The following is a 72,089-nucleotide window of genomic DNA, read 5'->3' on the forward strand; positions in this document are numbered from 1 at the left end:
TCACTGATGCCAGAATTTTCTCCAAGAGTATGATTTCATTTTTATTAGAACTTTTGAACTCTTCAAATGCAGCCTTTTTATATCAAAGTTTTGAGCTCTTTTAAATGCTGCTTTTTGACAAAGAATGCTGAATCATTTACCTAAATGAGTACGTGCTAAGGACCTAGAATCTCAGAAGGTTAGAGATGGAAGTGCAGGTCGCCCCCAGAGAGAAGTGGTTGGAAAAGGTCAGTCATATTTGTTAAGGTGTCTTTGAAAGACCAGGTTTAGATAGGCATAGAATAGTGCGAGTGTGAACATTTATTAGGGTAGAAGGGAATAGGTTTTTGAGCCTGGGGACACTAAAGACATTTGACTATTTTATAATTATTCCCAAAGATGACATCATTAAAAATTGTCCTTTGTGTATTGTAATTTTCTTGACCCTTAGGGTTGGTGGAGTTAAAGAACAACTATCCTGAAATAAGCATCATTTCATTCTAAATTAGGCAAATAAATGCCAACTATTTATATTACTGTGTCTAGATGTGTAATTTGAGGTGTTTGGAGATTTATAGGGCATCACGGAGGAACAATTGAAATAATTAATTGTCTGGGAAATTGATTTTTGCATATAGGGTAAAGCACTGAGATCTTTGGGTTCGTGTAAAATCGGACCACTGATTACCGTAAGTATTTGAAATTATATTGCACAAAGTTAAAGTGGTGGGTTGTACCTCTTCCGCATAACACCCTACTTAAAGTATGAAATTTGCTTTTGAGATTTTTCTAGAGCCACCATTGAGGCTTTGTTTTCTTTCTTCAGTAAGAATTTGTGATAGAAACAGAGCTTACAATGAGGTGGCAGGGGTTGAAATTAGACAATACAAAGAAGTACAGTTCATGTTTTTTTTTAATTACAAATTTTTTTAAACATCTTTATTGGAGTATAATTGCTTTACAATGGTGTGTTAGTTTCTGCTGTATAACAAAGTGAATCAGCTATACATATATATATATCCCCATATCCACTCCCTCTTGTGTCTCCCTCCCACCCTCCCTATCCCACCCCTCTAGGTGGTCACAAAGCACGGAGCTGATCTCCCTGTGCTATGAGGCTGCTTCCCACTAGCATTTCATATTTTTTAATGTGAAAATTCATTTGTACCTATGAACATTTAATAACATGACTGGAGGGAAATGAAAAGATTTGCAGACATCATAGTTAAATTCCCTTTTCATGTGCATTGTCCTGATTTTCTATTGAATTTATTAGAGTGAATCTACTCCTTTCCATAATTATTTGATGATTTTAGCCACAATTACAACCAACTAAGCACAATTTCTCCTCCTTTACTATCAGGCATGACATTTACTTGCAGAAAGACTTTTACTTAATTTCACTGCAACTTTTTCCCCTAACTCTATTGAGGTAAGATTGACAAATAAAAATTACATATATTTAACGTGTATAATGTGATAATATTATATACATGTACATGGTGAAATGATTACCACAATGTAACTAATTAACATTTCTATCCTCTCATTTATTTACCATTTGTGTGTATGTAGTGAGAAAACTTGATATGTGCTCTCTTAGCAACAAGATATGGTTCCTATTCTGAAAGAATTACTGTTGCAACTGTGTTGAGAATAGATTCTAAAAGGGTAGGAGAAGCAAGCAGTTCAGTTGGGGGCTACTGTGAAACTCAGGTGAGAAATAATAGTGATTGTAACCCAGGTACTTGCAGTGTAGATCATGACAAGTGACTGGATTCTGGGTATATTTTGAAGGTAGTGGTATTATGAGTTACTGATGATCTCATATATGGCATGTGACAAACAGAGGAGTAAAGGATGATTGGAATAATGTTTATCCTCTGTTTATTATTAAAAAATAGATTTTATATGAAAGCATCAAAGATAATGCCTGGAAACAGTGGGCAAGCCAATGTTTGTTTTTAAAGGCCTATTCTTCTGGAAGAGCAGAAGTAATTTGATGTTAAACTGTTTCTGAAAATGTTTTGTTTTATATTGTAGACAAGTCAGAGGGTTAAGCCACAAATGAATATTTTTCCATATGCAACTGTTTGATTTTATTTACACAGCAAAGACAATTTTTCAGGGAAAATCCTGTTGATTCGTAAAATGTCACATTAACAATTTAGTGGATACTTAATACTTTGCAGATATGCAACCTAATCTCACATGATACTTGCAACCCCATTAGGCAATAGTATTGCTACCGTACTAGTTGAGAAAATCATCATTAGAGAAATTAAATAATTTGCCTTGAGCTACATTGTTTTTAATTACAGAATCTGGGATTTGAACCTATTTTATCTGATTCCAGCATCCATATTATGTAACTGCCAAACCAATTTACTATGCTACCTATTACACACATTTAATCTGAGTGTATTAAAAACTTAAAAACAAAGAAATTTAGAGTTGATTTGTTACATTCAGGGGTAAATCATAAGTTACCTTGCATCTGCTAATAGTGTGCTCAAAACTGAGGTATACTGATCACCAGGGAATCAGGGAGAGTCTGTTCTATGGTCAGGTGGTGAAAATGATTATCATTTTGATCATGTCCATGATCATTTAAATGCTAAGGAAAAATAGAAATATAATGTTTATGCTAATGAATAGAATAATATTCTTCCATATGGTTTGCTGATTTTAATTCTGGGTCCTCAAATACATTCTGTCTTTGCTCACTCTGTAGTGTTGGTGTCAGTCCTGTCTGCTATGAAGGCTTAAGTTTACCTTTTAAACCTCTGCTTTAGGCTCAGAAACCTTTACACAATTGTCATGCATAACGGGCAGGCAGGATAAAACTCCCAGCTCAAACTTTCCTAGAAGTAGACTATTAATGAAGTTTGTGGGTGCAGAAGAAGTTTTTGACAGAGAGGAGAAGCTCCCTGGGAAATCTTCTGACACCCCAAACACATCTCCAGTAACTTTCAGGGTATTGGGTAAGTCACTTGATAGCACACTGGTATGTTTACAGGTGGGTCAGATAATATCAAACTGGTAATTTTCTTTTTGAGATGAAGACATTTATTAATCGTCCTTGAAAACAAAATGCAGAATTTCCAAGGATATGCTTTGAAAAGACGTCAGACTCTATTGCATCTCTTTTGTGTTATTAAATGACTCTATATTCTTATCTAAGCCTCTTATTTTAGACAAAATATTGATAATTATTTTTGGTGTGTGTGTAGAATTGTATTTCCTTGTCTGGGTTGGAAAGTGAAGAAGTTCAGCATGAAAACCACACATATTTCCAAGCAGGATGGGCTATTGGGTGGTATTCTGCTGAAAACACTCTGATGTTTTCTGGTTGTAAGTCAAAGTACAAAAGTCCTTATCAATGTACAGGGCCTGCATACCTCTTTGGCGGGTCATCTTCTACTTCTCTTTCCCTTGTTCACCCACTCTAGCCACACTAGTGTTCTGACTTTTTCTCTGAGCTTGGCAGGTTCTGTCCTACTTCACAGCTTTTGCAATTTCAGCCACTCCTCAGGGAGTATTCTTCTCCTGGAGCTTTGTATGCCTTACTCCTTCCCACCATTCAGCTCTCTGACCAACCTCACCTGCTCAAAGAAGACTTCTTTGACCCCCTAAATTATGTATCTTCTCTCCCTCTGTCATTCTGCCAGCTTAACTTACTTTGTGTTTTTTCTTTATAAGTTTCTTTAATATCTATATTTTACTGCATATTACTTGTTAACTGCCTGAGTGCACCTCTAAAATATATGTGCACGAGGAGAGGAACTTGGTCTTATTGTCATAGATGTTTATCCCCAGCACCTCTATTATATGCATGACTTGTAATAGATAATCAAAAATATTCATTGAATAAAAGGAATGAAGTGAAGGTAATTTCTTGGTCAATGGATAAAAATAATTGAGATTTACTGCATTTTGCATTCTGAATGACCCACATGGCTTTAATATTTTTTAAAAATATACATCATATATAAGAAAGAGAATCTGAAGAGGTATCCAATTAAAGCCTCCTCTCTGATTCATTGAGAAGAGTCAGAAAATGTGCTCCTACACTCAAGTATATTATTAGCAGTTGCTTAATTTTTGTGTCAAATTATTTAGAAATCCCTCAAAACTCTCTCACAGCACCATGTTTTATTTTTCTAGCACTTGTTTTACCCTAATTTCCTCAAATGAAATAAATTTTCATTTATTTATTTTCTGCCTAGCTTAACTGTAATGTAATTTCAATGAGAGTAGGTCTCTTGCTATTTTTATTTTTGTTCACACCTATGTTCCTAGTGCCTAGAACAATTCCTGGCACAAAGGAGATTAAAAAGCTATTCTTTGAATGAATGTCTTTGGAGCAGAGTTCAGGGAATAGCAAGGTAAGTTCTTTTACTTTACCTATGTTACTTAGTCTATGATTTGCTGTTCTTGGGTCTTTCACAGAAAGAATTGGCTATGTTTAGATGAGTGGTAAAGGGTGTAATAACATATGTGATACTAGTAAAAACAGAGACATAAAAGTTAGGAAAAGCAAGCAAAAAAAATGGCCTTTACTATCTCAGGAAATGAAATAAAATACAACAATAAATTATATGCCTGCAAAAGAGATTTAATAGGAAAAATAAAAAAATTCAAATTCCAAAGGTATTACTGTTGCTATACATTTTCTTTAGTGTACATGATATAATCCACAGATGCCATCATAGTAGAACCAAACACTTGAGTAACAGAACATGGAATAAAATTTTGATTCATTTGAAGACGTATACCTCTGATGTTTCAGAGGTTCATATCGGAAGATATAAAATTTGAATCTAGTCACTCAAAATTTAAACCAAAAGTTGTATTAATTCCATTTGACTGTTCTCCAAGTTCTCTTTCTGCCCCCCAAACACACATACCAATGCTACTATATCACAGTTAGACATAGTGTTATGGTTCCTGAGAGAGTAAAGTCTCCATTCTCTCCTTTATGTGAAGGTAGGATGGAGCCACATGTCTAATTCTGACAAATGGACAGTGAGAAGTATCATGTGTGCCATTATCTGGTTATGGCAGTTAACCACAAGAAGTTTCATGTGTCCCCTTACTCTCTCTTATCCTGATGCTGGGACTTTGGATGCCTTGAGGTCCAGAGGTAGCACATGAAAGTCATATATCACACCTGTATCAGAATGTTAATGCCATGTAAGAAATAGTCTTCTATTACATAAGACACTAATATTTGGGGGACTATTCGTTACCACAGCATGCTGAGCCTATTACAAGTAATACCGTGACTCTTGATTAATATCTAAATAATTGTACATTCAATACACACACACACAAGCACACACAAACACATACAATTATTAAAATATAACAAGAAGATTAATAATCATGGTATCTCTTTTTTTTTAAAACAGCTTTATTAGAGTAAAATTGCTTTACAATGGTGTGTTAGTTTCTGCTTTATAACAAAGTGAATCAGCAATATGTATACATATATCCCCAAATCTCCTCCCTCTTGTGTCTCCCTCCCACCATCCCTATCCCACCCCTCTAGGTGGTCACAAAGCACCGAGCTGATCTCCCTGTGCTATGCGGCTGCTTCCCACTAGCTATCTATTTTACATTTGGTAGTGTATATATGTCCATGCCACTCTCTCACTTCGGCCTAGCTTACACTTCCCCCTCCCCGTGTCCTCAAGTCCATTCTCTATGCCTGTATCTTTATTCCTGTCCTGCCCATGGGTTCTTCAGAACCATATATATATATATATATATATATATATATATATATATATATATATATTTTTTTTTTTTTTTAGATTCCATATATATGTGTTAGCATGCGGTATTTGTTTTTCTCTTTCTGACTTACTTCACTCTGGATGACAGACTCTAGGCACATACACCTCACTACAAATAACTCAATTTCATTTCTTTTTATGGCTGAGTAATATTCCATTGTATATATGTGCCACATCTTGTTTATCCATTCATCTGTCCGTGGACACTTAGGTTGCTTCCATGTCTTGGCTATTGTAAATAGTACTGCAATGAATATTTTGGTTCATGTTTATTTTTGAATTATGGTTTTCTCAGGGTATATGCCCAGTAGTGGGATTGCTGGATCATATGGTAGTTCTATTTTTAGTTTTTTAAGGAACTTCCATAGTGTTCTCCATAGTGGCTATATCAATTTACATTCTCACCAACAGTGCAAGAGGGTTCCCTTTCCTCCACACCCTCTCCAGCATTTGTGGTTTGTAGATTTTCTGATGATGCGCATTCTAACTGGTGTGAGGTGATACCTCACTGTAGTTTTGGTTTGCATTTCTCTAATAATTAGTGATGTTGAGCAGATTTTCATGTGCTTCTTGGCCACCTGTATGTCCTCTTTGGAGAAATGTCTATTTAGGACTTCTGCCCATTTCTGGATTCTTTTTTTTTTTTTTTTTTGGTGTTGAGCTGCATGAGCTGCTTGTAAATTTTGGAGATTTGTCGGTTGCTTCATTTGCAAATACTTTCTCCCGTTCTGAGGGTTGTCTTTTAGTCTTGTTTCTGCTTTCCTCTCGTGTGCAAAAGGTTTTAAGTTTCATTAGGTCCCATTTGTTTATTTTTGTTTTTATTTCCATTTCTCTAGGAGGTGGATCAAAAAGGATCTTGCTGTGATTTATGTCATAAAGTGTTCTGTCTATTTTTTCCTCTAATGGTTTTATGGTGTCTGGCCTTACATTTAGGTCTTCAATCCATTTTGAGTTTATTTTTGTGTATGGTGTTAGAGAGTGTTCCAATTTCATTCTTTTATGTGTAGCTGTCGAGTTTTCCCAGCACCACTTATTGAAGAGGTTATCTTTTCTCCATTGTATATTCTTGTCTCCTTTATCCAAAATAAGGTGACCATATGTGTGTGGGTTTATCTCTGAGCTTTCTATGCTGTTCCATCGATCTCTATTTCTATTTTTGTGCCAGTACCATACTGTCTTGATTACAGTAGCTTTGTATTATAGTCTGAAGTCAGGGAGGCTGATTCCTCCAGCTCTGTTTTCTTTCTCAGGATTGCTTCTGCTATTCGGGGTCTTTTGTGTTTCCATACAAATTGTGAAATTTTTTGTTCCAGTTCTGTGAAAAATGTCATTGGGAGTTTGATAGGGATTCCATTGAATCTGTAGATTGCTTTAAGTAGTATAGTCACATTCACAATGTTGATTCTTCCAATCCAAGAACATGGTGTATCTCTCCATCTGTTTGTATCATCTTTAATTTCTTTCATCAGTGTGTTATAGTTTTCTGCATACAGGTTTTTTATCTCCATAGGTAGGTTTATTCCTAGGTATCTTATTCTTTATTATTGCAGTGGTAAATGGGAGTGTTTCCCTAATTCCTCTTTCATATTTTACATCATTAGTGTATAAGGATACAAGAAATTTCTGTGCATTAATTTTGTATCCTACTACTATACCAAATTCATTGATTAGCTCTAGTAGTTTTCTGGTAGCATCTTTACGATTCTCTATGTGTAGTATCATGTCATCCACAAACAGTGACCGATTTACTTCTTTTCTGGTTTGGATTCCTTTTCTTCTCTGACTGCTGTGGCTAAAACTTCCAAAACTATGTTGAATAATAGTGGTGTGAGTGGACAAACTTGTCTTATTCCTGATCTTAGAGGAAATGGTTTCAGTTTTTCACCATTGAGAAGAGTTTGAGAAGGATAAGTGTTAGCTCTTCTCTAAATGTTTGATAGAATTCACCTATTTGTTTGTTGGAAGATTTTAAATCACAGTTTCAAGTTCAGTGCTTGTGGTTGGTCTGTTTATATTTTCTATTTCTTTCCGGTTCAGTCTCAGAAGATGTGTTTTTCTAAGAATTTGTCCATTTCTTCCAGGTTGTCCATTTTATTGGCATACAGTTGCTTGTAGTAATTTCTCATGATCCTTTGTATTTCTGCAGTGTCATTTGGTACTTTTCCTTTTTCATTTCTAATTCTGCTGATTTTAATCTTCTCCCCTTTTTTCTTGATGAGTCTGGCTAATGGTTTATCAGTTGAGTTTATCTTCTCAAAGAACCAGCTTTTGGTTTTATTGATCTTTGCTATCATTTCATTCATTTATTTTTCATTTATTTCTGATCTGATTTTTATGACTTCTTTCCTTCTGCTAACTCTTGGTATTTTTGTTCTTCTTTCTCTACTTGCTTTAGGTGTAAGGTTAGGTTGTTTATTTGAGATGTTTCTTGTTTCTTGAGGTAGGATTGTGTTGCTATAAACGACCCTCTTAGAACTGCTTTTCCTGCATCCCATAGGTTTTGGGTCGTTGTGTTTTCATTGTCATTTGTTTCTAGGTGTTTTTTGATTTCATCTTTGATTTCTTCAGTGATCTCTTGGTTATTAAGTAGTGTGTTGTTTAGCTTCCATGTGTTTGTATTTCTTACTAATTTTTTCCTGTAATTGGTATCTAGTCTCATAGCATTGTGTTCGGAAAGGATACTTGATATAATTTCAATTTTCTTAAATTTACCAAGGCTTGATTTGTGACCCAAGATATGATCTATCCTGGAGAATGTTCCACGAGCACTTTACAAGAATGTGTATTCTGTTGTTTATGGATGGAATGTTCTATAAATATCAATTAAGTCCATCTTGTTTAATGTATCATTAAAGCTTGTGTTTCCTTATTTATTTTCATTTGGGATGATCTGTGCATTGGTGAAAGTGTGGTGTTAAAGTCCCCTACTATGATTGTGTTACTGTTGATTTCCCCTTTTATGGCTGTTAGTATTTGCCTTATGTATTGAGGTGCTGCTATGTTGGGTGCATGAATATTTACAATTGTTATATCTTCTTCTTGGATTGATCCCTTGATCATTATGTAGTGTCCTTCTTTGTCTCTTGTAATAGTATTTGTTTTCAAGTGTATTTTTTCTGATAAGAGAATTGCTACTCCAGCTTTCTTTTGATTTTCATTTGCATGGAATATCTTTTTCCATCCCCTCACTTTCAGTCTGTATGTGTCCCTAGGTCTGAAGTGGGTCTCTTGTAGACAGCATATATACGGGTCTTGTTTTTGTATCCATTCAACCAGTCTATGTCTTTTGGTTGGAGCATTTAATCCATTTACATTTAAGGTAATTATCGATATATATGTTCCTATTACCATTTTCTTAATTGTTTTGGGGCTATTATTGTAGGTCTTTTCCTTCTCTTGTGTTTCCTGCCTAGAGAAGTTCCTTTAGCATTTGTTGTAAAGCTGGTTTTGTGGTGCTGAATTCTCTTAGCTTTTGCTTGCATGTAAAGCTTTTAATCTCTCTGTCAAATCTGAATGAGATCCTTGCTGGGTAGAGTAATCTTGGTTGTAGGTTTTTCTCCTTCATCACTTTAAATATGTCCTGACACTCCCTTCTGGCTTGCAGAGTTTCTGCTGAAAAATCAGCTGTTAACCTTATGGGGATTCCCTTATGTGTTACTTGTTGTTTTTTCCTTGCTGCTTTTAATATTTGTTCTTTGTATTTAAATTTTGATAGTTTGATTAATATATGTCTTGGTGTGTTTCTCCTTGAATCTATCCTGTATGGGACTCTCTCTGCTTCTTGGACTTGATTAACTATTTCCTTTCCCATATTAGGGAAGTTTTCAGCTATAATCTCTTCAAATATTTTCTCAGTCCCTTTCTTTTTCTCTTCTTCTTCTGGGACTCCTATAATTCGAATGTTGGTGCATTGACTGTCATCCCAGAGGTCTCTGAGACTGTCCTCAAATTCTTCTCATTCTTTTTTCTTTATTCTGCTCTGCAGTAGTTATTTCCACTATTTTATCTTCCAGGTCACTTATCCGTTCTTCTGCCTCAGTTATTCTGCTATTGATCCCTTCTAGATAATTTTTAATTTAATTTATTGTTTTGTTCATCACTGTTTGTTTGCTCTTTAGTTCTTCTAGGTTCCTATTAAACTTTTCATGTATTTTCTCCATTCTATTTCCAAGATTTTGGATCATCTTTACTCTCATTATTCTGAAATCTCTTTCAGGTAGACTGCCTATTTCCTTTTTATTTTTTATGTCTGGTGGGTTTTTGCCTTGCTCCTTCATCTGCTGTGTGTTTCTGTTTCTCATTTTGCTTCACTTACTGTATTTGTGGTCTCCTTTTCGCAGGCTGCAGGTTCGTAGTTTCTGTTGTTTTTGGTGTCTGTCGCCAGTGGCTAAGGTTGGTTCAATGGGTTGTGTAGGCTTCCTGGTGGAGGGGACTAATGTCTGTGTTCTGGTGGATGAGGCTGGATCTTGTTTTTCTGTTGGGCAAGTCCACATCTGGTGGTATGTTTTGGGGTGTCTGTGGCCTTATTATGATTTTAGGCAGCCTCTGTGCTAATGGATGGTAGTTGTTTTGCATAGGGTATCCAGTATTGTAGCTTGCTGGTCGTTGAATGGAGCAGGGTCTTGGCACTGAGATGGAGATCTCTGGGAGATTTTCGCCATTTGATATTACATGGAGCTGGGAGGTCTCTTGTGGACCAGTTTCCTGAACTTGGCTCTCCCACCTCAGTGGCACAGCCCTGATGCCTGGCTGGAGCACCAAGAGCCTGTCCTCCACACAGCTCAGAATAAAAGGGAGAAAAAGAAAGAAAGATAGAAAGAAAGAAAGAAAGAAAGAAAGAAGATAAAATAAAGTAAAACAAAATAAAATAAAGTTTTAAAATAAAAAATAATTATTAAGAAAACAATTTTTTAAAGTAATTAAAAAACAAACAAACAAACAAAAATGGACAGACAGAACCCTAGGACAAATGGTAAAAGCAAAGCTATACAGAGAAAATCACACACAGAAGCATATACATACACACTCACAAAAAGAGAAAAAGTGAAAAAAATATATATATATCGTCATTCCCAAAGTCCACCTCCTCAATTTGGGATGATTCGTTGTCTATTCAGGTATTCCACAGATGCAGGGTACATCAAGTTGATTGTGGAGATTTAATCTGTGGCTCCTGAGGCCGCTGGGCAAGATTTCCCTTTCTCTTCTTTGTTTGCACAGCTCCTGGGGTTCAGCTTTGGATTTGGACCCGCCTCTGCATGTAGGTCACCTGAGGGCGTCTGTTCTTCGCTCAGACAGGACGGGGTTAAAGGAGCAGCTGTTTCGGGGGCTCTGGCTCACTCTGGCCTGGGGGAGGGAGCGGTAAGGATGCAGGGTGAGCCTGCGGCAGCAGAGGCTGGCGTGACGTTGCACCAGCCTGAGGCGCACCATGTATTGTCCCGGGGAAGTTGTCCCTGGATCTCGGGACCCTGGCAGTGACGGGCTGCACAGGCTCCCGGGAGGGGAGGTGTGTACAGTGACCTAATGCTCGCACACAGGCTTCTTGGTGACTGTGGCAGCAGCTTTAGCATCTCATGCCTGTCTCTGGGGTCTGCGCTGATAGCCGCAGCTCGCACCCTTCTCTGGAGCTCCTTTAAGCAGCGCTCTTAATCCCCTCTCCTCATGCACCAGGAAACAACGAGGCAAGAAAAAGTCTCTTGCCTCTTCGGCAGCTCCACACTTTTTCCCAGACTCCCTCCCGGCTAACCGTAGCACACTAGCCCCTTTCAGGCTGTGTTCACGCAGCCAGCCCCAGTCCTCTCCCTGGGATCTGACCTCTGAAGCCTGAGCCTCAGCTCCCAGCCCCCACCTGTCCCGGCGGGTGAGCAGACAAACCTCTCGGGCTGGTGAGTGCTGGTCGGCACCGATCCTCTGTGCGGCAATCTCTCCGCTTTGCCCTCCGCACCCTTGTTGCTGTGCTCTCCTCCGTGGCTCCGAAGCTTTCTCCCTCCGCCACCCGCAGTCTCCGCCCGTGAAGGGGCTTCCTAGTGTGTGGAAACCTTTCCTCCTTCATGGCTCCCTCCCACTGGTGCAGGTCCTGTCCCTATTCTTTTGTCTCTGTTTTTTCTTTTGCCCTACCCAGGTACGTGGGGAGTTTCTTGCCTTTTGGGAGGTCTGAGGTCTTCTGCCAGCATTCAGTAGGTGTTCTGTAGGAGTTGTTCCACGTGTAGGTGTTTTTGTGGAGAGGAAGGTGATCTCCGTATCTAACTCTTCCGCCATCTTGAAGCTCTTCTGTGTTGTATTTTTTAGATGGGGTTTGTTCAAAAGAAAGGCGCATATTGCCATCACATGTTTAAATCTCTGACAATTATTATGTAGATATTTAGGAAGTAATCTTTTAAAATTGTGAATTGGAAAAATAATACACTGTAAACTTCATTTCTATATGAATTCAGTCCAATGAAAAAATATCACAAACCAACAAATATGGTCAGACTGATTTTTTAAAATTTTATTTTTTTATTGAAGTATATTTTTAATATAACAGAATGGTAGTCTTTGGAAAGGAAAATAAATTTTTCTAGCTTTCACTGATTTCTCCACCAGTTATTCCTGAAAAGGGAAAAAAAAACATATTAGTTTTGTGTAAAACGTACCAAATGACTTGTATTATAGAGAATTGCTTTTGCTGCTTTATGATTTTAATGTTAAGGGACTATATTGAATGGTCATGTACAAATTCATGCTACAATTCAACGGCACATTTAAGAGAATCAAGCTTGTTTTCCTCTATCTTCTTGTAGATATTATGCATTCTTGTAACAATTTAAAAGTGCAATGTTAATTCAATGCTATGATTTATTTGCACATATGTATATATTATACAGAACTTTTTTGTGCATGAGTGTTGGGTTCAGATCAACAGTCTCCTAATACTGAATGACTTGAAGTAGAATTCCTTCTCTGCCTTAAGAGACGTTTCCCAGAAAAGTAGTACTCTTTCCTTTATCTGTTGTGAATTAAGTAATTAATATAATAAGAAATGAAATGCAAATACTTATTGAAAATTGTTAAATTTACATAATATCTTGAACTAATTCCCTAATTAATATCCTTTTATCTTATATAAGAGTAAAACAAATAAAAAACCCAAAGAATATAGCAGTAGACAGGGTTTAACTCAACATTTAAGCCTTTTAATTTCCTTGGCAAAGCTGCTGTTAAGAGGCATCATCAACAATACAAAAGGCTATCAAGTTTGGTCTTCAATTCTACTTTAAGTACTGATGTCACCTCCGTAGAAATTCTGATTTGGCTGACAGTCAAATAAAGCCTTGCCATTTTCCTGTCCAGTGAATGTTTATAACAGTAAAATTGGAACAGCTTTACAAAGGGATAAAGGAATAAGAGCTTGGAATGAGTGTAACCAATGAGCTAGTTGACCAGTGCCTTTCTTCCCAGGACAGTGTGTAATGACAAGTGGGAGGCAAGGCTGGTGCAGGGGAGGAGGTGGGGACAGGAGATTTGAGATCTAAATTGTCTCTTCGTTTATTTGTTTTCTAAAGCAGTGGTTCTCAGTGTGGGGTAAGAATGGCAGTTGAATAAATAACATAAAAAATGATCTGTGAGAACTTTAACAATGGTTTCTTTCACCCATAACTCAACCCCCTTCCCCCATGGAAGTTTCTTCCCTATATTGACCTCTATTATTTTAGGATATTCAAGTCATAATCCATATGGATCAATGTCAGGAAGAACTGTCCAAAAGTTGCCTGAGTTTCTTACACAGGGTATGTGTTCCTAATTTCAGAGATCTTAGGCACAGACTGGCAGTACCTCTCCATACCCCACTTTCTGAATTTCATATAGTAAAAATATATTCAAAAGTGGGTTCAGAAGATGACATCTATATAATTCATGATTTTAAAGTCTCATGATCATGTATGACTTACAGAAACAAATGCATGGCACTCTCTTCTCTTGAAAATTTCATTTCTTTACCTAAAAAACAAAACAAAACAAACAACAAAATGATAAAATGTACTTCATTTCCTAGTATTAGACCTATCTTTTCTGGGTAATCTTTATTCCTTAAGAAGTTGTGCCCTGGTGATTTCTTCATAACTCATATTTAGAATACTCTAAGCCATCAGACTTAGCTTTTGGAAACAAAGAACTGGTCAAATTACCCAATGAAGGTCCTTTATAAAGTCCTTTGGCTACAGGAAACAGTCTAAGGTATTTAGCAGTGTTTTCAAGGCCCTTTTTTATCAATTTCTTTTTATCCATACTTTCTTAAATTTCTCTCTACCTTCGTGTGAGTCATGAACTACAAGTATGTATATACTGGTAGAAGGAGAGTGCTTTGTGTCAAAGAAACCTACTGAAGAAACATGTTAATGTGTGGAGTATTGGAGAATAATGATGGCTCTTCAGACTTCTCTGGAGCAGTTCCAAGCAACCATTTAACTTGATTCTGATCCTTATCAGAACAAGGGAACAAGAAGAAAAGTTGGTACCCCCTTCTAGGAAACAACTACTAGGAGTATTCAATTAGTAACAATATACTTTAGAAATTATTCACTGTTGGGTTTAAGCTCTCATTTGTTTTCAGCCTGTGCCCAGGGTTCAGAGTATCTTTGAAGTACTTTAGAATCCCACTTTCCCTTTTATAAAATAGGCACATTTACTAAAACTTGGGGACAAAGTGTTTCTAAATATTTTTCAAAAAATCATTGTTTTAAAAAAGTTCAGAGAACTATTCTTTAGGTCAATATGAGTAAGATAAACTGCCTGAAACAAATTTTTAAAATAACAAAAATATGAGAAGCAACAGTTTCTCAAGATCTAAACATCAAGTTATGAAGAACACCAATCCCTAAGAGACAGGAAGCAAAGGAGATGAACCCTATGATTGTCCTATCTTACTGCCTGGATTGTTTCCAGGACTTAGTGAAGGGAGATGGACGTGGGTGCCCATGAAGTCCAAGATAGCTGAAATTCACAGGGCAGAGAATCTGAAGGAAAACGGGGGACAAAGACATAGATACAAAGATCTAAAAATGTTAGCCTATGTTCATAGCAGCATTATTTACAATAGCCAAGATATGAAAACAATGCATGTGTCCATCAATAGATGAATGGATAAAGATGTGATATATATACATATACACACACACAATTGAATATTACTCAGCCATAATCAAGAATGAAATTCTCCCATCTGCAACAACGTGAATGGATGTAGGAGTATTATGCTTAGTGAAATAAGTCAGACAGAGAAAGACAAATACTCTATGTTATCACTTATATATGGGATCTAAAAATTAAAACGAATGTATATAACAAAACAGAAAAAGACTTACAATTATAGAGAAGAAACTAGTGGTTATCAATGGGGAGAAGGAAGCTAGGAGGGGCAAGATAGGGGTATAGGATTAGGAGATATAAGCTCCTATGTATAAAATAGATAAGCAACAAAAATATATTGTACAGCACAGGGAAATATAGCCACTGTTTTGTAATAACCCTTTTTTTTCTTTCAACTTTTTTTCTTATTAGTTATCTATTTTATACATATTAGTGTATATGGAGTATAATCTATAAAAATATCAAATCACTATGATGTATACCTAAAACTAATATATCATAAATCAACTATACTTTAATATAAATAAATAAAATAATAAATAAATAAATATGTTATCCTAAGGTTTTCAACCAAGTATATATTATTCATATGAAGATACTACCTCAGGTCAGGTAAAGAACCACCTGAAAGGACAAAATGGAACAATATCTAGCACTCGCACAGAGCAGGAAAAAGTTTTTGATCACACAAGCCAGAGTAAAAAAAGCTCAGATTTCACAGGGCACTCAGAATAGTTTGATCTCTGCAATGGGAAAAATTAGCTTTAGATCAAAATGTTTCTCTGTTCCTGTTTACTAAATGTGAAAATCACAGTAACCTAATGGTATCCTAAAATAAAACTTTCCCCTAATGTCAGAAACAAGGCAGGGCTGTCCATCTAATCCCTTTTATTGAATATTGCAATTTAAGCCAGTACAGTATTCAATATATAATTGGATATAAATAAATAGCATCAAGTTTGGAAATTAAAATGTTCATCAGCAAATAAATGGGTAAAAATTTATGATACATCCATATAATCTAATACTACTTTCCAAAAAAATAAAAAGACTGAACTATTGATATGCATAACTACATGGATAAATCTCAAAATAATTGTGCTGAGTGAAAGAAACCACACACAAAAAAGTATATACAGTATGATTCTACCTATATAAAATTCTGGAAAATGCAAACCAATCTGTACTGACAGAAAATAGATCAAGGACAGGAAAAAAGGGGAGGGTGGGAATATTAAAAAAAAAACAGGAGGAACCTTCTGGCTGTGGTGGATATATTCATTATCCTGGTGATTTTTTTCATGGGTGTGTATAAATATGTCAAAACTTACCAAAGTATACACTTTCAGTATTGGTATGTCATTGTGTCTCAGTAAAGCTGTACAAAATATTTCAGCTGATACAGTATATATTTGCTTGTGGAGAGACTGTTTCTTTCCTGCTCCTACACCTCTCATGCATCACAGGAGTAAGACTGAGGCAACCCACCTGGTCAAGAGAAATAGAGGACTGAGGTCCTGGGGCAGCTGCTGCAATTTCTGCTTCATCAGGCTCTGTCACAGCAGGTGGCTCAGTCTCTGGGATAGAAGGTGGGTTTGTAGTAGGTGGGGCAAGAGACTTAGGTACATATGGATCGGCTGCAGTAGGTGCAGCTGTATCAGGTGGGAAATAAGGTCCCATAGGTCTTTTTGAGGGAGGAAGAAGGCGGAAAGCCCAAGGAGGGGGAGGATGATGGGACAACCAAGAAGGTATGGGAAAACTAGGAATGTGGTAGAGGGGGGCTCCAGGAGCAGTGAGAACCCAGGGATATGAGGGCACCCCGGCATCACGGTCAGGATTCCCAGGGTAATTGGGGAACTTATTCCTTGTAGGATAGACAGGAGGAGTGAAATCACTGTCTGGTATGGGATAAGGAATATTCAGAGTTGGGTTAACTGGGTAAGGACTGTCAGGATTGCCGCTGTAATCCTAAACAAGAGCAAAGAAGTCAGTTAAAGTTATTACCTCTATCTTATCGCTACATTACTTATGTTATGACTGTGATGATGTACAATGAGTAAAGGTTATTTTTTAAAGAATTCCAATTTAGTCTCATTCTCAAGGCTAATGTGCTTGCATCACTTACAAAATAAGAACTAATCATTTCTGAAGAAGATGGAATAAACTTCAATGTAAAAGGAAATATTTTGTGTGTCAGTGACTTGGAGTGTTATAAACTGCACAATATGCCAGCTAGGCCAGGACAACAATAGAAGAAAAGAAGATGCACAGTGTAGGATCAGTCCTTCCAAGCCTCTTTATCTGCACAGCATGCCTAGCTGGATGCCCTCAGGACCCACTGAGTCTCTAAAGTGCCCCCAAGGGTGCATTCACTTAGTTATACCTTTTTTAGCTGTCCTTCTGAATTCCTCCCACCCTTCCTCAAAGCTTCTACTCCTTCAAGGCTAGGCATCTTAAATTGTTATTAAGAAGGAAAGCAGACTGGATGTGGATGACTGCTGGCTTTTTTTTTTTTTTTCCAATTGAGATATAATTGGCTATGGTTAACAATACCATATTGTGTGTTTAACAGTTGCTAAGAGTGCAGATCTTAAAAGTTTTCATCACGAGAAAAAAGTGTAACTATATGTGGTGATGGATGTTAACTAATTGTGATGATCATTTCACAATATATACTATGGGCTTTTCATATTTAATTTCCCCGATAGTGTTTGAAATGAGAAAATTCTAAATATTACTAATGCATTTACTATTACATTTCACATGATTATTTTTTGGTAGAAGGACCTCCTCATTTTCCTTTAATTTCTCTAGCTTTGTCTATTACATGTATGTAAAACTGTCAGGGAGCTCAAAGGTCACAACCTTATGTAAGAATTTATAGAAAATTAAGACATTTCTTAGTCTCACACACATGAAGTTTTATTTCCTATTATAACTTTGTCAGTTTTCTGAGCAAATTTGGTATGTATTTGTTTATATATTAAGACTCTAGATTCTTTGATTCATTGCATAGCCCAATTATAATCCAAGAAAGTAAAAATTTATATAACATAAATATCATTTAAAATATAATAAGCCATATTTAATATTTCTTATCATATGTTTATTTTAATGGTAACTGGTTGATGGAGCTATTTTCTTTTCATGTATTCCAAGTTAACCTGTCAGTAACATGCACTATTGATAAACATAGACCCAATTTTCATATTTGTTGGAAAATGCTGCCTTTTTTTAATCAGCAATACATTTCTATGATATAAAACTTTATTTATATAATTTTCATTTAAAAGTATTTACCTAATGAAGTGGCAGTGAAATTGGGCAGGATATCAATATGAATAAAAAATTACAATATGTGTAAATATAAATATGCTCATCCTTATAGATGCATTTTTAAATGCAACCATCACAGCAAGAAAAGATAACATGTTATGAAATTATTTAGCTTTTCAGGGAAAAATTTAATAATACTGAATTATTTAATGTTATTAGACAGAAAATGCTATTTTAAAATGAAAATTAATAATATAAAATATATTTCTTAAAATATATTTATATTTCTTAAAGTATAAACAAATATAGATATATTTTACCTCTCCACTGGATGAGACAAAATTCTAAAACAACAAAGAAAACAAAGTTGGTTTTAAGTTTCAGGTCCCTGAAAAAAATCTTTCTTTAGATCTCTACTGGCATTCCGAGTGACTATAACTGCCAAAACTCTGTGAGTAACGTAGAATTTTCTTTCTTAAGCAATATAGTTGTTTGCCTTGCTTTCCTATGACTGTGTAGACCCAGTCCTGTTATTCTAAATACCTTATTACAAAGTAGATCAGCAATGACTGATTTTAATGTCCTACTGGTTCCAGTGTTTCTACACTCTCTTTAAATTTTCTTGTTCATAACTATTTACAAATACTTAGGTACAGGGAACCAAGTGTTTTGATTAATTCTTTGGCTAGTGACTTATTTACACCAGATATTTACATTAGATCATCATTTAGGTTTATCACAAAATCCCTAGGGACTAAACAAGGCTTTGCAATATAACTTCTCAATGAATGTAGATTTTTCCTCAGTAGCTTTGGGATATTTTGTTTTTCTTGATAGATTTTCAAGAATTAAAAAAAAAAATAGAGTGCCTCCTCTGTGCTGTCCACATGCTACATCTTAGGTATTGGAAAGAACAGAGAAGGTTTCTTTGCTTGTGTCTGGGTTACTGTTTCCCAGCTATCAAGCTTCTTCATTAAAATTTAATATTGTGTATCATATTCTCTCCAATTTTAGGTTGGTTTCCTGAATTACTGAGATAAAATATTTGCTCCTGGATCATGTTGTCACCTGAAGGTATGATGCATAATACACAAGTAATAGATGTTCCAGAGTGTTCACAGAGACAAATGTCAATGATTCATAATGTGACCAGAGAGCCCTAGATTCTTATGATTAAAATCTTAACTCTTATAAGAAATTCAAAGTATTATCTCATTGTTTTCATTTAAAAAATTATTTTCAAAACCTTTCTGCTACTTCTCCATATATCTAATGGTATTTGGTTCAAACTGCACACATCCAGATCATATCTCTTGGCCTTTCCTTGCTAGATTGTCATGTTTATCTACTGCATGCTTGTGGATAGATACCAGTATCATTTTCTTAGCATGCTCCTGTCATCAGAATTGAGGCAAAAATGACAAAGAACTAAAAAAATTCTAATATATGTCAAGTGATGAATGTTTTAGTGTCCTGCGTCGTGATAATTTATGAGTATTTGCTGCACAGAAGTCATTTAACATTTTGGGACATACTCCTCCTGCTGGTAATTCCTAGGTCATGCTTTCTTCTGCTCTAATCTTTCATACAGGCAAAGCCTTCCCAGATTAATCTCTTAGTTTGCTGAAGTAAACTTAGTACAGTATTGTCATAAAATTTCATAGAGGCATGAGGAGGAAACCTGGGTATAGCAAAAATTTTATCACACTCTAAAGGGAGTACACTTACTTAATGCTTCTGCTCATTTAAAAGAAATAAAGACCTTACAGTAAATATGTTTAACACAAATATATTTATACTCCACAAATATTTTTCTATCAAATAAGAAGAGATTAATAGCATTAATATTTTAACAGCAATAGTTGTCACAAAATTGCCTTGTAAAAAATCAGAGAGTTTTAAAATGTAAAATATACTTTAAGGTAAAAACAAATACATTTATACACAGATGAAAAAAAAGTTTTACCTCATCAATGAAGTAGAAACCCTTATAAAAGAAAAGGAAAAATATTAATTGACTATGGTTATTCATTTGAAAACATCTGTACCCAGATTTTATTACTGAAGAATTTGTACAACTGTATTATTAATATAGTTAATTTCTTCTTGAAATATAAATCGCTAGTATAAATTAGTTATTTATTATTGTTATCATCATTATATTTTTTAACATAGACCATTGTCTCAGGAAATTTTAAATTGGCTGATAGATTTCGGTTTGTAATTTTCTACATGTACATAAATCTTACCATCTGAAAAATCATTCAGTCTTTTTCATATATCTTGTTTTGCTGTTCTCTTTCACCTTTCAGGTTTTGTTTGCATTTGTGTGTGTGTTTGTCTGTATGTATGTGGTTTGTAGCCACCTCTTAACAGTTGCAGAAGGAACATATGTCCAGTTGTTTTCCAGTTAAGCTTCAATATCTTTTATGAATTTCTCACAGATTATACAACAGAGTATGAGATAAGAATGACAAGATAGTGTAGGAAACTCATCATTTACTATTTTAACAATTAGAGTTTAATTCAGGTGATTTTAGGAGATTGGAAAATATCTTGAAATTTTCACAGGGTGATAATTAGTAGTATCAGTCAATAATCTGATAATAATAGTTAATATCAAGTAGCATTTGAGCTCCTACTATATCATAGGTGCTCTGTTAAGTACTTTACATAATTATCATATTTAATCTTCAAAGCCATCCTATGGAGTAGATGTCATAATTTTCTCTTTTTCCAAAAGAGGATATTTAGCTCACTTGTTGGCTAGGATTAAGAATTTTCCATCAGCTATTTCTTACATTAGAGGCTCATCTATTTATAATACACTGGTAGTCATTAAGTCCATTTATTTTAACTCCATCAAGTATTCCTTGTGACTCTACATAAATACTTCCAGCAGTGGGACTTCACTGCCAGAGGAAGCCTAATCCAGTTTTCTATAATTTGAAGACATAACCAGTGAAGATCATCTTCATGGAATTCTGGTTCCCTTTAATTTTATCTTTCTCCAGCCCACTGCATCTCTGAATTCACTTCTTCTCCTTGCTGTTTATTCATTTTCAGGTTACACAACTTTTTAAATTCAGATTTTTAAAAATTTCTTTTGAAAAGTTTGGCACAGCAAACCACATGTCCATTAACATATCTCTCTGCTGCATCATTATCAACACTATAATAATTTATACCATTAACACGAATCCCTGTCTATAATTACTTGATGGGTATATTATTGCTGTAATTTAAAAAGTCCATTTGCTTACCATTGCAGAAGCGACACACACAATGCAGGCCCAAAATAAAAGCTTCATTTTGATTGACCCTATGAACATTAATATTATAAATTGGTTGTTTCAGAAAATATAAAATGTATTTTGTACTTCTCTTCTAGAGAGTGACAAAAGAATGTATGGCTTTATTAGTCTGACTAGGAAGACCCTTCACATAAAATCTGGTTCCGCTATTTAACTACTGTCAGCATTACCTAACATAAATGACATCAAAGCCCAAACTATGTTTTTTGGCAGATGTCTTTCAACAACTAATTGGCTTCTGGCTAAACTTCCTTAAGTGGAAGTCACCTCATTTACTTACCTAGGGATACACTTTGCAATTAATTTTTCTTGGAGGGCTTACCAGGAAATAAAATTGCTTAAAAGTAGCCATTCTATGGGTGCTTTATTGAGATTTTCTTTTTATAGATTCACTGGGAGATTGGTATCACCTACTGGGAAACATTTCAGGTCCTAAAGGTGTTTTCACCATGTGCTATGGCATAAAAATTTAGGAGCTATGATAAATGCTATGCTCCAGTTTAGTCTACTGTAATAAAATATTAGGTCTGAAATATATGGAATTCATCTAAATACCAGATAATGTTTTAACACTGGGGACTCAAGTGAAGCTCTGCTTACACGTTACCTCTAATATTACTTACATTTTAATTTGGGAAGCTAACCATATAGAGAGAGTTTCAGAAGTCAATTGAGTATGTCTGTCTAATATTGGGGGACAGAAATTTAGAGCTGAAGTTATCTAGATAATTAGGAGTTGATTTTATCAGCTGATTGTTATGTGGCAATTAAAATGTTTAAAGTGGATAACACATTTTGGAAAAAATATATTGAATTTGAAAAGAAGTGGCTGAGGTCAGAGCCCTAGAGAACATCAATGTTTGTGCAGGAGAAAGAAAAGATGTCCTGCAAAATACCTATAAAAAGTAGCTAGATAAAGACTGTTATAAGAATTACCAGGGGGCTTCCCTAGTGGCGCAGTGGTTGAGAGTCTGCCTGCCGATGCAGAGAACGCGGGTTCGTGCCCCGGTCTGGGAAGATCCCACATGCCGCAGAGTGGCTGGGCCCGTGAGCCATGACCACTGAGCCTGCACGTCCAGAGCCTGTGCTCCACAATGGAAAAATTACCAGGAAGTAAATATCAACAGGTCCAAATAGAATGATGCCCCTAGGGACAACTTATTCTTTTTCTACTAAAATTTCCTCATCTGCAAGTTATAATATTAATAGCTATTAGAAATATAAGAGTACCAGTACCATACTGTCTTCATTACTGTAGGTTTGTAGTATAGTCTGAAGTCAGGATAGAAAGCCCAGAGATAAACCCATGCACATATTGTCACCTTATCTTTGATAAAGGAGGCAGGAATGTACAGTGGAGAAAGGACAGCTCTTCAATAAGTGGTTCTGGGAAAACTGGACAGGTACATGTAAAAGTATGAGATTAGATCATTCCCTAACACCATACACAAAAATAAACTCAAAATGGATTAAAGACCTAAATGTAAGGCCAGAAACTATCAAACTCTTAGAGGAAAACATAGGCAGAACACTCTATGACATAAATCACAGCAAGATCCTTTTTGACCCACCTCCTAGAGAAATGGAAATAAAAACAAAAATAAACAAATGGGACCTAATGAAACTTAAAGGCTTTTGCACAGCAAAGGAAACCATAAACAAGACCAAAAGACAACCCTCAGAATGGGAGAAAATATTTGCAAATGAAGCAACTGACAAAGGATTAATTTCCAAAATTTACAAGCAGCTCATGCAGCTCAATAACAAAAAAACAAACAACCCAATCCAAAAATGGGCAGAAGACCTAAATAGACATTTCTCCAAAGAAGATATACAGACTGCCAACAAACACATGAAAGAATGCTCAACATCATTAATCATTAGAGAAATGCAAATCAAAACTACAATGAGATATCATCTCACACCAGTCAGAATGGCCATTATCAAAAAATCTAGAAACAATAAATGCTGGAAAGGGTGTGGAGAAGAGGGAACACTCTTGCACTGCTGGTGGGAGAACAGTATGGAGGTTCCTTAAAAAACTACAAATAGAACTACCATATAACCCAGCAATCTCACTACTGGGCATATACCCTGAGAAAACCATAATTCAAAAAGAGTCATATACCAAAATGTTCATTGCAGCTCTATTTACAATAGCCCGGAGATGGAAACAACCTAAGTGTCCATCATCGGATGATTGGATAAAGAAGAAGTGGCACATATATACAATGGAATATTACTCAGCCATAAAAAGAAATGAAATTGAGCTATTTGTAATGAGGTGGATAGACCTAGAGTCTGTCATACAGAGTGAAGTAAGTCAGAAAGAGAAAGACAAATACCGTATGCTAACACATATATATGGAATTTAAGAAAAAAAATGTCATGAAGAACCTAGGGGTAAGACAGGAATAAAGACACAGACCTACTAGAGAACGGACTTGAGTATATGGGGAGGGGGAAGGGTGAGCTGTGACAAAGCGAGAGAGAGGCATGGACATATACACACTACCAAAGGTAAGGTAGATAGCTAGTGGCAAGCAGCCGCATAGCACAGGGAGATCAGCTCAGTGCTTTGTGACAGCCTGGAGGAGTGGGATAGGGAGGGTGGGAGGGAGGGAGATGCAAAAGGGAAGAGATATGGGAACATATGTACATGTATAACTGATTCACTTTGTTATAAAGCAGAAACTAACACACCATTGTAAAGCAATTATACCCCAATAAAGATGTTAAAAATATATATATATATATTTAAATGTACTAAGCACAATAATTTTAATGACCCTTATATGTACACTAAAGGCTGCACATAACACATAAAAAACCTTTACTGGATCATAAATGTGGCCTATATTAAATTAATATGGCAGATGTAATAAACATTAATCTATTCTAAAAAAAAAGAAATGTGAGTAATATTAATAATTGTAAGGATAATTGAGACAAATATATAAATTACCCTGCACATAGCTGTTCAAATGGTTTTAGATATGATAATCATCATTATTACTTTGCCCCACTGAACATCATTGAAAAGGATAGATTACAGAGGAAATTTTTTTTTTTTTTTTTTATAGTACGCGGGCCTCTCGCTGTTGTGGTCTCTCCCATTCCGGAGCACAGGCTCTGGACGCGCAGGCTCTAGACAAACAGGCTCACCGGCCATGGCTCACGGGCCCAGCCGCTCCGTGGCATGTGGAATCCTCCAGGACCGGGGCACGATCCTGTGTCCCCTGCATCGGCAGGCGGACTCTCAACCACTGCGCCACCAGGAAAGCCCACAGAGTAAATTTTAAAAAGCACCAAAAAGCTGTTAGCTTTGAACTAGAGGAAGATCACCACATCCCTTGAGACTTGAAGGAGACAGTTAAAGTTACGTTCAGAGTTAGATCAAGTTATTGAAGTGTCATACTAGGGAGGTGGATAGTGTTTAGGCTTGATGGACAAAATATTTGTCAATAAAGTAGAAAGGCAAATATTTTTCCAGTGAGATTTTTTCCAGGGAGTGTTGAAGAAGGCTGTTAACTCTAATGCCAACAAGACAAAGTTTGATAAGTAGTCTTTGGTGACCAACAATGTTAAAAAACAAACTTACTTTAGTGCTCAGCTCCTTGCATGGAGTGGCAATAGAAATTTAGTTCCTGGTTGGATGTTTTCCCATAGGATTAAGTACAGAGGTGCAAAGAGTTACATGAGTTATCAAGATGATATTTTTAAAAATCAAGGGAGAATTCTGAGCTGTGCAAGAAAGGAAGTGAGGCGAATAAGAAATAGAGAAAATGGAATGTAATAAGAGTGTTAAGGGATGGAGTGTTCTACGAAGACAAAGAAAAAAGGGATGGAGTGTTCTACGAAGGCAAAGAAAAATTATCTTAGCTTCTACCTCTTACCCTTTCAAAATATATGGCATATGTTACCTCCTTCTGAAAAACACTTCAGTGTTCAGCTTGAATAAGAAGCGAGCCTAAGGGGGCTTGGACAGAATGGAATACAATGAGAGGGTTAAAGGATTGGAGTATTCTACTGTGTCTAAGAAAAAGTCTCCAATTTTCAAATCTTTTCACCAAAGGTACATATCATGTAATGTCACTCCCCTGTGAAAACTCCTCCAATATCTTCCCATCATAAGCAGATGCTTAACACAAATTTCTAAGCTCAAATAATTTTCATCTTTATCCCTTCCTCCTAAATCAGCTTTCCTTTATCTTTCCCTATCCCTTTGTCTTCTGGGACATGTCACCCCCTTAGAGTTTTCCCTTACATTCCACGCATGAATCCACTTATTTGCTTTTCCTGTTTCTCCATTTGTTGATACCATTAATGGGGGGCCTTGGAAGGTTTATGTTCTCAATGCCTGACTCCCTACTTTAGTGTGACAATGTGACCCGGGAGAGGAGGATTGAGGGATCTGGTGAAGATTTGGGATTAATGCTGTGACAGATTATGAGCACAAATAAATCAGAAATTGGTAAAACAATGGTTGAATAGTACTGTAAACCTAGCTGTGTTTGGAGAATATAATTTGTAGTGTTCAAGGTTATCCATTATGAGAAGTAAAATTGCATTACCCAGAAAGTGTACAGTTATTTTGGTGGTAATCAAGCTGGTTTAAACTGATTGTTAAAGGACTGTTTATATTATCATCCATAGCCTAGTGGACCAGTATGAACAATGGAAATGATGATTACACACCAAAGAATGCACTTGAAATTTTATTTTCAGAGGAAAAGAAATGTAGTTCTGCAACTCAGAAAGAGTAGGGAAAGGATTTTAAATAATCATCAACTAAGTTTTATGAAACCACCGTACAAGCCCAGTATATTCAACATGAACTAACAGGGAGAATATAAATAATTCAGGAAATATTCTGCACAGTCTTCCTTTCCGTCAACATTTCTGTCTTATTAGTGGGCCTCTCCAAACATGTTGGTAGTATGAAGTAAAGTGGTAGATAAGAAAATGTAGAAGATAGATTTTCCAGTCAAGCCTAAAAAGAAAAAGATAATACTATATTATCTATTAGATTTATATTCAAGAAACAATGTATGCTTGTATACAGAACACACACCCATCCATCCTATTCTAGCAGAATGTTGTTATTTATAATGATTATTAGTTAATATATTTTAGTGTCCAACATGATACCTAGCACATAGTAGGTGTTTGTTTGTTTGTTTTTGCGGTACACGGGCCTCTCACTGTTGTGGCCTCTCCCGTTGCGGAGCACAGGCTCCGGACGCCCAGGCTCAGTGGCCATGGATCATGGGCCCAGCCGCTCCGCGACATGTGGGCTCTTCCCGGACCAGGGCATGAACCCATGTCCCCTGCATCGGCAGGTGGACTGTCAACCACTGAGCCACCAGGGAAGCCCCATAGTAAGGTTTTAATAACTATTTGTGGAGCAATTTAATGAATGAGTGAAAATTGATAGCAAGGTTCTTCAATCCTGCATATAAAAGTAATATTTATATTTATTCATTAAGTGGTAAATATTTACATTTTTAGCCAATTTTGAAGGAAAATTTATTCTTATTTTCTAAATAGTTTATTAGACATAAAATGCTTTCTACATTTAAAACCCTTTTATCTAATTGAAATCTAGGTTTTAGGGAAAAAAATCATTATGCAAAATGACCTTGGGTTGATACTTTAAGAAATTGCTTAAAATTATTAAAATCTTTAAAATCTATTGTGCATTTTTTTGTTTCTCTATTTCTTTTGTACTTTTCCTGCCAATTCAATACCTTTTGACTTCGTTTTTTCTCTGCCATTGCTTTGCTTAGTCTAGTTCTAATTATCTGAAAGACTTAGTTTATGACTTAAGTCTGATGCATCACGAACTTTTTGTACAACCAGCTACTTCTCATGCCTCTAATTTAGCATCTGGCACCTCGTATTGCCATTCCTGTATCTTTGTCTAGAATAGAGCTTAATGAGGATAAGTTTGGTACCTTATTTCTGTCTCCCTCATGTCTCTCACAGTATAGAATATGTGATCAGCTTTTTAAAAGTGTAAAACAAATGTATAAATAACTATAACAATGGAAATATTGTTATTTATAAAATACAGCTGTGATTTCAGCTCTTATTCACAATAGTTATTCTTCTCACATAAAATCATTTTTTGAAGTTGTCTGATCCGTTTTCATCATTTGGAGAGCCAAAATGACATGACAAAGCAAATCATGTTTGTGACAATGTACTTAAAGCCAAAAAATCCCCTAGGTGGACTTTAGGTGTAGTTTGGCATCAGTAGTGGTGTGTTGGAGTCCTAGAGCTGGAAATCTGTGTTAGAGTCTTGGCTCTTCCACTTTTGCAGGGTGATTATGAACAAGTTTTTTTAACTTCCATGGGCCTCAGTTTCCTTATCTCAAATTGGCTGATAATATTAACCACCTCCTTGGTTTTTGTGAATATGAAATTTTTTAATATATGCAAAGGGCTTAGAATTGTGACTAGCATTGTAAGGCCTCAATAAATTACTACCACTGTTATTACTCATTTCTCTGAAACGTACTTTGTCTCATTGCAGGACATATAAAAGGAACAAGAAGATAACTTGAGTGAGACAGAATTCCAAGATTGGAGATGACCTATATACTGCATGGACAACGTAAGAAAAAGAAAAGGTGACTGCACAAAAAAGCAACACTGATGTTTATTCGTTTCCTTGGCCCTTCATCATGGCTTTAAAGCAATGGTTAAAATGTCAAAGAGAGACACTAAGAAAAGTAGATTTTGTGTATTTAAAACAGTGGTGATTTTTCCAGAGAAAATAATGGAGAGAATTTGTTTTAAACTAGCTTGTGTAGGAAAACTCTCTTCCACCAAACTGAAATTCAGAGTCTGAACTCAAAGGTGATAAGTTAACATCCCTGTGACCATTAAGCTTGTGACAATTTCCACCCAGAGCTGTTGCTTCTGGCTGAATGTGTTATCAGCTATAGAGAAACTTTCCTATAATTTATTTTCAAAATATTTATAAAATGCATGCACATACACAGATTACTTACATTTGTGAATCAAAAAGGTGTAAGCAAAATTTAAAATATTTCATAAACCAAGTATGACTTAATTAAAGTTGAAACTCTATTAACATTATGCATTCTTCATACAAAAATCCTATTTATTGTTTAAATTATAAGCCTAAAGATACTTACCATAATCAAGTAGAAGCAGTTAATTCAAGAATCTTAAAGGTATCTCTTTAAAAGAGAAAGGAATAATATATTTTAGCTATGTGCTTATAATAAAAAACAAAAAGAATATTTACCACCCCATGGAAATATTTAGAGCATCATTTTGGCATCTCATATTCAAACTACAGATGCTAAATTCTTATTTTCTCTAATTATGGGACAGATATCTTTAAATGCTACATGTATATCTAATAAATTAAATCATAATTTAAAAATCCTGAAAAAATGAAGTGACTTGACCAAAGTCAAAAGCTTATTTATGTCAGGGCTTCTGATTCCAGTCCTATATTTTTATGTTAAACTGTCAGTTCTCTGGGTGCAATTTCCTGCTTTCCCCCTTATTCCTAATGTTTAAAAAGTTTCCTAAGTCACATTTTTTAAAAAATGAAATAAAGGAGAAATGTTAATTAGAGCTGTGTCAGGCTACTTTTTGGAATTTCAGATACTTTTGTGAAATGGAAGTCATATTCTCTATGCTGACCCACCTTGAAAAATTGCTGTAGGAATAAACTGAAATATTATAAGCAAACGCTTAAGAAATTTAAATCCAATGTAAACAAAATTTATCATTATAATTATTTCTGCTTATTGTAACTATATTTGTACTATACGATTAATTTAATTTAATTTCCAGCCTAGAATTTTTACTTAATTTTGTTTCAGCTTCTACTTGAGAGCTTGCTGGAATTTAATTTCCCTATCTTATTTTTACTATAAAAGATAACTCCGTTTTTAAAATTAAAAATAAAAGGGAGAACTCACGAGATAGGGGATAACATTTGTCTTAACGTGATTCCATGGCTTCATAGTTTTCTGATACTGAGAAATAGTCTTGAGATTCTGGGGCCAGGTTAATTTCTGATAATATTGGTTGATTTTGTCCTAGAAAAAAATATAATTTTTCCATTATCCAATGCGTCAGAGCACTCTTGGACATAACCAAATAAACTAAAGCTTTATTTATTTGGATAAATTCTAAATGATACCAAACAGACTTAAGCAAAGGAGAGGTTATTCATATAAAATTAACTCTATGTTTACATTCATAAAATAAACTGTAGGATTAAGAATATTCTTTGGTTATTTCAGACCCCAATGCCAAAATATTTAAGCAGAAAAAAAAAGAAAAGAAAAAAAGGTGTGTGTAAGAAGGCAAGGGGATAATTTCTTAATTTACTAAATAAGTGTCTCAGATTGTGGCTTCTTTTCCATGTCTGGTGGAAACACCCTTGTCCTGAGAGTCATATAGAATGTGTGATTTATCTTAGAAGAATCTGTGACACTGAGTCAGTTGTTAATCTCTGAGTGTCACTTACCTTGTAGAAGTAAATGAATTAATATAGAGAGAGCACTTGGTATAGTGCCTGTCACCTATTAATAAATATCCCTCTCCTCTGTGTTGTATTTTGAACCATCTATATGGGTCCAACTATAGATTATTATAGAGATTAAAATTGGAATTAAACACAGTGACATCTGCCTTCAGGATAATTTCCTGTTTTTACAAAATGAAAAATCAATGGGTTTTTAGAATAACTGGGGAATAATGGTTGGGTGGATACATGGCAATGGTCCAATTAGTACAATGGGAGAATGTTTTTGTAATAGTTTTGACAAAGTATAGGGAAGACTTTTATAGAAATTAGACTGTATTAAAAATAGCATTTTTTTGTTTTTATTTTTTGAGAGGATCGCAGTTCAGTGTCCAAGCTGAGACTGGTTGTGCTACAAAGGCTTGCAAGGAAAATTTACCAGAAATTTTAGGCGATTCTTTCCTTCTTCAGTCAATGTAGTTTTCTATTAATAATAAAAATAAACTGTGATAAATACAAAAGAAAATATGGGATAATATGTAATTAGTTTTGTTTGAACGGAAATTACTTACCTTAGTGAGTACTTCGGTTGATTCCTTAGGGAAAGAAAATGAGGATCAGCTTTACTTAGATAGCTCACGAGTAATTTTGCCTATGTCATTATAGTAGAGAACTAGAGCTAATTATTTTAATAATTCAAGGCAAAACCACTGTTACCAAAAAACAAAGTACTACTTTATAGGAATGTATTATGGATTTAATGAGTTTAAATATTCATTATCAGAGCATTCTCTGTGTCCATATGATATTTGACTGAAAATATGTTTTGAATTTTCCATTTACCTATATTGTTCATATAATGTCAAATTCTCATGGAGTATATGCAGATGCAAAGGTGGGGAGAGAGAGAGAGAGAGAAAGGAGAAAAACTAAAACTAATCAGGCTGTTGAGGTATGTGGCAGAGCCTGCATGCCCTTTCTGGGAAGATCATTGTTTTCTTTCTTTTAGTGCCTGGGTACCCCCAATTTGAGAGAAAGGGTAAAGAATGCTTCCTCCTTCAGTAAAGATGAAGATGTTAGGCTGTGCCTCAGGTCACAAGACTGTGGGCCACAATCCATGCTCTCCAAAACTTCCTCTCCCAGGAAGTTTTCCCATTGTGCTTACACATTTGGCTCATTGTAACACAGCAAGTGTTCTTGAACCTGTGATTTACACAACTCATAACCCAATCCAGTATTCAACACTTTAAACAGTGAGAGAGACTCAGGGTAGAACTATGGTGAAGGCAATTGACAGGATGTTGATTTGGCTTTGGCTTATTTTAAAAATTACTATTACCAATGAACCAGAGTCCAGTTGAACATTATCAAAAGCATGGGGTAAAACAGCTACTCTTGGCTATATATCTACTTCATTTCAGACCTCTAAAATGACTCTGTGTATATTTCTTACACATGTTTTTCTTTATGTCTACTGGCTATTTTGACGTGGCTCTGTTAAAAAATTATCAATACCTAATTTACTTAAAATAATTAACAGAAAATACAGTATTTCTTAATAAACTAATTGTTTTATATTAAAAGTACCATTCTCCTCACTATATGAGCTACTAGAAGATTCCTTGAGAAATAAAAAAAGTAATCAATATCTGGGGACCAGGATGATTGAATCCTTAGCAGTATATTTTTGATATTTGTGGAATTAAAGATATTTCTCATGTTACAAAAAGGATATTAGTATGAAAGGTAAAAAAGAAAAAGTAAAATTTCCAGTTCAAAAAATAGTAAAGTTTGATTAAAAAAAAGAAAGAGGCAGTGGAACCATATAAAACTTATGTGGAAAGTCTGGCTTACATGGAAGGATTAATTGAAAGAATTCAGGGCAATTGAGAGAAACACATTAAAAGGTGGAGAGAAATTATATTTTTAAGTAACTTACAAATATAACTCTATTTTATTAAAAGCAGAACATTTCAGATAGACCTAACTATTCATATTAGTTTTTGAAAATATGAATTAAATAGAGCTTCATATAGAAATAATACCTTACCATATCAACAGTCTTCTTTGAATTTTCCTTAAAAAAATTTAAAAAAGAATTAGACATTTTATTCTCACTGTATTGGTTATACATAATTTCATCTTGAATATATGCAGAAAACCCCTCTTTTATAAAGAAGAATAATTAATTTTATTTTTATTGTGTTTTCAATCGCTGTTGTATCCCAAAGATCTAAGATCATGTAAGGACATAATACTTGCTAAATACATATTTCTTAAGTGAGTGATGAATGACATATCTCATCAATGAACCAATAAATATATAAATACATTTTATCTGACTGGATGCATAGCCACATTGTTTCCCGCTTATATTTATGCAAAATAAGTAATATTTACTTTATAACCATAACAAACTAAAAAGTAATTTCTTAACTATATTTAATATAAGTGGTTTTGACTTACTTCCTGAGAGGAGCTGACAGATTCCTTAAAAAAATTTGAAATGATGCATTTAATCTTACTCGTAAAATTATTTCTCTTTTCTGAACTTTTTCATTCATTATTAAGTAGGAATAAAACTAGGCAATTTCTTGGGCTTCCCTGGAGGTGCAGTGGTTGAGAGTCCGCCTGCCGATGCAGGGGACACGGGTTCGTGCCCCGGTCCGGGAAGATCCCACATGCCGTGGAGTGGCTGGGCCCGTGAGCCATGGCCGCTGAGCCTGCGTGTCCGGGGCCTGTGCTCCGCAACGGGAGAGGCCACAACAGTGAGAGGCCCGTGTACCACAAAAAAAAAAAAGAAAAAAAAAAAAACTAGGCAATTTCTTGTGTAACGTGAAAATGTATTTAATCATGTGTGATATGCTGGAAGACGTTTGGATAACAGCACTTTGTATGGATCTGGATGAATTAGAGTTCTTATTTCAGAATGATACATTGGATTCCTCCCACTCTGTTTATAAAATGTAATATCTACACCATGTCTTCTGGTGTGATAGCAATATTAATGGTGACCTTTAAAAAAGAAGTAGTGTTAACATTTTTGGCAAGGTCTACTAGCACAGATCTAATCTTTGTATCCTTGGATGTGTACATTTTTGTTCTGACTTCCCCAGATTTTTCTTTGAGATCTGAAGATCCGATTTTCCTATATTATATAAATCTAGATTTATTGCTTAAAAACTACATCAAAGACTGTCTAGTACAGTGTATAATAAGTGTATAATATCTTGCTAGTTACCAGGGTATTGACTTTGTAGGAAAATGCCTTACCTCACTGGTAGAGAGCTGCTGTCTGCTTTGTAACCAAAAAAAGGGTCAGGAAAACTTTTGTTATTTATTCCTCATATGAGAAAAAGTTCCTTAAGACAGACTGTTTTATGAAACAAAATGGTAGAGAGTACTTGGAACTTGGGCAAGTTACTTCAGTTTCTCGTATTTTCTTAACAAAACAATATTTTTGTTACATGAAATTAATGATTACTATCCCCTCATATATTAGAGACTTGTTTGAGGAGCCAAGCAAAATGATGTAGGAACATACACTTAGAACAATTCAAATTAAATTTCTTATTTGTCACTATGGTTACTATTGTTATTTGTTACTACATTTGGGCTATTTTTTGTTTGCTATTTAATTTCTGGACTACAAGATTTTATTTGCATTTGTTCTGCTTTCTCAGTTACAACTCGTTGGGACATTTTGTCTCTAGCTATTTTACATATATTTATCCTGAACTCATCCCTCACCAAAAAGAAAAAGAAAAACAAACAAGCAAACAACAAATAAAAAAGCAGCACTCACCACAGTGGGAATAAAGGGCTCAGCACTTCTCTTAACTTGAACCCATGGGTACGTAAGAGTTGGACCTTGATATAGAGCCTGGGTATACTGGGGGAACTTCTGATAAAACTGACTTATTTTGCTCTAGAGAGAAAGAAAATTATCAATATTTACTCTAATGCTGAATTTCCTCCTTGTGTCAAAAGCAGATTTTGGAAGAACCAAGTTACTTAGAACTTTATTGAATTAGATAATTTATAAATGGTGGCAAATTTACCTAACAAGAATAGTTTAGTAACATAACATTTATTGTAACTGTTCCTACATTTATAACAAATTGCAAAATTAAAGAAATTGTCTGATTATTAAGGCCTCCAGAACAATATCTATGTGGAAAAACCAAAGGTATGTATAAGAAAGGAAAGGAACATTTCTTGAATTAGAAGGTAAGTGTCTGTCATTTTCTTTTCCATGTATGTAAGAAGTCTGGTCTTTGGAGTCAGATAGAACTGAACTTTAATTCCCTTAATCCTGGGTATTGGAATCCATGACCCTGTTCATATTGCTTAATTTATCTGAGCATTATTTACCATGTAGGATTATATTTGTTAAAATATATAACAGTTTTCATAGTGCCTGCTATGTCTATCTTTCTATCTATCTTCTATTTATCTATCTATCAGGCTCAATAAATATTCTAGTAAATTCCAGAGCCTTTGATCTGACTCTGATGATTTTTTTAGAGACTAAATATAAAGCCACAGTGGCATCTTCACTCAGGAGAATTTTAATTTCATAGAGATTTGAAAATAAATGGGCATGTAGAATGTCAACTGGTCTTTAGAATTGCCTGGGAATAATTATTGGATGAATTCAGAATTACCTTAAAAGAGTGGTACAAAAGGAAAATGCTACTAGGAGCATTTTGACAAAGTTAAGAATGGCCTTTCTGACAGTCAGAATTTCCTAAAAAGAGAGGTCTTATCTGGGGAGTCCCAATTTTTAAGTATTCAATGAAAGACTGCTTCTGTTCTAAAGGTTTTAGCAGGTATGTCTGCTCTGTGTAGGGATATGATAATAATAATTGTTACCTTCTTTTTAGATGCACCTAACTACTGTGCTCCAAGCAATTTTTTGCATAATTGAAATACATATCATCTAATGTAATTCCTCAGGGTCAATATAACTATCTTCATTTTTAGTTGAGGAAACTGTAGCTTGGAGAGGTTAAGTAATGATTTGTGAAGTTGTGGTTGGAATACAAGTTGCTAACTCCAAAGCAGGTGCTCTTTCCTTGTACACACAGCAAGCTTCTCTAATCCGCAGAGGATGGGTTACATGACCTCCTATATATGGCTTGGAAACCTTTACACTTGCGATATCTTTCTATGACACTGTTGTTAAAGAGAAGTTGAGTGGACAAAAATGTGACACCTCAACTACACTGGTATCTCACTCACACCATTTAAACTTGAAATATATTTTCTAAAGTTCGTAATTCCTTCAAAATCAGTTGGATAATTACTCAACACTCATTTTTATTAAACTATAAATCCACAAGTTTGATAAGATAATAGCTGGAAATTAAAGTAACAAAAAATATATTACTTACTATAAATTGGGGGTAAATAACTCATTGGGATGGAATGAGTTGTGTGAACATTTGGGAGAAGAAACAGCAATACTATCATGGTTTACTTGAAATTATAATTTGTACGAGAAATTTACCAGTTGTTTCAGGTATTGCTTATCTTCCAGAGTAACCTTAACTTTCTGTTAAGAAAACAAAAGCACTTGCTATAAAAATACACAAAAAGAAAACAGGGCTGGGTGATATGAATTCCATTTTATTTGAATGAAAATTACTTACCTCCCTGGGAACTTCAGCAGGTTCCTTAGGGGAAGAAAAGAAGAATTAACTTAACCTGCACGATTTAGCCTTAAAGTTGTACTAGAGTAGAAGGGACAGTTAATTAAGTATATTTATGGCCCAAGCTACTATTACTGAGAAATTATGTTATTTATTACAGATTAAATAAATTACTGAGAGCCCTCACTCTATGTAAAATTAATAACATGTGACTGAAAATATGTTTCATTTTAAAGCTTTCATCAATTCTATGTTATTCATACAATATCAGATGCCTAGGGAGTGTAGACAGGTGACAAAAATATTACAAAGTAGGACTAGTGAGGTGTGTGACAAACTAAATCCTGCAAACCCTTTCTACAGGACACAATTGTTATTTATGAGAGGCTACCATTGGCTCTCCGTTTGAGACAGACCTGAAGCTTAGAGAAACCGTAAAGCAGACTTCCTAGACACTAAGTAGGAAGCCTTCAGGCTATGCCTCAGGACACAAGGCTCCGGGCCATGGCTATGCTTCTTCCTTTCCAGACACTTTTTCCCACTTTGCTCATTGCTTGGATATTTCTACCACAGCATGTCTTTATTATACTAGTGACCATTCCCTCTTTCACCCCCGCTTAAACAAGAGGTTCTCAAATTTTAAAGTGCATAAGCATGCCCAGGTGGTGCTGATGCTGCTACTTGAAAGGTACCGCTTTGAGAAACACTGCCCTAAGCAATATTGAGAGGTTTTTCAGGCTAAAACTACACTGAAGGTGAATGGTAGGTTCTTGATTTGACACTGGCTTGATTTAAAATGTACTTTCCTCTGGAGTCAGATACCGGATATGTCTGTCAAAGAGCACCAATGTACATTGTAAGAGTTTTGTATGAATTATAGTAGAATTTTCTATTTGGTGATAAACATACAACCAGTGGTATTTATCATTGTTTATTGCATTTATTGTTGTATCTCCAGAGATTATCATATTTATTATTGTACTCCTAGAGGCTAAGGTAGTGTTGGGGACATAGTTCTTGTTGAATAAGTGCTTTGTCAAGGGAATGAATGGATGCACAAGATAATTTTAGGCAAGGCATGGATAAGCTTTTCTTTCTCATTGTAATAGTCCTTACTTATTTTATTATGTATTAGGAAAAATAAATCATTAACCCAACTAACATGCCTTTGGAAGTAAATATATATTGTTTCTGTGATAAACAAATTGATTGAGTCAATTTTAAGAAAATATTGCAATAGAAAAATAATTTTAAAAAGAAGAAAATAAGTTTGAGACTTCAAGAATGAAAACCATTAAAAGACAAGTTCTTCATTCCTCATAGAATCTGGGAATGAAATGTATTAGTTGATTCATGGGAAGATATATTTTCTTCATTTGAATTAGTCATAGAATTAAGAGAAGATGGTATACTTTTGGTCTCATTCTTTAAAGATAATCTTGGTTTTCAAATTTGATTGACTTGAAATATATTTTCCAAATCCAGGTTAATTTCAATGTGGTTCTAATATTATATTTTACTTCACATTGTACTACTGATGTGAAATCAATATATACCTCACAGGATGTGGAACAAATGTTCTCCTAAAAGAAAACAAAACCAAAAAGATATAGCAGTTACTGAAATCCAGGGTAATATTCTTGAGCATAAAGTGATAGCAAAGAAAATATAATTTTTTGAACAAAAGGGTACAGAATTAAGGAAGAAAAGTAAAGGTGATGAACTTTTAACAAGAAATTCTTTCTAAGATATTCTGCTTTAAATTTGTGGCTCAAAAATGGCTCACAAGTCTTTTCCTGGAATTCTTTTCATGTTAGTCCATAGCATTTTGGCGAAACAATGAAAACATCACCATTTTCACAATCATAATTAAAAATAATAATCTTTTTGGCTGAATGAGAAAGTGACCCATGTTTGATAGGAAAAGCAGTCTCATCAATCGAAGATTAACAAACTAAAGTAATCAGGATGTACCTTGCTGGGATGAAGGACTACATTCTTTCCCTGCTTATATTTCTACGAACTAAATAAATTTATTTTATAACTTTGATTAAAAAAAGAAAGTTAAAATATATTTAATTTAAGAATTTAGGACTTACTTCCTGGGACATGTTGATAGATTCCTTAGAAAGAGAAAGACAATATTACTTATTTACCTAAATTAAATTCATTCTAGCTTAATACAATATCAATCTACAACCATTATCCATTGGGTAGATAACATATTAGTTTTTACCTGAATTACACAACAAAGTTAGCCAAAGTTTCACTTCCTCTACATAATTATTATATTTCAGATAACTAACTAATTTCACATTGTGCTTTGGTTTATGAATAACTGAATCAAAAGCTCTCCCAAATATCATCCACAGAGAAGAAAGAAAATATTTCCTCTGTACAATTTCCAATGTTCTTTTTTTTATTGTTATCATGTTTTGTCTCTTTAAAAAAGATTAAATACATCACAAGAAAACAAGAAAATGCTTAGGTGACCTTGAAGTTGTCTGTGGGCATCTGTTATGGCCAGGAAGTCATTTGGAAAGTAGCATTTAACATAGTTCCAGAAAAGCTTGAGTCCTCATTGCAGAAACATAGAATGGATTCCTGTCATTGTACTCACAAAATGTTCATCACGACTTGTGAACAAACATCATTAATATTGAGAGGTCTTCAGAAAAAATGCACAAATCTAATCTTGGTGATTTGAATGTGTAGATTTCTTGGTCTTTACTCCTCCATATCTACTTTTTTTTTATGGCTTCACTTCTAATTGTCTCTGACTGTAGTTCTAGACTCACTGGTGAAAAACTATTTTAAGGACAAGAGTTTAAGGCATATTATGTTTTTACTAAGTGAAAGGATTTTATGTTGACACCAAAGTGTCTTACCTCACTGGAGGAGACATGTTCCATCTCCTATAAAAGAAACAAAAACAAATACAAGTTTCAGTTTTATGGTAGATTTTAAATGCCAACCTATCTCACTATTTTTGTTTTGTTTTGTTTTTATTCTTGTTTTGATGGCAAGAGAGTTTTAGAAATTTGTTTCTGGAAATGTGTAGTGTTTAGTTGATTTTTTTCATGATTATTGTAATATTATATGCTCTAATATTAATAAGCAAATCATTCTGTACTTCAAATGAATCCTTTTTATAGCTTAATGTATTTATTGCTTTTAGGAAGTGTTGGGTTCTTAGCTTTTCAGTATTTGATATTAATCCTGTCACAGTTTAAAATATAATATGATGTATGTGCAGATGTGCTACAGAATCTTAAAATATTATAATACCATCACATTTTGTTTTATTTCATTTATGTTAATTGCTAGATTTAATTAATCTTAAGGGAAATACTGACAATTACTGATTTAGAGAGAAAGGGAGAAGAGTAGTTAAGACTAGGAGATTATAAACAGAAGAAAGAAACAATGAATCTTGGTGTAAGATTGATCACTGAAGCATTATTACTATATTTTTCTGTTTGCCTAACTAGAATTCTTACTCTGGCTATGCTCTTGGATTGGCTCTAAACTTAATAACAAAAACTTTTCAAGATTGATATGTGAGATATGGAAATGCAAAGGAGGCAAAGAACTCTGGTTACCCTGATGATATAGTGCATTTGTAGGGAGTGAGACACTGGGTATGGGAGAGGGATTGGCAACACAGGCTGCAGGGTAAGGGAAAAACTGAGTTACTCCTGAGGAAGTTAATAGATTGTGTGCCTGTGTCTTCGAAGCACTTCACATGAAGAATCTAGTCCTTCTTTATCATCGTGTGATATGAATATTATTATTACATTCTTACTAGAAGAATACAATGCTTTGAGAAGTTAAGGGATGACTTTGCGTTAGGTTATTTGGCAAGTAATTTTCAAAGTTAGCACTCTTCAACACATGCTTGTTTCCTGTCTAAGCATCATATCTGCTGAGGTACTGTAGTCAAGAATGACGGAATTCTGACATGTGCTTGAGAGATGGTTTGGGAATCTACATTTTACCTGTCACTCTCCTGAACTTTGAATGATGTCCGTGTTATGGTTTAATATGTTTCTAACTTTTAGGAAGTGGTTCTTGGAGTGAAAATAGTTCCCCAGTAAATTCAAACAGATATGGAAGAAAGTGTGTGCCTTTTAACCTAAGACTAAAATCTTTCCAACCCTACAAGGAGAACACTTTATAAAAAGTATTTTTGTCCACCTTGATATCTTGTGTAAGGTGAGGCCAACGTCATCTTTGATTATAGGTTTTAAAGGTCACACTTCCTTGCTGCCTACCCCTGCCATTGTCTGCATAAAAGATTCACTATCCTTATATTCAGGTAATAGATACTCATAAATATCTTATTATACTTACATGCTTTGCAAGAGCAACAGCCAAAAGGCAGGTAAAAAGGAAGAACTTCATGTTTACTTGGTCCTGTGAAATAGATAGGTAGCTAATCAATAATAGTTTTACTCTCCTTAAAATCACATATTTCCTTGTTAATTATGTGTTATTTATCTTTGTACCAGTTAATTAGGAAAGGGAAATGAAGACTGATAAAAGCAGATTCACTGAAAAACACATGGATATGAATATGATGAGTTTTTTATAAGGAAAAATTAACACAACATAATGAAAAATCTTAGTTTCTAAATTATGGAAGTTCTTTTGGGGCTTAGCAAGTTAGTAGAATAATTGACCCTATGTATAAATGGTTAATTTATTTATTAATTTATTCAATGAATACTTGCTACCCTGTTTCAGATACCATTCTAGACATGAAGATACAGTGGTGAAAATAATAAGTTATGCTTATACTAATAAGGCCATATTATTTACAATTCTTCTTTAATATTGTAGAGAATCACTATCAGAAATGCAAAATCATTTTGAAATCAGATTTCAGGTGAGGCAAAAAGAGCCTGGCTCCCTCATAAGGGGAAGAATTAGCAGGTAGAAATAACACTGTGATGGGTACAAGGAGGCCTGCTGATCCCAGATCAGCCTGGGACAGGCTGCTGAACCTTGAGCAAGTCACTGAACATCGCTGAACCTCACTTTGAATATCTAGCCAAAGAGAGGTTTAACTAAAAATATTTGATTAATAAGACCCCCTCCAGCTCCATCTCTAATACTGTGACTACATATAAGTCCCCCAGGTTTGCTGACCACATATCAGTTCAACTTTTCCAGTGGATAAACAGAGAACTGAAAAGTGAAGTATAGTTATTCTAATGCTTTTTGACATATAACAGTGTTTTACTCTGTAGATCTATAAATATGAAATTAATTATTCTTAAAGGGCAAGATTTTATTTGACTCAAACTGTTAAATTTACTGGTGATCTCTACCTATGCACATCTAGAGAATGTGTATGCACAGGAATTATTCTCTATCTTAAGATTTGCATTGCCTGATTTTGTTATTAATTTCTCATTCCTACTAAAGAATCTCAGATATGTTTGTTTACTCTTACAGGGTGAGGCATATGACGCTCACTTTAGAAGCATTTCATAATGAGTACGTTTTAAAATAAGATTAGATATATATTAAATTTTATAATTTAAAATTTTGAAATAAATTTATTATATATAGCCATTTACCTCAATTTTACTTAAGATTTTATTTTCCATGGATGAAAGAAATTGGAACATGGGCAAACGTTAACTAAAAGCTAAAGAAATGCTTTTAGCATGTTTATAAATGAGAACCATAGAAATAGTTGTAGTTACTAAGCAACTGCTATTGCCAGACATTGTGTTAGGTATGTTGTAAATTCTTTCTCTAGTCTCTGGAACAATTTTGTTAGGTACATGAGTCTTATTAACAGATGAAGAAAATGATTCAGGAGGTCATACATCAAATACACAGTACCCTGGATTTCCAAAAACCTCATTATGATGAGCTCATCCTTAAAATAAGATTGTGGCATTTCATCATAAGATAGAGCACTATAATAGTTTCCAGTGTCTATATGTTGATTATATTCAGAAGCACTGAAAAGGAGATAAATCAGTAGCTATGTTAGTTACCAATTTCTCAAAGAATCTTAAGGTACACTGACATTGGTTTCTTTAAAAATACTTTTTAGAACAACGTTATTAGGTTTTACAATATTACAAGTTATATAGAATAATAAAAAGATAAATGAAAATATTACCTTGTTTCCTAAAAGGAAGACAAGTAGTCCAGAGAGTGGGAGATCTATGATGGGTTATCACAGTGCTATTTAAACCTTGTTCCTCCATAACATGGTAATTCTGTGGTTTGAAATTCCTAAACAGAATTCAAATTCTAAGAAGTCATGAAGATTAGAATTGTTTTTCCATCCAATTTTTGTACCATATAGTCCAAGGAGTGCTTCCGCTCAGGTTGATTTAGAACATGATAACAGGTAAGGAGGAGTTTATAATGTATAGTGATTATCTATATTTCATGTTTGTGTAGCTCACCTCTTCCATGTACTAGTTGGGTCATTCAGGATAAACTTTTTGTTTGTTTGCTTTTCTAGAAGTACCTCAGTGCCTCTTCTAATCTAAAACATTTTAAATAAATGTCTCAAATGACATTTTGGATATTTCAACTAAAATTTCATTAATATGTGAAAAAATACATTTTTCATATTCATTGCTTATCATTTGCCAACACTAAAAATATGGTTAGCCATATGCAAGTCTATGTGATATACTGAAAAACTCAGCTCTCCAACTAGTTAGCAGTAACTTTCATAAGAATTTACTTTCTTAACTTTTCTCAGTATTTTCTGAATCTTTAAAATAATAATATTCATATTGAATCCAATTTATAAAATTGTAATGATTAGAAATAATTTATGTAAAGTGAATTGGTATCTACATGGCACCTACTTTTTCAGAAATCACAGAATGAAATGGCTATAATAACCAGGCAGGTAACGTAATTGCCTGAAGTAGGCCTAGGTTTAAGAAAAAGAATGCATCACAGGGACTGTAATGTGGTCTTCCTGAAAGTGCAAGCCTGGAAATACTCAGCTCCAGTCAATTTTGACATGTAATATATATGCTCCATTGTTGCCAAATCTTCCACTTTTTAGGATAGTCTAAGTGTCTTATTATTTATTCAGAACATTTTTGTATATTGATTGTCAATACGTTAAAACTATTTTAAAATATTGTGTCTGAAGACAGAACCCATGCACAGTTAGATTTTGCTCAAGTGCTGCCAATTTGAGATCTTTGGAGAGAATGTTAGTTTCTAGATGCATGTAATTATTGAAAAATGAATCATTTTGGAAAACCACATATTCTGGTTAACCAAAGCATTAATGTTTAGGCATCAAGTTATTAAAATTCCTAAGTTTCCATAGAAATCTTTGTGAAATTTACTACAGTGTGACGGCATTCTTAAAACTAAAGAAAACCAATTATTACACATGGTATTTAAGACCTTAAAGCTGTTTCCCCCATAGGATTATGTTTCATGAAACTGCCCTTTTTAAATCTGTTTCTGATTTCTATGTCTCCTTTGCTTCTGCTTAGCAATCATCTTGTTTTTATGGAATTATTTAAATCACTTTGTCCTCTGGAGCAGAAGAAATCTGGCTTTTCATCTTTACATATTTGCTGTTTAAGTTGGCCTGACACTTGGTGGATACTTAGTAAACACTTTAATTTCCCTTTACAATCAGGACTACTTGCCTTTGGAAGCCACATTTTTCCATTGCTTTTAACTTTTGAGAGTGTGAAAATCAGACAACCATGCTTGTTCATTTCTGTGGCTCTCCAGTAACTGTTTTATGAGTAGCTTCTCTATGAGATGTGGGTCCACCTGCTCCTCTCTCATCCTCTAAGCACTTACCTATATGTTTATCCCTTTTTCCTCTTACAGTTTTATTTGCTTCATTTGTACTTGCTCCTTTGCTTAGCTTACAATATCCTGAATTCGCCTTCATTCTACAGATACTATTTCATCATTCTGTCACTAACTGGACACCGCACCCATTTTTTTCCTTTCACTCACCACCAAACTTCTTGGAAGTCTTCATACTTGTGACTTATTCCTCCTAACCTCTTCAATCTATTGTTTCTGTGCCAATTTATCTTCCACTGTTTAGATAACTACAGTTTCTAATAGATCTTGTAACCTCTCATCTGTTATCTCCAAAATGGATTTTCCATAAATTCCACAAATATTTTCTTTCTATAATCAATGTAACAAGTAATTTTACTGAATCAAAACATTTCTATGTTTTTTTTATACTGTCGAGGGTAATGTTCAAGATATTTAACATAGAATTCAAGGTCATTCAAAATCTTCCCAGGAGATTTTTCTGGCCTCATTTCTTGACATGTTGTATTCCTCATTCACAATCTTTCCAGGGCACCATGAAATGTCCCATGATTCTTCTGACTGGGAATGTGCTTCTATCACATTACCTGCCTTGCAAATGCCCAAGTGTTCCTGAAGATACAGTTGAAATTTGAGCCATCTGTGAAAAGATTTCCCAAATCTTCGATGTACTTGAACTTGTTAATATATGCTATGAATGAAATATTTGGACAGTTGTTGAAGTTGGAAATGTAGTTAAGATATAATCAGTGAATAATTCTTGAGTATGTGCCAGGAATTATTCTAAGCATCTAGGAGAAAGCCATAAACAAAAGAGAAATCTCTGCTTTCATGGGGCTTATACTTCAACTGGCTGAAAGAGATAGACCCATGATAAGTAAGACATTCTTGGTTTGATTATGATGCATGCTAAGGAGAAAACTGGAGAAAGAGGATAGGAAGTATTAGCAAGGATGGGGTGGTCACTGTTAGATAGTGTGGCCAGGAAATGTCTCCATGAGCAAAAGAGTAAAAACTTAAAGGAAATAAACCTTGTACTGTAGATAGTTCGGGAAGAACTCATCTGCAAAGGCCCTGATTTATGAGTATTCCTGGCAAGTTTGAAAATTTTTGGATAAACCAGCATGGTTGAAAAATAGTGAATTTGGTGGAAACAAAGTCAAAGGGGCAAATGGGACTAATAAGGCAAGGTTCTTAGGTATTGAAAAGACTTTAGGAAACAGTTGCACTGACTGGAAAGTGATGTCGAGTAGAAGATAACTTGGGATTACCTACTAAAATGTAGACTGAAAGGGTCAAAAGAAGAAATATGATCAAGTTGGAGGCCATTGTAATAATCTAGGTGTGTTTATGCCAGCAGAGGGGATGGTGAGAAATTGTAATATTCTAGATATACTTTGAAACTTAGAGAAGATAGAATTTAATAGATTAAAGGTGAGGTGTGAGAGAAAGGAAAAGGTCAACAATTACTCCAGGTTTTTGTTCTGATCACCTGGAATAATGTAGTTACTACCTACTGATATGACAAATATTGAGAGAGGAGCTAGTTTAGGGGAAAACTATTAGGAGCTTAGATATTTTTCCCCCCTTATCTTATTTATGTATTTAATTTTAAATTTTTAAATATTTATTTTACATGGGACTTACAATGTTGTGTTATTTCAGGTGTACAGCAAAGTGATTCAGTTATATATACACATATATCTATTCTTTTAGGAGCTTAGTTTTATAAAAGTTAAATTTGAAGTTCCAGTTAGAAATTTAGGTTGGAATACAGAGTAAACAGTGTACAACAATACTTAACTACCTAATGGGACTGATGAAAATTATTAAAGAACAGACTACAGGCAAAGCCCTTATCAGTGTTACCAACCATCATGATTTCAGCCTTTTCTGATGCTATTTATGTACAACTAATATAAGAACATAAAGAAAAGGAAAATCTTACCACAAGTTAGAAATAAAAGGCCTGGAGTAGATAAGTTCTGTAGGATATAAGTAAATAAAGAAAGAAAGGAAATCCTAAAATATCGGAAGTCCCATATTATTTCAATGGGTATATATCTCTTGTCATATGTTTAATACATTACAATGACTATATCGATAGTTCATCAAGACACTTACTTATATACAGAACTGTCCGTAAGTATAAGAATCAGGTAGTCCAGAAAGAAAATAATGAATGGAGGGAGTTTGTGCAAAGTTAAGGGAATTGAGAGTTAGGTCATAAGCAAACAAAAAACCCAACAGACCTCTGAGGGTGGAAATGAAACTTGAACACAGGTTCATAAGAGCTAGAAATAATTCAATAAATGTTAATTATCATTAAAAAATGTTACTACTTGATTAGTGAATATTGGCTCATTGAAAACGTGGAAACTTTTATTAGTTTCTAAGTCTAAAATGAAGTGATCTCTGGCAGAAAAATACATTAGCTATGTAAGCTGTGAAGAATGACTTATGAGAAATGTATCTAACCATTTTTTCTAAAAAGAAGTTTAATTCAATATATTTTATACTCTTTGAGAAATCCATGAATGCAGTCTTATGAAAACTTAAAACATACACAGTTCTTTCTTTTTTTCTTCTTTTTGCATTACGCGGGCCTCTCACTGTTGTGACCTCTCCTTTTGCGGAACACAGGCTCCAGACGCGCAGCTTCAGTGGCCATGGCTCACGGGCCTAGCTGCTCCGCGGCATGTGGGATCTTCCCGGACCGGGGCACGAACCCGTGTCCCCTGCATCAGCAGGCGGACTCTCAACCACTGCGCCACCAGGGAAGCCCAGTTATTTCTATTTTTAATGTCAAAATGTTACTTTATTACACAGAAAATAACCCTTTTAAACGAAATGTCTGCTATCTATTGGAAGAGCTATATGCATGTGTAGTACAGGCATAATATAATGCCTGGGAAGCATACATACTAATTTCAAAATCCTGATTACCTCTGAGGAGCTAGGGATGGGAATGGAATTGAGTGGGGACAATGAAGCTTCAGTTGTAGTGACAAAATTTATTTTCTTTTCATTAACTAAAGTCTTTTAATAAAGTATTATTTATGAGTGATGAAATGCACATATTTTAAGTGTATAGGTGGATCAGTTACTATGGTCGAAGTATGTTACTTTCCTATTACCCCATGAAGTTTCCTCCTACCCTTTCCCTCTTGATCACCCCTCTCAGAAACCATCACTCATCTGAATTGATCAATAATTCATTTTTTCTGTTTTAGAGCATCTTTTGTATGTAATCATAGAGCATATACTTTGTGGTGTCTAGCTTTTGTCTCATGACATAATGTTTTTGAGATTTATCGAGGGTAATTATTGCTGAGTTGTCTATTGTAAGAATGTATGCACTTTGTTTATGCCTCTCCTCTAGAAGGACACCATGGCTATTCCTAGTTTGGGACTATCATGAATAAAGATATTATAATATTATTTGTACAAGGATTTTTGAAGACTTTTTTTTTAATCTCTGATAAGGCAGAGGAATGGTATGGCTGTGTCATATGGTATATGCACATTGAATATTTACATAGACTGTCAAATAATTTCCTAAGGTAAAATTAAAATGATCACAGTGCCACTATCATGATTAAACATAGAATTGATACAGATCATTCGATAATTTGTATATTAAACAAACAAATTCTATTTAATGACATCATATAACTAGTGACGACATATTAAAATAAAGATGTTTCCCAGTTTCAAAAAACAAGAATTTCTTAAATTCAAATATTTGCTTTGCTGATAGGCTCATTAAACTGCTTATTTTTCTTCTTTTCTGTTTTCCCCCCCTTTCTTTTCCATGCCATATGAGGTGGTAGTAAATGATAGTTTCATAACTCATTTGTAATTTTAAACTCAGAATACAGCATGTGTTAGTATTTGGAGTATTGCCACTAATTGTGTATGACGTTCCCAGTAATTAGATACAAGGAATACCTGAGGTAGAAGGTTCTCTAATTTTACCAGAAGTGGAAGTGAGGTCCAGGGAAGTCTTGTGATGAGTATAAAGACACGGTTGGACTCATGCAAGGAAACACTGACTTTTATTCCAATGATTTTTATATTCAAGAGTATTCTGTCACCCCACTTCTTTACTGAGCAATCTTTTACTTTTTTTTTTTTTTACAAAACTGTATATTTTATTTATTTATTTATTTTAACATCTTTATTGGACTATAATTGCTTTACAATGGTGTGTTAGCTTCTGCTTTATAACAAAGTGAATCAGTTATACATATACATATGTTCCCATATCTCTTCCCTCTTGTGTCTCCCTCCCTCCCACCCTCCCTATCCCACCCCTCTAGGTGGTCACAAAGCACCGAGCTGACCTCCCTGTGCTATGCGGCTGCTTCCCACTAGCTATCTATTTTACGTTTGGTAGTGTATATGTGTCCATGCCACTCACTTTGTCCCAGCTTACCTTTACCCCTCCCTGTATCCTCAAGTCCTTTCTCTAGTAGGTCTGGGTCTTTATTCCCATCTTGCCCCTAGGTTCTTCATGACCATTTTTTTTTTTTTTAGATTCCATATATATGTGTTAGCATATGGTATTTGTTTATCTCTTTCTGACTTGCTTCACTCTGTATGACAGACTCTAGGTCCATCCACCTCACTACAAATAACTCAATTTCATTTCTTTTTATGGCTGAGTAATATTCCATTGTATATATGTGCCACTTCTTCTTTATCCATTCAACTGTTGATGGACACTTTGGTCGTTTCCATGTCCTAGCTATTGTACATAGAGCTGCAATGAATATTTTTGTACATGACTCTTTTTGAATTATGGTTTTCTCAGGGTGTATGCCCAGTAGTGGGATTGCTGGGTCATAAGGTAGTTCTATTTTTAGTTTTTTAAGGAACTTCCATACTGTTCTCCATAGTGGCTGTATCAATTTACATTCCCACCAAAAGTGCAAGAGTGTTCCCTTTTCTCCACACCCTTGCCAGCATTTATTGTTTCTAGATTTTTTGATAATGGCCATTCTGACTGGTGTGAGATGATATCTCATTGTAGTTTTGATTTGGATTTCACTAATGATTAATGATGTTGAGCATTCTTTCATGTGTTTGTTGGCAATCTGTATATCTTCTTTGGAGAAATGTCTATTTAGGTCTTCTGCCCATATTTAGATTGGGTTGTTTTTTTTTTTTGATATTGAGCTGCATGAGCTGCTTGTAAATTTTGGAAATTAATCATTTGTCAGTTGTTTCATTTGCAAATATTTTCTCCCATTCTGAGGGTTGTGTTTTGGTCTTGTTTATGGTTTCCTTTGCTTTGCAAAAGCATTTGTTTCATTAGGTCCCATTTGTTTAGTTTTGTTTTTATTTCCATTTCTCTAGGAGGTGGGTCAAAAAGGATCTTGCTGTGATTTATGTCATAGAGTGTTCTGCCTATGTTTTCCTCTAACAGTTTCATGGTGTCTGGCCTTACATTTAGGTCTTTAGTCTATTTTGAGTTTATTTTTGTGTATGGTGTTAGGGAGTGTTCTAATTTCATTCTTTTACATGCTGTCCAGTTTTCCCAGCACCACTTATTGAAGAGGCTGTCTTTTCTCCACTGTATATTCTTGCCTACTTTTGCAAAGATAAGGTAACCATAGGTGTGTTGGTTTATCTCTGGGCTTTCTATCCTGTTCCATTGATCTATATTTCTTTTTTTGTGCCAGTACCATGCTGTCTTGATTACTGTAGCTTTGTAGTATAGTCTGAAGTCAGGGAGCCTGATTCCTCCAGCTCTGTGTTAATTTCTCAATATTGCTTTGGCTATTCAGGGTCTTTTATGTCTCCATACAAATTGTGAAAATTTTTGTTCTGGTTCTGTGAAAAATGCCAGTGGTAGTTTGATAGGGATTTCATTGAATCTATTGATTGCTTTGGGTAGTATAGTAATTTTCAGTGTGTTGATTCTTCCAATCCAAGAACATGGTATATCTCTCCATCTCTTTGTATCATCTTTAATTTCTTTCATTAGTGTTTTGTAATTTTCTGCATAGTCTTTTGTCTCCTTAGGTATGTTTATTCCTAGATATTTTATTCCTTTTGTTGCAATGGTAAATGGGAGTGTTTTCTTTATTTCACTTTCAGATTTTTCATCATTAGTGTATAGGAATGCAAGAAATCTGTACATTAATTTTGTATCCTGCTACTTTACTAAATTCATTGATTAGCTCTAGTAGTTTTCTGGTGGCATCTTTAGGATTCTCTATGTATAGAATCAAGTCACCTGCAAACAGTGACAGCTTTACTTCTTCTTTTCTGATTTGGATTGCTTTTATTTCTTTTCCTCTCTGATTACTGTGGCTACAGCTTCCAAAACTATGTTGAATAATAGTGGTGAGAGTGGGCAGCCTTGTCTTGTTCCTGATCTTAGTGGAAATTGTTTCAGTTTTTCACCATTGACGACGATGTTGGCTTTGGGTTTGTCATATATAGCCTTTATTATGTTGAGGAAATTTCCCTCTATGCCTACATTCTGGAGGGTTTTTATCATAAATGGGTGTTGAATTTTGTCAAAAGTTTTCTCTGCATCTATTGAGATAATAACATGTTTTTTCTCCTTCAATTTGTTAATATGGTGTATCACATTGATTGATTTGCATATATTGAAGAATCCTGGCATTCCTGGAATAAACCCCACTTGATCATGGTGTATGATCCTTTTAATGTGCTGTTGGATTCTGTTTGCTAGTATTTTGTTCAGGATTTTTGCATCTATGTTCATCAGTGATATTGGCCTGTAGTTTTCTTTCTTTGTGACATCTTTGTCTGGTTTTGGAATCAGGGTGATGGTGGCCTCGTAGAATGAGTTTGGGAGTGTTCCTACCTCTGCTATATTTTGGAAGAGTTTGAGAAGGATAGGTGTTAGCTCTTCCGTAAATGTTTGATAGAATTCCCCTGTGAAGCCATCTGGTCCTGGGCTTTTGTTTGTTGGAAGATTTTAAATCACAGTTTCAATTTCAGTGCTTGTCATTGGTCTGTTCATATTTTCTCTTTCTTGCTGGTTAAGTCTCTGAAGGTTGTGCATTTCTAAGAATTTGTCCATTTATTCCAGGTTGTCCATTTTATTGGCATATAGTTGCTTGTAGTAATCTCTCATGATTCTTTGTATTTCTGCAGTGTCATTTGGTACTTTTCCTTTTACATTTCTAATTCTGCTGATTTTAATCTTCTCCCTGTTTTTTTTTTTTTTTTAGAAATAAAGTACAGGCACAGACTCTAGACAATGCTATACATTTTTCTTTTAATTGTATTTATTTATTTTTATTTTTGGCTGTGTTGGGTCTTCATTTCTGTGCGAGGGCTTTCTCTAGTTGCGGCAAGCGGGAGCCACTCTTCATCACGATGCGTGTGCCTTTCACTGTCGCAGCCTCTCTTGTTGTGGAGCACAGGTTCCAGACGCGCAGGCTCAGCAGTTGTGGCTCACGGGCCTAGTTGCTTCGCGGCATGTGGGATCTCCCCAGACCAGGGTTTGACCCTGTGTCCCCTGCATTGGCAGGCACATTCCCAACCACTGCGTCACCAGGGAAGCCCTCCCTTTTTTTCTTGATCTGTCTGGCTAATGGCTTATCAATTAAGTTTATCTTCTCAAAGAACCAGCTTTCAGTTTTATTGATCTTTGCTATCATTTCATTCATTTATTTTTCATTTATTTCTGATCTGATCTATATGATTTCTTTCCTTCTGCTAACTTTTGTTTTTTTTTATTTTTCTTTCTCTACTTGCTTTAGGTGTAAGGTTAGGTTGTTTATTTGAGATGTTTCTTGTTTCTTGAGGTAGGATTGTATTGCTATAAAAGTCCCTCTTAGAACTGCTTTTGCTGCATCTCATAGGTTTTGGGTCATTGTGTTTTCATTGTCATTTTCTTCTAAGAATTTTTTGATTTCCTCTTTGATTTCTTCAGTGATCTCTTGGTTATTAAGTAGTGTGTTGTTTAGCCTCCATGTGTTTGTATTTCTTACAAATTTTTTCCTGTAATTGATATCTAGTCACATAGCATTGTGGTTGGAAAAGATACTTGATATGATTTCAATTTTCTTAAATTTACCAAGGCTTGATTTGTGACCCAAGATATGATCTATCCTGGAGAATGTTCCATGAGCACTTAAGAAGAATGTGTATTCTATTGTTTTTGGAAGGAATGTCCAAATGTCTATAAATATCAATGAATTCCATCCTGTATAATGTATCATTTAAAGCTTGTGTTTCCTTATTTATTTTCATTTTGGTTGATCTGTGCATTGGTGAAAGTGTGGTGTTAAAGTCCCCTACTATGATTGTGTTATGGTCGATTTCCCATTTTATGCCTGCTAGTATTTGCCTTATGTATTGAGGTGCTGCTATGTTGGGTGCATGAATATTTACAATTGTTATATCTTCTTCTTGGATTGATCCCTTGATCATTATGTAGTGTCCTTCTTTGTCTCTTGTAATAGTTTTTGTTTTAAAGTCTATTTTGTCTGTTATAAGAATTGCTACTAGATTTTTTTTTGGGTGGGTATGTGAGCCCCTCACTGTTGTGGCCTCTCCCGTTGTGGAGCTCAGGCTCCAGATGTGCAGGCTCAGCGGCCATGGCTCACGGGCCCAGCCGCTCCACGGCATGTGGGATCTTCCCGGACCAGGGCACGAACCTGTGTCCCCTGCATTGGCAGGCAGACTCTCAACCACTGCACCACCAGGGAAGCCCTCTAGCTTTCTTTTGATTTCCCTTTGCATGCAATATCTTTTTCCATCCCCTCACTTTCAGTCTGTATGTGTCCCTAGGTCTGAAGTGGGTCTCTTGTAGACAGCATATACACAGGTCTTGTTTTTGTATTCATTCAGCCAGTCTATGTCTTTTGGTTGGAACATTTAATCCATTTACATTTAAGGTAATTATCGATATGTGTGTTCCTATTCCCATTTTCTTAATTGTTTTGGGTTTATTATTGTAAGTCTTTTCCTTCTTTTGTGTTTTCTGCCTAGAGAAGTTCCTTTGCACTTGTAAAGCTGGTGTAGTGGTGCTGAATTCTCTTATGTTTTGCTTGTCTGTTAAGCATTAAATTTCTTCATCAAGTCTGAATGAGGTCCTTGCTGGGTAGAGTAATCTTGGTTGTAGGTTTTTCTCCTTCATCACTTTAAATATGTCCTGGCATGCCCTTCTGGCTTGCAGAGTTTCTGCTGAAAGATCAGCTGTTAACCTTATGGAGATTCCCTTATGTGTTACTTGTTGTTTTTCCCTTGCTGCTTTTAATAGTTTTTCTTTGTATTTAATTTTTGATAGCTTGAATAATATGTGTCTTGGTGTGTTTCTCCTTGGATTTATCCTGTATGGGATTCTCTGTGCTTCCTGGACTTGATTAACTATTTCCTTTCCCATATTAGGAAGTTTTCAACTATAATATCTTCAAATATTTTCTCAGTCCCTTTCTTTTTCTCTTATTCTTCTGGGACCCATATAATTCGACTGTTGGTGTGTTTAATGTTGTCTCTGAAGTCTCTGAGACTGTCCTCAATTCTTTTCATTCCTTTTTCTTTATTCTGCTCTGCAGTAGTTATTTCCACTATTTTATCTTCCAGGTCACTTATCCGTTCTTCTGCCTCAGTTATTCTGCTATTGATCCCTTCTAGAGAATTTTTAATTTCATTTATTGTGTTATTCATCACTGTTTGTTTGCTCTTTTGTTCTTCTATTTCCTTCTTAAACGTTTCTTGTATGTTCTCCATTTTATTTCCAAGATTTTGGATCATCTTTACTATCATTATTCTGAATTATTTTTCAGGTAGACTGTTTATTTCTTCTTCATTTTTCAGGTCTGGTGAGTTTTTACCTTGCTCCTTCATCTGCGGTGTGTTTCTCTGTCTTCTCATTTTGCTTCACTTACTCTGTTTGGGGTCTCCTTTTCGCAGGCTGTATGCTCGTAGTTTCTGTTGTTTTTGTTTTCTGTCCCCAGTGGCTAAGGTTGGTTCAATGTGTTGTGTAAGCTTCCTGGTGGAGGGTACTAGTGCCTGTGTTCTGGTGGATGAGACCAGATCTTTTCTTTCTCGTGGGCAGGTCCATGTCTGGTGGTGTGTTTTGCGGTGTCTGTGGCCATATTATGATTTTAGTCAGCCTCTCTGCCATTGGATGGTGTTTTATTCCTGTCTTGCTACTTGTTTGGCATAGGGTGTCCAGCACTGTAGCTTGCTGGTCATTGAGTGGAGCTGGGTCTTGGCGTTGAGATGGAGATCTCTGGGAGGTTTTCACCATTTGATATTACATGAAGCTGGGAGGTCTCTTGTGGTCCAGTGTCCTGAACTTGGCTTTCCCACCTCAGAGGCACAGCCCTGATGCCTGGCTGGAGTGCCAGGAACCTGTCATCCCCACAGCTCAGAATAAAAGGGAGGAAATAAAGAAGGAAAGAAAGAAGAAGATAAAATAAAATAATGTAAAATGACATAAGGTAAAATAAAATAATTAAAATAAAAAATAATTATTAAAAAAAATTTAAGAAGTAACAAAAAAGAAAGAAAGAAGAGTGTAACCAAACCAAAAAACAAATCCACCAATGATTACAAGTATTAGAACTGTACTAAAAAGCAAAACAAAACAAAAAACGGACAGAAGAACCCTAGGACAAATGGTAAAAGCAAAGCTATACAGACAAAATCACACACAGAAGCATACAAGTACACACTCACAAAAAGAGAAAAAGAGAGAGAGAGAAAAAAAAAAACATATCGTTGCTCCCAAAGTCCACCTCCTCAATTTTGGATGATTCGTTGTCTCTTCAGGTATTCCACAGATGCAGGGTACATCAAGTTGACTGTGGAGATTTAATCCGCTCCTCCTGAGGCTGCTGGGAGAAATCTCCTTTTCTCTTCTTTTTCTCACAGCTCCCGGGGTTCAGCTTTGGATTTGGACCCGCCTATGCATGTAGGTCGCCTGAGGGCATCTGTTTTTCACTCAGACAGGATGGGGTTAAAGGAGTAGCTGGTTTGTGGGCTCTGGCTCCCTCAGGCTGGGGGGAGGGAGGTGTACAGAGTTCAGGGTGAGCCTGCGGTGGCAGAGGCCGGCGTGATGTTGCAGCAGCCTGAGGCCTGCTGTTTGTTCTCCTGGGTAATCACCTCTGCCTGGATCACAGGACCCTGGCAGTGGCAGGCTGCACAGGCTCCCGGGAGGGACGGTATGGATAGTGACCTGTGCTCGCACACAGGGTTCTTGGTGGCTGCAGCAGCAGCAACCTTAGCGGCTCATGCTCGTCTCTGAGATCCGCGCTGGTAGCCACAGCTCGCACCCATCTCTGGAGCTCCTTTTAGCGGTGCTCTGAATCCCCTCTCCTCTCACACCAGGAAACAAAGAGGCAAGAAAAAGTCTCTTGCCTCTTCAGCAGCTCCAGACCTTTTCCTGGATGCCCTCCTGGCTAGCTGTGGTGCACTAGTCCCCTTCAGGCTGTGTTCACACAGCCAACCCCAGTCCTCTCCCTGGGATCCGACCTCTGAAGGCCGTGCCTCAGCTCCCAGCCCCCAACTGTCCCAGCGGGTGAGCAGACAATCCTCTCGGGCTGGTGAGTGCTGGTCGGCAGCGATGTTCTGTGCGAGAATCTCTCCGCTTTGCCCTCCGCAACCCTGTTGCTGCGCTCTCCTCCGTGGCTCTGAAGCTTCCCCGTCCGCCCCCCCACAGTCTCCGCCCCACGAAGGGGCTTCTAGTGTGTGGAAACCTTTCCTCCTTCACAGCTCCCTCCCACTGGTGCAAGGTCCCGTGCCTATTTTTTTGTCTTTTCTTTTTTCTTTTGCCCTACCCAGGTACGTGGGGAGTTTCTTGCCTTTAGGGAGGTCTGAGATCTTCTGCCAGCGTTCAGTAGGTGTTCTGTAGGAGTTATTCCACACGTAGATGTATTTCTGATGTACTTGTGGGGAGGAAGGTGATCTCCACGTCTTACTCTTCAGCCATCTTGAAGCTCCTTCCCTCAATTTTCTACCTTAAGATTTGCATTAATAAATAATTTCCAAGTAGTAAGCTGCATAATTTCTCTTTTTCATATAGTATATTTGTTGCATAGTTTTGATATATAAATAAATAAATTTACTTATATTTAAGTAGACAGATTAAAATTGTATTTTCCCTAACATTGCACACTAAAGTTAAATTTCATATAACAAAGGACATTTTCATTAGAACATCTTTAATATTATGTGACATTTAATGATGTGAAATAAGCTTATTCACCACAGCTGTTCCCAATATGTTATAGTTAGGAATTTTCTTTAGATTAATGAAATAAATTGTATCATAAAAAATTAAATGAGAAACAAATTTTCTTAAAATGTAGGTTTAAAAAATAAAACAAAAGATCTACTAATCACTCAGCATCTGCTATTTTCACTCTGTTAGTCATGTTATGTGTATTTTCTGCACCAGAGTAATGTAAGGTGAATAATTTTTTTTCTATTTTACAGATGAAGATTCTCCTGAGTTTCTGTAATCTTTATTTTGAATTCCCTGCATCAAAAGCAAGGTCTGAGCACATAATAATAAAAAAAAATACGATAAACTGTTTCTAGTGTCTAAATGTCAGTTTCATCAAGAAAAACCTGGTAAAGAATGATAAATAAGAGTCTTGGGCTAATTAGAAGAAACCTTCTTTAAAACATTTTATTATCTTTTAAAATACTGTTTCTATTTTTTTCTAAATAATAGTATTTGTTGTACAGATATTCTTCATAGGTAAGAAGTATGAGAGAAAGGATATATGAAAATATTACCTTGTTTTGTACAACAAAGAAAAGAAGTCCAGACAGTGAATGTGCTAAGATAGTTTATCTTAATACTATTTAAACCTTGTTTCTCCATCATGTGGTAATTCTGTGGTTTAAAATACAAGTAACCTACTTGAATTCTAAGAACTCACTATGATCACATGTTGTTTTTCTGACCAACTTTTGTACCCACATATTCTAAGAAGTATTTCATACAGGATGATTTAGAATATGATTAGAGGAAATGAAGATGTTATTACGTTCATTGATTATTAACATTCTGTTTTTATGTAGCCTCACCTCTGCCATGGCCTAGTTTTTTGGTTCAAGGAAGTTCATAAGTCTTTCCTAGTCTCATTTGCATAAATTTATTTGGCTACAGGCAAAAAGAATTTCGCAGATCTGTTTTCTATTTTCTTTGAACACGTATCTGAAAAACATTTGGATATGTAATAAAATTTCATTATTATAAAAATAAATGTGTTTCATTATTTGAATGAATGAAGAACTGAAGCTTGGTAGCCATCTATCAAATATAAAAACTTGGTCTACGTAAATGACAAGCCACACAATGTAATGACTTGTATCCACTACTTATAAGCACTATAAACTGAGTAGATAAGTTTTGTCTTCAGGTTTTTCATCTGTAAGATGGTGTCAATTAAATATATGTGTGTGTGTGTATTATTGCAAAGTTTAGCAATAGTGTATGTAATAGAAAATATTATTTTTTAGGTGGAAGATGCTAAATCAGAAAATATTTACAAATTCAAATAACCATAGAGACCAACCAAGTGATTTAAATGAATAAAACAGCACTAGACATAAAAAAGGTAAGATAGGGCTTCCCTGGTGGCCCAGTGGTGGGGGGGTCCGTGCAGGGGACACGGGTTCGTGCCCCGGTCTGGAAGATCCCACGTGCGGCAGAGCGGCTAGGCCCATGAGCCATGGTCGCTGGGCCTGCGCGTCTGGAGCCTGTGCTCCGCAATGGGAGAGGCCACAACAGTGAGAGGCCCGCGTAGCGCAAAAAAAAAAAAAAAAAGGTAAGATAAAATATGGATTATGGCCTCCTAGAAAGTTCGAGCATGGGTCGAAGGAAGCAGTCAATATTCAGCTCCAGCCAGTTTTTGACATGGAAAAATTATTACTCTGTATTACCAGATTCTGCAAATTATTTTAGGAGATAAATCAGAAGTCTGGAGTTTTTAAAATGTGAATTCTTCTGATATTTACAGGCTATCAACAAATTTGAAACATGCCTTAAAATATCTTCTTTGCCAAAAAAACACATTGAAGGGCTGGGTTTGCTAAAATAAAGAGATCACAAATGTGATTCTGTGTTACTGGAGAATGAATCATTCTGGCAAGCTAAGTGGAATCAACTTAAAAATTAACTTTTAAGCATAATGATATTTTTTAAATTTCCTAATTATTTTATGTAGAAGAATTTTTAAAATTTACCACACCTTACTACATTCTGAAATACTAAATATAATCAATTTATATATATATATATGTTATTTACAGTCATTGACAAATTTAAAGTAGTTCAGCACCATAAAATTATTTTCCTGAAATTGCTATTTTTCCTGTTTCTGATTTTTATGTCTCCTATTAACCATATTGTTTTGCTTATGCATTTTTATGACTGCTTATCAGTCATAATGTTTTGTATGGATCTATTTTAAAAAGCTTTGTTTCCTGAGGGCAAGATATCTGATCTGTTTTAATCATTTTTGCATCTCCATCCATTAGCTTGGGGGCTTCACAACCATGCTTGTTCATTTCTCTAACTCTCCAGAGAAGCTCTGAATCAGTCATTTGTCTTGGGTAGATCGGCTCTTAATACCTCCTACATAATCATCACCATTCTATTTTATCCCTTTTCTCTCTTACATCTTTGCTTCATTTCCAGTGGTCTTTCTTTAGCCTAGACAAACAATCAGTTTTGCCCCATCCTATATTCTACAAATACTGTCTCATAATTTCCTGTTTCTTCAGCTACATCACCAATTTTCTCCTACCAGTTACCATCAAATACTTAGATGAGCAACTGAAAAGATTTAATTTGTAGATTTTGCTCCATAACTTGTACATTCAACTTTCACCTCATTCACATCTTTTGTTCTTTCTTAGGTAATTTAATTTGTTTCCTAATTGGTCTTTCCACTTCTAACCTGACAGTTTTCTAGGTTATTATCCACATTATTCTCAGAATTATTTTGCAAAAACTGTTGTGAGAAGCCATTTTACTGCAAAAACTATTTTAATTGTTTCATATTATATATGGAATAATATCCAAGGTCTTAACACAACATTCAAGACCATTTCACAGCTTTCTGGGGAGATATTTCTGGCCTTACTTCTTGCCTCTCCTTATGTCTCATATACAACTTTTCCATTCCATAATTTCATGTCTTCACGTCTTTCCTTCTGACAGAGAATGCTCTCTCTTCACATTCTCTGACTCACAAACTCCTATGTATTTTCCAAGATAAAGTTGAAATTTGAACATTTCTGTGACAATATCCTCCAAGCCTCGGGTAGGTCTAGTGCTTGCTTATTTGGTGTGTTCTTTAAGAGAGTATTTACATTGATGCTGTATTTTAGTCAGTCACATGTTAATTAATTCATTTACTCAGTCAACAGTTATTTAAACTATGTAAATAAATGAATTTAATTTTATTACATAAGCTACTTAGACTTATTTACAAGTAACTAGATGTATTATTCTAGGCTCCTGGGATATAGCCCTCATGAAACTTACATTCTTTTAAGGGAAACAGATTTATAAGTGTACAGAGCTACAGAAACACAAACAATTGAAGACAAGTAGCAAAAAAAAAATCACGATAAAAAGTAAAATGTATAGTATTTACATTATATTATATGAAAAGAAGAAAAATAGGTAAAGTAAGTGGGGTAGGAAATGTCAGGAGGAGTACTGGGGAAGATGGCCAGGAAAAGCCTCACAGAAAAATTAAGTAGAGACATAAGAGAAGAGTGGGGAGTGGTCCATGCATTTACCTGGGGAAAGAATTCCGGACTGAGGAAAAGACTAATGGAAAGCTATCAGGTGGCAGCTCACCTACTGTTCTCAAGGAATAGCAAAGAGGCCAGCAGGACAGAGCAGGAACTAGATGGAGAATACACAGAACATGAGGTCAAAGAGGCAACAGGGGGCCTGATGATGTAAGGTATTTTAAGTCATTGTAATCACTTTTGCATTTTAATCTGGGAGTGTCAGGAAACCAATGAAAGGCAGTATGTAGAGGTGTTGTTGCTTTGAATGTTAAATAGTCTAAGAAAGTCGGGGAGAATATGTGACTGCTGCACTTCATTTTATAGTGAGAACAATTGTCATGGTTGAATATGTTTTGTCAGCTACATTCACAGGGGCAGAAGGTAGAATTCGGATTAACCTGGGATATGATTTAGGTAAGACAGTATAGTAAAATCAGAGACAAGTAGGGGATTTGAATATCTGTATACAAGTGTGATAATAGCAACTCCCTTGAAATTCAAAGTGGGAAAAGAGGGGCATATAGACATAAGGAATTCAAAGGCACTGAAACACTGACAGGATGGAACCACACCATCTTTGTCTTTTTTCTTTGTGTGACTTTTCAAGTCATCCAGTACAGTGCTTCTAAATGTGAGATGATTTTTCACTGCCCTGCCCCAGGAGACATTTGGAAATTTCTTGAGACATTTTGGGTTCTAATAGCTGTGTGGTTGGTGCTACTGGCTTCTTATGGGTAGAGGCCAGGGAAGCTGCTAAACATCCTACAACACACAGGATAACCCCCACAACAAAGAATTCTCCTGCCCAAAATATCAATAGCATGAAGGTTGAAAACTACTGGTCTAGTATGTGCTCAATAAATGTATTTTGAACTTGAGTGATGATTCATATGTAAAGGGAGAGTAATTAGGATTAAGAGTGTGTCCTATGAATCAGGGTTCTGGGTTTTATGCTTTCATGGTGTCTGCTTGCTCACATAACATATTTCTTATTCCCTGATTCTTGATTAACTTTATAAATTAATCTTAATAGCTATATTTCACATAGATAAGATGTTATTTTATTATATTTGGATAATCAAATGGAAAGAATTAAAATACTCCAACTATATAAATAATGCTAAGCTAAACTATCTATCCCTACCTAATAATTTGTCAGAATTAAGTAATTCTGTGTTCTGTTGTTCCTAAGTCTAAATTATTATATAAATCCTATTTATTTTCCTTCTCCCTGCCCCCATGTTTTGGAAGTTATTAAACAGTACCTCAAATATTTTTTAGGAAACTGAAGTTTTTAGTTAACAGCTCTATCTCTAAATAGCTATAGTATCCTGAAAAAATAATACAAATTCCCAGGTCCTCAGTTTCCTCTTCTCTAAAATATATTTAAGACATCATATGGATGATATCTCTTAATTTTTTTTTTTTTGGCCATGCCACACAGCTTGCAGGATCTTAGTTTCCTGACCAGGGATCAAACCCATGCCCGCCACAATGGGAACACAGAGTCCTAATCACTGGACCACTAGGGAATTCCTGATATCTCTTTTAGTTCTTATTTTCTGAACATTTTTTGGTCCCTTTATTGTACTCTTTATCCAACTTTTCTATTGCTCTCTTTCTTGAGGGTATTACTTACATGGTTTCAGCTAGAATATATCCAAAATGAATGGCTGCATATTTCAGACCCATCATTCAATATGGGAAAAAGCATTGGCTGAACAAATTCTGCTTATAACAAATAGTACTAGAACATCTTGCTTAGATTATATCTTGCTCCTCACCCAGGATTATCTTATAAAATTTCCCTGTATGAAATTCTCATTTTGCCTTATAAAAATGGTAACTCTTAAGTTATACATTGCAAAAGCTTGAGTTGCCCACATGGCACTTTGCTTCTTATTGGTCTTTGTGTTCTGAAGCTTACCTGGCCAGTGGCACCTGATGTCATCTTAAATCTCAGTCTTTTTAATTTTCCCTTGGACAAGCTCCTTTCTCTAGTGTATTGTTAGTGATTTCCTTGATCAAGGTTTTAACCTACTTTTCTGACCCAATTGAGTCCATAACTATAACAATTAATATAATTCAAACTTGGTGAGAGACAGTCATAAGGCAATGCTGTGTTTATTGCACAATATGTAAACTATCTTGCTGAGAAAATAAAAAGGAAGTGTTGAATGGGTAGGGCATGCTTGCTTTTGTATTCCTTTTCTCAGAAATCACACTTTTTTGGCTGTGGCCTTGGCAACCAAGAGCTAACACATAAAGGCACATGGAGCAGCCAAGGCCTTTTTTAGTTATACCTATGACACTGAAGTCATTTCATCATTTCTTTCCATGGCTTCCTCCTGGCTCCCTATGAACAGTCTTAAAATGAAGATTAGCTGAATAATTCAAATACATAGCAGACATTGACTTGGGTTTTCTAAGCAATACAAAACTTGTATGACAGTCAGGTGTGTTCCTCTCCCACACACATCTAGCATGATATGAATGCGAAGTATATTGTGAAGAAAAATTATTAATTATGCTAAAGTGCTTACTTTAGAAGGGCATCTATCTGTCCTGAAGCCCTGAATATACCTATTACAGGCAATGAATAGAAGAAACAAACCTTCTAAAAATGAGTAGTGTCAAATACAACTACATTTATGAACATCAATTGCTAAAGAGGCAAAGAAACTTGAAGACTGCTTTTGTAAATGGGCACCTAAAAAGTACTTTTGAAGTCTGGCTCAGACTCTATTGTAGTACTTTGGGTAAGACCCTCCTCCTGTTTGGGTTTTCATTTTCTTTCTTCCTTCCTTCCATGTATACATTTGTCCTTCCATGTATACTAGCTGATAAGTATTGACTCACTGTAAAAGATATGAGGCCAAACCTGGGCTGCCCCGTTTTAATAAATTTGTACCACTATCATTCATTTTGTAGAAGTATTCTCTAAATGTTACTTTCTGTCTTAATACCCTTCAACAAATCCGCACTATCTAGAGAATAAAATTTACGTTCCTTAGGATCATTGGGATCATTGTATGCTTTGCCCATCATTATCTGACCCCTTTCTCTTTCTCTCTTCTCATCTCCATTTACTCCCTACTCCTTGCAATTCATGACCCAGATTCGCTACTTGATTTAATTATAGTGACTTCTTTCTCATATTCAAGACCCTATTCTTCCTTTCCTTTTAGCCTATAACTCTCTTCCCTCTTTGGGTCTAAGCTACCGTCATGGACTTGTTAGCTTGTCATTTTCTGCATTACAGCATAAAACACTACAGCTATACTGGTTAGCACGAAATTGTGTCCTTTGTGTGGCTTGTGTCTCTCTGGTGTCTATTAGGATTTCCCCACAATTAAGATCTTGAAGACCCACCAAGTACTAAGAGACTTTATTGTGGTTACAATAACTTGGGGACTGGGCCAGAACATCACTGTCCCCTAGCCAATGTCTGTAAGTACTGGACAGTTTCATTTCCTTTATCAGATTGTGAATTATTCCCTTGTTAAAATGCTCCCCAGAATTTCTGGGGACAGATAATAGGAAGAATTCATTTTCTAATCATGCAGACTTCTTGGAATTCAAACTCACTATTGATTTTATTTCAACCACAAAATTAGCATGCCATTAAATACTGTATATAAAGAGCCACAAAAGCAGACCATTATCCACTCAGCTTCTTCTTCACTTCTTTTCCTCTACTTCAGAAAAAAGGTAAGAATTTCAGATAATTCAATATAACCTCTCCTCATCTTTATTTCAAACTAAGTTGAGATATAGAAAGAATATAATTACTTAAAATATATCTTTAAAGTTAGAGTATTTAAGATAGTTCTAACAATATTTTTAGCACTTAGCTTGAAAAAAATAGAAGTACCTATAAAGATTTGATAAAAATTATAATGACAGCATATGTTTTCTGAGTCTAACAAAATGTAGTAACAGTGATTGCTATTTTCTTTAGCACATGACTAGTTAACAGGCTATATTAAAAGATCTATTTCTTGAAGTAAATATTTTTTATTTATTTATTTTTTAATTTTTTTAAACATCTTTATTGGAGTATAATTGCTTTACAATGCTGTGTTAGTTTCTGCTTTATAACAAAGTGAATCAGCTATACATATACATATGTTCCCATATCTCTTCCCTCTTGCGTCTCCCTCCCTCCCACCCTCTCTATCCCACCCCTCTAGGAGATCACAAAGCACCAAGCTGATCTCCCTGTGCTATGTGGCTGCTTCCCACTAGCTATCTATTTTATGTTTGGTATTGTATATATGTCCATGCCACTCTCTCACTTTGTCACAGCTTACCCTTCCCCCTCCACATATCCTCAAGTCCATTCTCTAGTAGGTCTGTGTCTTTATTCCCATCTTACCCCTAGGTTCTTCACTGAGAAAGTGTTAGCCAACAAATAGTTTATAGAAGTAGCATACTGAGTCAAGAAATAGAGTAGTCAAGAAATGGACAATATTTTTAGAAGAAGAGTGTATTTATCAAAATTGTTTAGAACATCCAAATTCCCAGTTTATCATTTAGTTTATACTATTTAAAAATATTAAAATAGATACATGAAACACAGAATTAAGTTAAAAAGAAACAAAGTGTTTTACTTTGTACAAAAATTCTAGATCTGACAGAGATGACCAGGAAACAAAAATTAAGGAAATATATGATCTGAAAGAAAGAATAGCTCAAAGTATATTAGTCAATAATAAAATTCTTGCTTGAAAATCTGTATATAAAATGCTAATTATAAAATAAAGAAAATGTAATAATATTCTCCCTACTTGTAATGAATTCTAGTATAGTACCATACTCTTTTTTTGAGTCATGACAATAAAAAGTTATTTAGAAATTGATAGAAGTGTTAGGTAAAGTAAAACTAATATAGAATTAGCACCCATGAGAAAAATCTAGAAAAAAATTTCTTAATTTAGTTTGAAAATCTGGGATTGAAGATTGTGTGTCAAGGGATATTGGTGACACAAACATTATTTTTTACAAGAACTTATAGAAATGCAACAAGACCAACCATTTAGTACATTTTGGTGAAAAGTGATAACCTATTTTATGTTATGCTCCAAGGAGAAGTAGCCTAGAGTGGGGATTGGACCAAAGAACCTGACACCTTGGTAAATCATCAAGGGATAAGTACACATTTTTATGGAGAGAAAATAAACAGAGTGTATGATCTCTAAAATTATGTGTGACAAATGAGAAGAGATGGCATTAGGCATGTGGGGATGAAGACTGAGAGGTGGATATACATAGAGAAGAGATAGTCCAATCAGTCCAAGAAAATGTCTGGATAAGTGGAGCAAATAAAAGAAATGCTAAAATGAAAATGGTGGTCTTATTGGAAATAAAGATATGAATAAGATATGAATAATATAAAAATAAAATATGATCTTCTTCTTTGTATACATTTTCTTTGATCAGTTGCCTCTCAATAGAACTGAAGCTCCAACAGGACTGAGACCTTAATATTTTGCTCACTGCTAAAATCCCAGCACCTAAGCAGTGTCCGACAATAAAAGGTGCTAAATAAATATATATTTTTTAAAATTTTATTTTTATTTATTTTTGGCTGCATTGGGTCTTTGTTGCAGTGCGTAGGCTTCTCATTGTGGTGGCCTCTCTTGTTGTGGACCATAGGCTCTAGGCGTGTGGGCTTCAGTAGTTGTGGTACGTGGGCTCAGTAGTTGTGGCTCGCAGGTCTAGAGCGCAGGTTCGGTAGTTGTGGTGCATGGGCTTAGTTGCTCCGTGGCATGTGGGATCTTCCCGGGTCAGGGCTCGAACCCATCTCCCCTGCATTGGCAGGCGAATTCTTAACCACTGCACCACCAGGGAAGCCCCTAAATAAATATTTTTGAATAAATGAATCAACTAATTAATCTTTCTGTAAATATTTGTAACTTTTTTTCTGTCTTTCTAAAAAGCCCTCATAAGTACCGTGAATGAGATGAAAACGAATAAAGTAGGATAGGGCTGTTAGCTGAAAATATCTGAATGGCTGGCAATGAAATATAAACTTGGTATGTAAGATTAAGGAGCCATAGTAGATTTTGACCTTGGTCATATGATAAAACTTCTATTAGTATTTTTTCTACAATACAGACATTTTCTTCTTTTTTTTTTCTTTTTTTGGCCATGCCATGTGGCATGCAGCATCCTAATTCACCAACCAGGGATTGAACCACACCCCCTGCAGTGGAAGCATGGAATCTTAACCACGGGACCACCAGGGAAGTCCCCAGACATTTTTGTTTTACATTATCTTTGGTTTCTTTTAAAGGAAAGTAATCCTACCTAAATAATAAAATGCCTTAGATTGACAAGTAATATACCATTTCCTCATTTCCCCATTCACAGGACTTAATAGCCATGAAGGTCCTCATCCTTGCCTGCTTGTTGGCTCTTGCCCTTGCAAGAGAGGTAAGTACAGAAAAATATCTTGAAATAACTAAGAAATAGTACTATCTGCCTATTTGCAGAATGTAGTATTACCAACATTTTAAATGTATAAATAATGCAGGATCTCAGATTTTTTTTTGACTTCTAAGAAAATCATTTACATTCACTCACTATCTCAACAGAATCCTATAGGACCACAAATCTGGGTCAAATTCTTCTACAGTATTGTGCCACCAGTACCTAAAGGAAAAGCAAACAGACCAATAAGCAGCAGACAAACAAGAAGAAACACACATAAGAACAAAAACATGAGTAATATTGCACAAATACAATTGCATGCATGTGCAATCTTGATAAATATATCTTATTCCAGTGATGAAATATACATATCTCTTACTCTAGGGAACTGGGCTGATTCCTACCTGTGTATATTCAACAGAGGATGGTACTCCAGAAGATGAATAATCATAAACATATTCATAATCATAATAAAAAAGTGTTCAATACAAATTAAAATAACTCCTTTTCTGTTACCCATAAAAAAGACTCTTCATTAAGGTAAAATAAAAATCTACCAATAAAAAGGCACTAAATTTGAAAGCCGTAAAAGCAATTACAAGTCTCTCAAAAGACATATAACATTTTTTATTTCTCAAATTTGTGAAATAGCTCTCCATAAGGAAGGTAAAAATTAGGTAGGAAAAATGTTTAATAATGGGTTAGCTATGGGAACTAAAATGGTGTTGTTTTTTCTCTATAGAAAGAAGAACTCATTGTATCCGGTGAGGTAAGATATTTTTCTTCAGAGAAAAATTTCCAACCATAAAGTAATAACACTTTCTGATGATCTAGTAGAAGACTCACTTGATTATTGATTTCTTTTTTCCTTTACAGACTGTGAAAAGCCTTTCAAGCAGTGAGGTAAGACAACCTTCATTCGGAGGCAATTTCCCAAATTTAGAACAAAAAAATACTGTACTTTCTTTTTGTATTACATTAGGGCAGTCAAGCCAATGTAGCTATGTTCTGACAGGTAACTAATGTAAATTTCCACTGTATATGTTTAAAGACAGAATAAATGTCTAGAAGATTTAGTATTCTAGCAGTTTCTAAGTTTGTCTGCTACTTAAATTGTGTCACTGTGCCTTTCTTTTTTTTTTTTTTTTGATGAACTATACATACAGTCCTCTTTTCTATCTTGAACTCTATGTTAACCTCTTTCCCTGTTTTGACATTTATTGAGCACTTTCTGTATCAGACTTTGACTAGGAGCTGTGGTACAAACTGGAAAGAGGGATGCCCTTAGTAAAGAGTGGAGAGACATGCAAATGGACATATTTTGTTATTGTAATAACAATGTAGTAAATAAGAGGCAGTGAGAATTAGTGTAGTCCTAAATCTGCCTGGGGGAGTCATGTAGATATTAATGCTTGCACCACTCTTTTTTGGGTCTGTTATCACCTTTTAGTTAAATGGTACATCAATATACTTTGTCTCTTTGCAAAGGTTATAAGGTCCTTAGGGGAGGGTATGTATTTCTTACAATTCATTTGAAGCCTAAACATAACTAGGGAACTAAGAATGATTAACAAATGCATCAATGGTTATTATCATATATATTCAATGACTATTCTTCTAGAACTAGATGAGGGTATTAGAGATCATTTGTTGTCATAAGAAGGGAGCAGGGTGATAAAGAGAAATTAACTTCTGTTAAATGCCTCTTTTGGTATTATGCTCACTAATTTTCTTTTCTTTCTTGACTGCATCATCTGTTCTTTTATACACAGATTTATTCAGAATAGTGTAACATAAAGTTTCAGCAATTAAAATAATGATATTATCAAACAATATGTCTACATTAACCTATTAAATGTCTTCATTTTCTGATGTATGTTGACAACTAAGAATAGTTCATTAAAACTAAACGTGATTTTATTTTTTTCTTCCAAAGGAATCTGTTACGCACATCAATGAGGTAAAACCATTATATTTAAATGTACATATTTTCAAAATTTCCTGTTTGGTTTTTACAAATAATAACAATTCTTTATGTGTAATTGTTTTTTAGCAGAAAATTGAGAAGTTTAAACATGAGGAACAGCAGCAAACAGAGGTAATTTTTTCATGATTAGTATATTTTGAAAATTATAATGAAACATAATACATGAAAACATACTTATAATAATTATGTTCAGTCTAAAGAATGGTAATAATATAAACATCAGTGGAAGAAATTAAACTTTGAGAAGGTGAAAATATTTTTAAAGACTTAAACACATTTTTAAACATAATTAGCTTCCAGAATTTAGAATAAATACCTAAGAATAACTATTAGTTTATTCATTTTACTAATAGTATACCTGTATTCAAAGAGTGCACATTGGTAGGAACATTTCTGGATAGGGGACTGTGATCCCCTTATTCTCAAGATGGGTATGGTGAGGAAAAAGAGGAGGGAAGCAGTGTGGCAAAAATCCTAATTTGATCATTTATCAGCTGTATAACCTTGGCTCCAAGTTTATCTGTACCTCAATTTCTTCACCTGTAAATTGAGAATATTCATAAATCCCCAGGATTGATGAGCTGGCACACAGTGAATATTCAGTGATTTTACATTAGCATTCTGTAGCTTTTATACTCACATTTATGAATGTGTGAAGTTCCTAAAAGTATTTCCATTACACAGATGAGAGAAGTGAGGTACAGAACAATTGAGTACACAGTTGCGTGGCAATATCACATAGTTATTAAATAGCAGAGCTTGCTTAAAAATAAGGATTGGGAACAACATAAAATTCTGTAAATAAATTACTTTTGTGGTAACATAATTACTCTATTGTGATATTTAAGCTTTCCTGTTTTACTAATGAAGTTAGATTGTCTGGAACTTACACCAAATATTTGCTAAATCAAAATGAATTTACAAATTGATGCCTCTTTAAAGACTCAAGATTACCACCTTCTACCAAGGGAAGTAGTGCTAGAAGTTTGCTGTTGTTAAATAATTCCTTGAATTAAAAAAACAAACTAAGACTTACTTTTCATTAAAACAAAAAAAATAAACCTTGGAGTTATCCCTTTAAGTCTTTTTAAAATAGATCTTCATTCATTATATGAAAACAATTTTGACTATTATCAACACATTGTTGAAAACTCTGTACCCTCTGAAGACCAAAGTATATAGCTACAGCTCTGCAGGCAACTCAGGAAAAGGTGAAACAAGTCTTGAAATCTCCAAACATTGATTTCTTTGGGCTCTGTGGGTTCACCTATGAAGGAAGTGGCTTAATGAGAAATCCCTTAGTGGGCATTTTACTCATTAATCTTCACAGGACCCCAAATAATTTCTTAACCAAAGTAAGGGAAAGATTTTCTTTCTCTCTTTTCCCTGAATTATTGTTCAAAAGAGAGGAGGCTAATTCATCATGAATGACAATTATAACTGAATTACAGACGCAAAGACTATTTTTCCTTCTTTCCAGGATGAACGCCAGGATAAAATCCACCACTTTTCCCAGCCACAGCCTCTAGTCTATTCCTACACTGGGCCAATCCCTTACCCTATCCTTCCACAAAACATCCTGCCTCTTGCTCAGCCCCCTGTGGTGGTGCCTTTCCCTCAGCCTGAAATAATGGAAGTCTCCAAAGCTAAGGAGACTATCCTTCCTAAGCATAAAGAAATGCGCTTCCCTAAATCTCCAGTAGAGCCCTTTATTGAAAGCCAGAGCCTGACTCTCACTGATCTTGAAAATCTGCACCTTCCTCTGCCTCTGCTCCAGTCCTTGATGCACCAGCCTCCCCATCGTCTTCCTCCTACCCCCATGTTTCCTCCTCAGCCACTGCAGTCCCTTTCTCAGCCCAAAGTCCTGCCTATTCCCCAGCAAGTGGTGCCCTACCTACAGAGAGATATGCCCATCCAGGCCCTTCTGCTGTACCAGGAGCCTGTACTTGGTCCTATCCGGGGGCTCTACCCTGTTATTGTAAGTCCAAATTTACTAATTGTGCTGTTTCACTCATGATGTTTCTATGATGTTAGAGTCATTGAAAGCTCTAGAATAAAAGAAAAAATGAATAATGAATGGTTCCAAAATGCGTATAGTTTAGATCAGTGGTTCTCAACACTAGCTACAAATAGAATAACCTGGAGAACTTCCCACACACACACACCTAAATCTCAATGTCTAGGCTTACCCATGGAGATTCTGATATAATTGTTCTTTCTATGTAGAAGAAACTGAATATTGGGAAGAAATAATTTCAGGGACTATGATTTAACTGGTCTGTTGATAATTTAGATAAAGAGGATTAAGGTGTACTAAAGCCAGAATTAAATTTGATAACCTCATTTGGTTGGGAATAACAAACCTAAGAAAGTTTGTTGTTTTCTACAATTTTGAAGTTTTGCTTGTGCACAATTATTTCCCCACATGCCTCATTTCACATCTTGTTTTTGATATATGAGCATATGAGGGCAAAATACTGAGGTGTTTATTTCAATACTCATGAAATTCTTAGGGAAAGTGTTCTTGCCAAAAGGTGAATTGTATATTTATTCATTTATTTTTTAATTGTTAAGGTCTAAGACGATTTCAAAATTAATGCCCCCTCTTCACTTTTGGTAAGCTTTAGGAGTTTGGAGATAGACTGATCATTTTTATAGTTAATATCTTATTACATTTCATTTTCCTGGATAAGCCCCAAATAGTGCCAACTTCCATCAATATACCAACTTAATTATTAATTATCAATTTATTCTCAATGACTGACTATTAATTATGCACCTGAAATTTTGTATCTTTTATATTTCAAATAATTCAAAATTGTATGTATGTGCTGTTGACAGATTTGATTATTTTTCTTTCAATTGCCTATATCCTTATGCTTGATTATCATCATTTTTAGGAAAAACTGAAAATAATTTCTTCTACTTTTATGTAAATATGTTAGAGCTTATTCTAAGGATCAACTGCATTCACATTTCTAACTTAGGCTTTATGAACTTCAATTAGTTATCAGTTAAAATTTATATATTGTCTTTTAATTTATGAGTAAAAATACAGTTTCTTAGTCCAGACATAAGGCTTAAAAAGGGAATAGAATATAGTTTTGAGATTCTTAAGATGCGAATACTCTTGTGATCATGATCCAGTAGACATAAAACAATTCCAAGTGAGCTGATATTTGGTCCTAGAGGAACTTTTATATGCCTCCAAGATAGGGCACAACATGGTGCATTTGTAATAAAATTTCTCTTATGAATTAGTCCCACCAAAATTACAAATGGGGAGAGATGAAGAGTTATACCATATAACTAATTCTATATTTGTTCTCTATTCCACAGAATTGACTGCGACTGGAAATGTGGCAACTTTTCAATCCTTGCATCATGCTACCAAAATAGTTTTTAAATGAATCAACATGGAAAAATATGAAAATTATTCCTTTATTTATTTTATGCTTTATATGGCATTCATCTTAATTTGAATTTGACTTATAAACTCTATATTTTCAAAAGTTTAATTCAACAAAATTTCAACTTTAAGTGGGAAATATCATAAACATATCAAAAATATGTATAAAAATAATTTCTGGATTTGTGTTTATTATTTCTTTAAGAATCTTTTTCCTAACCAGTCATTTCAATAAATTAATCCTTTGGCATATTTAAGCTTTCCTGTCTTTATTATAATTTTTCAGATGTAATTGGCCTCTTTATTTTTAACTTAAAGTTATTATTGGCATTAAAAATAGCCATGGAAAAATTGAAATTGAATAGAATGCTTTGAATTGAATACCAGAGGATATCAAAAGGTGGAGGAAAAGATAGGGTGATCATATGCTGCATATACTCTAGAAAGTCTTGGTTTATACCTATTATCTCAGTTGAACTATTACACTTGTGCCTTTCACTCTCAGAAGTATTCAACATTAGCTGTTAAATTTTATGGTCATAAATTAGGAATTTATGACCTAACTTATTTATGACCTAATAAATAGGAAAAAAAAAGCTTCAAATGTGATATCTGAATCACAGCTCTATAACATGGTAGCTAAGTGGTGCTGCATGTTAGTCTCTAAGAGGTTCCATTTCTACATCTATAAAATAGTCAATTTAAGGGGTTTTATTGAAGTTGTAATGTGAATAGTGCACTACACGGTACATGATAGGTGTTCCTGGTTGCCCCATGTTCCTGACTTCACTTACACCAGAGCAGCAAGAGCCAGTATCACAATCAGAATGAGCTGAGTTATGTGATTTTAGCAATTAATGCACAAGAGAGCAGACTTATGTGAAGCTCTGATATCCATTGTCTCTGTCTGTGGAGTAATTATTTCATCATGATGAATTATCTGTCTACCAAATCCTACATTTTTATACACAATTCCATCCCCTTGAGTTTACACAGTGACTTGTCTAATTTCATCTTTC

General features: G+C 35.0%; 2 protein-coding genes across 2 annotated transcripts; one reads left to right on the forward strand and one right to left on the reverse strand.

The window, feature by feature from the left end:
* Positions 1-12,365: 12,365 nt before the first annotated feature.
* PRR27 (proline rich 27) lies at positions 12,366-40,075 on the reverse strand. Its single transcript, XM_029234695.1, has 16 exons — positions 40,025-40,075; positions 38,560-38,586; positions 37,771-37,794; positions 37,646-37,687; positions 37,228-37,254; positions 35,672-35,695; positions 35,530-35,574; positions 33,823-33,945; positions 33,291-33,323; positions 32,484-32,507; positions 32,068-32,094; positions 30,590-30,613; positions 30,457-30,501; positions 29,467-29,586; positions 16,398-16,877; positions 12,366-12,371 (listed from the first exon to the last, which is right to left on the reverse strand). The coding sequence occupies exons 1-16, from the start codon at positions 40,073-40,075 to the stop codon at positions 12,366-12,368; spliced, it is 1,122 nt and encodes a 373-aa protein (XP_029090528.1).
* Positions 40,076-62,857: 22,782 nt separating this feature from the next.
* On the forward strand, positions 62,858-71,322 carry CSN2 (casein beta). Its single transcript, XM_029235456.1, has 9 exons — positions 62,858-62,950; positions 65,615-65,677; positions 66,417-66,443; positions 66,551-66,577; positions 67,611-67,634; positions 67,731-67,772; positions 69,142-69,639; positions 70,236-70,277; positions 71,001-71,322. Exons 1-8 carry the CDS (start codon positions 62,858-62,860, stop codon positions 70,239-70,241), a joined length of 780 nt encoding a protein of 259 aa, XP_029091289.1. The 3' UTR covers positions 70,242-70,277; positions 71,001-71,322.
* The last annotated feature ends 767 nt before the right edge of the window (positions 71,323-72,089 follow it).

This window comes from Monodon monoceros, unplaced genomic scaffold (assembly GCF_005190385.1).
Source record: "Monodon monoceros isolate NGI ecotype Baffin Bay Population unplaced genomic scaffold, NGI_Narwhal_1 Super_Scaffold_20, whole genome shotgun sequence".
Classification (NCBI taxonomy): Eukaryota; Metazoa; Chordata; class Mammalia; order Artiodactyla; family Monodontidae; genus Monodon; species Monodon monoceros.

Bases quoted from the DNA above. Each gene is read 5' to 3' on its own strand.
- CSN2 (XM_029235456.1), top strand. From the start codon at position 62,858: ATGCCATTAAATACTGTATATAAAGAGCCACAAAAGCAGACCATTATC. The intron at 65,678-66,416 runs GTAAGTACAGAA...TTTTCTCTATAG, and splicing joins CTCTTGCCCTTGCAAGAGAG to AAAGAAGAACTCATTGTATC. The intron at 67,773-69,141 runs GTAATTTTTTCA...CCTTCTTTCCAG, and splicing joins AGGAACAGCAGCAAACAGAG to GATGAACGCCAGGATAAAAT.
- PRR27 (XM_029234695.1), bottom strand. From the start codon at position 40,075: ATGAAGTTCTTCCTTTTTACCTGCCTTTTGGCTGTTGCTCTTGCAAAG. The intron at 37,255-37,645 runs GTACATCCTGAT...GTTTTCTTTTAG, and splicing joins TAGTCCTTCATCCCAGCAAG to GAGAACATTTGTTCCACATC. The intron at 30,502-30,589 runs GTAAGTAATTTC...TATTATTAATAG, and splicing joins CAACCGAAGTACTCACTAAG to AAAACTACATTGACTGAAGA.